This window comes from Ostrea edulis, chromosome 4, assembly GCF_947568905.1.
Source record: "Ostrea edulis chromosome 4, xbOstEdul1.1, whole genome shotgun sequence".
NCBI lineage: Eukaryota > Metazoa > Mollusca > Bivalvia > Ostreida > Ostreidae > Ostrea > Ostrea edulis.
Genome location: NC_079167.1, coordinates 76,058,644 through 76,130,732, shown reverse-complemented (window position 1 = coordinate 76,130,732; position 72,089 = coordinate 76,058,644). Strand labels below are relative to the sequence as shown.

Sequence of the window (72,089 nt, the reverse complement as noted above, 5' to 3'; positions counted from 1 at the left end):
TGATGGTTCTAAATTGCATTAGTTTTATATAGGAAGGAGTAGAACTGTCACTACGTTACTTGTCTTACTAATCAATCCAATATAGAGGTATAATGTTAAAACTTTGTAGATTGACGGAGATGTTAAACTTTGTAGACTGACAGAGCTGTTAAAACTTTGTAGATTGACAAACTTTATAGATTGACAGAGATGTTAAAACTTTGTAGATTGACAAACTTTATAGATTGACAGAGATGTTAAAACTTTGTAGATTGACAAAGATGTTAAAACTTTGTAGATTGACAGAGATGTTAAAACTTTGTAGATTGACAGAGATGTTTAAACTTTATAGATTGACAGAGATGTTAAAACTTTGTAGATTGACAGAGATGTTAAAACTTTATAGATTGACAGAGATGTTAAAACTTTGTAGATTGACAGAGATGTTTAAACTTTATAGATTGACAGAGATGTTTAAACTTTATAGATTGACAGAGATGTTAAAACTTTGTAGATTGACAGAGATGTTAAAACTTTATAGATTGACAGAGATGTTTAAACTTTGTAGATTGACAGAGATGTTAAAACTTTGTAAATACAGAGATGTTTTGAAGGCTATAGCTGATGAAGAATTGAAAAGATATAGTCCTGCCCATGGGGACAGGCTAGCTCTTAGGAATTTCATGAAACCTCCATCACAAGATTTATCAAAAAGAAAGCAAACTTTATTGGAACGTTTACAAAAAAAGGTACCGACAAGATATGGAGGGGGAAAATCGGACGATTCAGACTCTGACAGTGCTGACTTTAAAAAATCTCAAAAATCAAGGAAAAGAAATCTACTTGGGAATGAAAATGCAACATTGGTTGGATTGTAAAGGAAGAAGATGATTGCAAACAAGTAGGCCTAAAACAGGGAGGGGGGACTAGAAAAATTTCAATGCACAGGATGGCAACAAAAGAAGATAATACAAGAGAAGTGCTAAACCCTTTTTTTTTTCAAGAATGGGTTTTCTCCGAAAGGATGACTTTGACTTTGATCATTTGGGATTTTGCAGAATCTCCCATTCAAGCAAGTATTAGTATAGGTGACATGTATGACTCATACAAGTTTGGAATTATCATACAAGTTTGGAATTATCATACAAGTCTGGAATTATCATACAAGTCTGGAATTATCAGAGTCTATTTGGTATCAACCCCCCAAAAGACCCAACACATACTTGAAGTTGCTGCGGAGGAAGCAGGTATTCTTTCAAATGTAGAAAGTTTGCCAAATCCAAGCTTAGATGATTCCTCCGGAATTGTTCAGTTTGGACCATTTCCACCAGACGTGATATCTCTCAATAACACAATATCTCTTCCTACTGAAGATACATTTGTAACAATACCACAACTGGGAGAGACATCTGCAATTCCTTTTGATAGCTTACCCAGAATAGAAATTCCAACTAGACCAACTACAGATTCTACAGAAAAACAAAATGTTAGATCAGTTATTGTTCATGAAGGCAACATTTTGAAAGATTTGATGAACAATTTCATGGATGCAGAGATCTTGAATGATTACATACATGTAGTTGTTAAAAGAGCTGCTCAGCAGAAAACTTTGGATTTCGAAGCTGGTGATGGAATTGGGATGATTAGGGATGTGTTCAGCGAATTTTGGTCAGAATTCTATGAAGAGTGCACCACAGGGTATACATTCACAATACCTATAACAAGATACGATATGCAAGATGAAGAATGGAAATCTGTGGCAAGAATCCTGTTGAAAGGATACCATGATTATGGCTATTTCCCTGTAAGTTTACCACCCTCTTTTATGGAAGAATGCATACATGGAAAACATGACTCTCATTTATTGGATGAAAGGTGACGATAACGAACAGTGATCAATCTCACAACTACTATAAGCAATACAAAGTAGATAGTTGGGCAAACACGGGCCCCTGGACACACCAGAGGTGGGATTAGGTGCCTAGGAGGAGTAAACATCCCCTGTCGACCGGTCACACCCGCCGTGAACCCTATATCTTGATCAGGTAAACGGAGTTATCCGTAGTTATAATCAGTGTGCCAAGAACGGCCTAGCAATCGGTATGAAACACGTCAGACAGCATTTGACCCAATGATAGGCTGTACTGACGAACTAGATCGTTATAACGACCATAGAATTTGCGAAATGCTGACTTCAATCGAGACTGTTGAAACCCCTGTACCATCAACTTGCTTGTCGGTAGCTTGCCTCGATTTAAAAACTGATTATCTAAAAAAAAAAAAAAGCATCTAATTTTAACTCGATAGATTGTGGAGTGTCTCAGGGGATTATTTTGGGTCCCCTTCTATTCTTAATTCATGTCAATGATATGTCTTTAAGTATTGACAAAGATTGTAAGTTGATTTTATATGCCGACGATAGTGGTGTTTGTTATGTTTATAGAGATTCTGGTGCCACTGCACATTAACTAGGAAATGTGTGGAAAATTGTTCTTCCTGGCTTGTAGATAATAAACTGTCTCTTTTTCTTGGTAAAACAGTAATCATTTTATTTCATTTGGACCACGCCAAAAACTGCAAAATGTTACAAGTTTTAAAATTCTAAACAATGGTCATGAAATCAAAGGATCTCATAGTGTTAAATAATTAGGTATATGTTGTATAGATAGTTACACTCATGTGAAAGTATTGTTTCAAGCATCATACGAAAGGTAAATGCTAGACTCTTTTTTTATACAGAAATGTATTTTGCCGAAATTTACAGTCAAGAAAGACCTTATGCTTTGCGTTAATACAATGCTATTTTGATTATGCATGTTCATCTTGGTTTGGGTATTGTCAAACAACTTAAACAAAAATTGCAAGTAACCTAAAACAAAGTTGTTAGATTTATTGTAAATCTAGGTAGTCCTAGAGCCAGCATTTCTTGTGACATTCTAGATTCTATGGGCATGTTAAGAGTGGATGACACTCAATTAAGATTGATTGGATATTGTTTAACGTCCCTCTCGACAATATTCCCCAGTGTCGGTGAAGGGCTGTAAATTTTAGGCCTATGCTCGGCACTTGTACGACCTTTGAGCAGGGAGGGATCTTTATCGTGCCACACCTGCTATGACACGGGGCTTCCGTTTTTACGGTCTCATCCGAAGGACCGCCCCATTTAGTCGCTTCTTACGACAAGCAATTAAGGTGTACCGAAGACCAATTCCAACCCGGATCCCCACGGAACCAATTAAGATTGAACTATGTATTTAATGAGAGGTGTTGAATTTGTTCTCAACAATAATAATACTAGAAGTGCTACCAACAAACATTTTATCATACCGAAGATAAAAGGCAAAGAATCTTCTATCTTTACGATGTCATCAAGGATTAGAATAATTTACCTTTAGATACAAAAGAGTTGGCAACTAAGCAATGCTAAAAAAAAAAAAAAAAGCCATAAAGTCCTTATTTTCCAGCAAGCCAAGCGGTAAAACAAGGTATCATGTACAATTTTGTTTAATACGTATTTTTTGACACTTTAGTATTATAGTAATCTATTATAAAATTGTCTGAGGCTTGTCAATTTTCAACGCTTTATGCAACCATTAATCAAAACCTGTCAAAATTCCAATTGTTAATCATGTAACCTTTTTATTCTGTTTTGTCTGTTGATCACATCCATTATATAAATATTAAAAACAACAATTAAAATAAGCTAATTTAAGCTTTTATGGGTTATCCTTAGGTTATTATATCATCATATGTCATGTTATTCATACAGTTACTTATTCTTTAACCGTTATAGCTGCATAGTGCTATAGATTATATGCCAGGTTTCAAATTGATAACCATGACATTCGGTGATATTTTATACCTGAATAAACTTGAATGAAATGAAAAGAAATATTTTCTTTTGGAAAAATTTCTTCTTTTAGATAAAGATATTTCTTTAAAAGATGGCGGATAGTTGGGTTTTCTAACAACCCTAGTCTTTGGGTTAAAAATTTCAAATACGGCTGAGTTTGAATTCGAAAGCATTTTATTAGTCTCCTGTAGCTTTCTTTTCTGTCCGTTCCTCTCTCTCTGTCAGTCTCTTCCACGCGATTATTTTTGTGCAGTCAGTGAGCACCTTCGGCAGTTCTCAATTTAGCGCATTACTGCTATCGCGGGTATATTCGAAGACAGGCTTCAAACAGTTGATAGTAAGTAGTATTTAGAAGTCCTTTATAAGTATTTAGAATACAAATATGAGATGTTATATCGGTATGTTGATTTGTTTTCCATTTGCACGATTATCTAAATATTTCTCCACGGACTAAGACTTTTTCATTTGTGATAAAAACTACATGCGTCAACGGTATGAACAACGACACATTAAAATAATTCGATACTATTAAACATGGTGACTTGATACCAGTGTATCAGGTCACAGTTCAAGGTCAAACAACATCAACTGTACATTCGACAATTAGTGGGGGAGTCGGTATGGGCCATGTATTGCTTATGCAATACTCTCAGAATGCTTGTTTTAGATTGATTTTGTACATATTTTGAACATCAATGTCGCAGATTTGTATATCAATTAAAAGCAATCTGAATATTGACTCAACATAACGATGTAGTTTGTCCATGCAACCTATCATTGGGTCAAATGCTCTCTGACGTATTTTATACCGATTGCTAGGCCGTTCTTGGCACACTGATTTTGACTACGGGTAAATCCGTTTATCAGATCAAGATATAAGGTCACGACGGGTATGACCGGTCAACAGGGGATGCTTACTACTCCTAAGCACCTGATCCTACTTCTGGTGTGTCCAGGGGTCCGTGTTTGCCCAACTCTCTATTTTGTATTGCTTATGGGACTTATGAGATTGATCACTGTTCATTATCTTCACTTTTCATACCATTAACGTCAGGTTTCAGACCAGTCCAGCGTGTTCCGTTTTCTATATATAGTTGATATTTCGAAGATAAGAATAAACACTGCATTCATGTTGCAACACTAGTTTATAAAAAAGAGAGGGGGATTAACCAAAGCTAGAGCTATGGAAGACAATTACTGCCATAATTTTATGCGTCCTTCTTGTATTCTCAATTCTAACTTTGATTTTAATATATGACATTCTTACTTCCATGTTAGCTTAACACATTTTAATTTCCATTCTTAATTCTAATTTTTTTTTTCTTCAGCAAAACTAATCTATTTTATGCCTAAAGCTACTTTACAAGTTTGCGTAGTTTTCGAGTTTGAAAGCGATGGATTTCAAATCTTACGATATGCATATGTACTTCAATATCTTACGCGCCATTATGTGTGACGTTATATGCGACCACGAGCGAGGTTAGCCATTTTATAAACTTATTAGATTTATTGGACAAAAGAACCAGTTATCGCATTAATGGCTTGTAAATGACACTGCATTAGAGAGTTTTGTGCCATTTAACGGTGTATTAGCTGTCAGTAGAGAGAATTTAGACTGAGTTTTTTTTCTTCTTCAATTTTCGAAGGAAGGAAAAGACGTGGATATTTTTTGTCGTTGTAAGGACTTTGCCATGAAACCCCATGAACTTTTTCAAAAACGCATTTGGACAGAGACCTAGATAAAGTCCGAGAGAATGGTTCTACCGAAGCTAAGTACTGTTACATGTAGGCCTGCAGCATTTGCATTCCGTTCTGGTCTTCAAATTCAACACATTCCCGTGGGGATCCGGGTTAGAATAGATTCTCAGTACCCCTTGCTTGTCGTAAGAGGCGACTAAATGGGGCTGTCCTTCGGATGAGACCGCGAAAAACGAGGTTCCGTGTCACAGCAGGTGTGGCACGATAAAGATCCCTCCCTGCTCAATGGCTATAAGCGCCGAGCATAGGCCTAAATTTTGCATTCCTTCGCCGGCAGTGGTGACGTCCCCATATAAGTGAAATATTCTCAAGAGGGACTTTAAACAATATTCAAACAATCAATTACACACTCGCACCAACTGACCTTCACCTTGTAATAACATATAGGCATAACTTGTGCTACCAGTTTCTTTCCACTGGTAGATTTACAAAACATTAAAGATAGAAAATAATTGAACTTTCAATTATGAATAATGAAATATTATATTTTCTAACTTTGAATTGCATTATAATGTTTTCATATTTTTAATGAACACGTAACAGCAATACATACAATAGCCTAAGTTATAAACGCCATGCTCTCACTTCCTAACAATGTGAAGATTAAAAAATAATGATAAATAAAATTGCTTGATTTAAATTAAGTATTGTGATTTCCACTATAAATTTGATTATTTTTATTTTAAATAATTTTTTTTTTTCGAAATGCACCCATGACAGTAGGCCTAGTTGTCAATTCAATTCAATTTATTCTCATATTGCAATGATATATTGTATCTTAATTTATCTAATCCAAAAATAAATCTAATTATAATTGCACTATTTATTTAAAATAAAAATAAGCAACGCTAATTACAGATATTCAAAGAAATTATATTACCAAATAGTGTTAAGACAACGACCCCATGTAAACATTATTTACTCTGCAAACTCGCTTTCCTCGCAACAATTGGGTCGCTATTGGTATGCACTGGTGGCTAAAACATATAAGACTTAGGGAAATTTGTCAACATCGAAATAAATGTTGTGTATGGTGAATAAATTAGGTCCCTAAAACCCAAGTTTTTAAACTTTCACAATGAGTTGATCGACGAAGGTCGCATATGGCATCAAATGTTCTACCACGCACAAGTTAGATGTTGTTACAAGGTGGAGGTCAATTGGTGCAAATGTGTATTGAAGACCAAAACAAAATGCCTAGCAGTGTTTAGCTTCGATATAACAATTTTATCGCAGTTTATCTGGGTCTCTGTCCAACTGCCTTTTGAAAAATTACATGGAGAAAGGCGAATGGGGCTTGTTTTATGGCTAAGTCCTTGCGCCGACAAAATATTGTCCACATTTTCCCCTCACACCTTCCTTCAAAAAATCGAGAGAGAAAACTCAGCCTAAATCCTTTCTAATGACAGTCATCCTGAAACGGCACAAAACACCCTGAGGCAATGTTATTTACAAGTTGTTAACGTGATAATTGACGGGGTTTGTTTTTGTTTTTTTTTTTGTTTTTTGTCATTTACGTGTAACTGTTTTTAAACCTTCTCGCTCGAGGTCGCAATTTTATCAAGATTCACTTGTAGTTCCGCTTTCCTTGTTAATCCCAGTCAATCTCTACCCAGAGTTGTCGTTCCTTGAGACATTGACAGAGGTGTAAATGAGTGTAAGGAACGATAACTCTGGGTAGAGATTGAATCCCAGTATGCTTCATTGTAAACTGAAGAAAACAAAGGCCGGAAAACAACACTAAAACCCGATCACTTAAAGAATATGTATTAAAAACACACAATAAATGACAATTACTGACACAATTCTTTGGGCTGTCAACACGCGACCTTGTTTCTTGAAATCCTGGAGCTAGGAAAGAGAGTCGGAGTTCCCACTTCCGATAAAAATGAGAGCGGGTCCCCTGGCAATTCGCCCCTATCGTAATTTAGAACCCAATTTCACTACATTCCCCCCATTTTGAGAAGGATTGTTCCAAAATAGAAAGGCCCTTCACTGGTAGATTTATCTGAAAAAGCTATTGTTGTGATTACCCCCAAACTCCTCTCTGGCTGGTGTTGAAACCGCACATTAAATCAATACACATATCAAAGTAATTCTGGACACGGATAAAATTTACCCTTAAATTAATTAGATTTTAACAGTTGAAAATACGATCACACACCATTAATTTGATATACTGATTAAGTGATTTTCCGTAAACCGAACACCAGAAAAACACTTATAAACAAATATATGTACTGATAAACAGGACATCTTACAAATACTGCATGTATACAATAACCACAGTGCTGCGTTCTACAAAACACACCCGCTCGCTTTGAGAATTCGCGGGTAAGAGAGACTGAGTAGGACATACAACATTATAGGACTCCAATCTCGACCGGAAATCTTACTCCCCAATCACAACATTCCCCCTTTTGAGGAGGAATGTTCCAATTCCGACAAATTTAACCTGCAGCACTGTAGCTTACAATAGGTACATACAATATTACAAATCAATGAATTAATTTCACCTATGATTCACAGTATAATAAACTTATAAATCATAATACTTTAACAGTACAAAAAGGAGTTCACAACACAGAATGTCACAGTCACACAGCACGTCCCATGAAATCCACAAACAGGAAAGTCACATCACAGAGTCACATACGGTCACGAATTTCGTCACACGAACACGACACAGGACAGACACATCAGAATATGGGACACCACACCATAGGGCATCACAGCCTCCAGATCAGCAGATGTAACACTACAAGGAAAGGCCCCGCCTACCAACGACGGGATTACTACAGGCCAAGCTTTTGTTCCCCGGATTTCGGGGCCCTGTGAGCATGAAGGAGTTTACAACTCATTTTTATCCGTACCTTCTTGCGATGACTGAACTTGGGTTGTCCCTTGTTCATTGAACCTGGGCTACATAGTAATCACCCCATGACTAATAGGAACTCGTGAAGCCACGGACAACAAACCAATCTAGTTCATTATTTTGGAGTTTATCAGGGGGAAGCCTCTCAATCTGAGAGAGAACACTTATATCCCACCAATCATCAGCGACCCTGACCACGCCGGACAGAGACACAATTCCCGTATGCACAGGGTCATCCCAAGTAGACCTAGACGCAACACAACCAACGTCGGACCAGCACACAGTAGTATATTTTGCAGGTAACTTGGGGGAAGCCTCCCCATAGATTTGATAAGCCACTGCTTCAACCCGTCTGTAATGATTAGACTGATTCCTTTGAGCCTCTATTTTGGCCTCTATATCCTTCAGTGTCTGTGACAGGTTAACTGTCCCGGTTCCATGCCCCTGGCCTGAAACTACAATAGAACCAATTCCATCAAGTTGGTAAGTTCGCTCCATTTCAAGTCCCTCTTGTGGCCCTGCATTCCATGCTTGGGTGCCCGTGACGCCACCCCCGGAATACCCCTGCCACCCAGTGACACCGCATCCCCCTACACCTGTGTACCCACCAAGCTTCCCTGCCCAACTGCCTTACCCCCTTGGGTGCCTCCCGTCACCTAACCATCTGGGACTACCTTGACCAGAATACCACGCCATTGGAATTCCTTCCTAACCACAAACCAGAATAAATAAGACAAGATATCAACAATTACATATAAATATCTATACTAATAAAAGTAACCAAAAATTCATACATTTCAAAATGGCTTCCACCTCCGACCATCCACGGCGCAGGTGACCTAAACAATCCTACCGGTGACGTCAATAACGCGATCCTCTGCCCCAAAAACCAACACTAAAACCCGATCATTTAAAAATAACGCGGCCTTGCCTATTAAAATCCCGGAGCTAAGAGAGAAATTCGGGATTTCCACTTCTAGTAAAAAGAGAGCGGACCCCCTGGCAATTCGCCCCTATCGTAACTTAGATACCCAATTTTTCTACAGTTGCATTCGTCATTTTATGTCTCATTATTACACCAGAGGACATTGCATTCGTTACAACAATTGCACCTCGGATACGAAACGGACAGCCGGACGACTTCCGGGGCTGTTTAAAAAGGCGTATATTTTAGCGTAATTTAGTTCGTACGAATAACTAAGTTATGCCAATAGTTTTATGTTCCAAAATTGCTTTTCTGGAAGCAAGGTATGTCCAAAATCTTAAACTTCATAGCTGATTACTAAGCATGTACAGATCACCATCTATTTGCTTAGAGACAATTACATGAGGCGAATCAATAATCCCTCTCTCAATCGCAAAAAATACATCGATATACATTACAATACGATGTACATTACAATATGCACATTACAATACGATGTACATTACAATACGATGTATATTACAATATGTACATTACAATACGATGTACATTACAATACGATGTACATTACAATATGTACATTACAATACGATGTACATTACAATACGATGTACATTACAATACGATGTACATTACAATATGTACATTACAATACGATGTACATTACAATATGTACATTACAATACGATGTACATTACAATATGTACATTACAATACGGTGTACATTACAATACGATGTACATTACAATACGATGCTGTGTTTTTTGTCAAGACCGAAGAGTATAAGTCTTTAAAATCTTCGTTTATTGGCCGCTTATCCCATTACACCCCGTCCTTTGATTTTTTATGACAGTAGTAAAAATGAGAGTAAAAATGTAAGATTGCATCAATGAAAAGAACATTGCCTCATCCTACACCCACTAACGATTTAATGATTGGGGAATATTAGGTTTCCTTGAAGGTCTCAGTTTACCTCCCCTTCTTTGAAGAAGCTACGTGTCTGAGAACAACACATGTCAATATACATGATACGCAATGTTATAATTTGCTGAGAGACAGAGAGGTTGTTTTACATCTTGTAGAGAATTTTTCACTCATTTTTTATTCATACCGAGACGTTGCTATGTAAAACTTATACGGTACCAATTTTGATGCACCAGATGCGCATTTCGACAAATAATGTCTCTTCCGTAATGCTCAAGCCGAAATTTTGGAAATTCGAAATAACAATAAACTTGTAAGAGCTAAAAGGAAAACTAGAGTGCCAAAAACTGGAGCCAAATTCGTCCAAGGATAGAGCTATGCATGAGGGAGATAATCCTTAATTTTGAAATGAATTTCTAAATTTTATCCCAGCAATTAAATATACATCCGTATCCTATCTGTAGTGAAGTACCACAAATTAGACTTTTGCTTAGCGCTGAGGGTTCTTGAATGTTCCAACGCCTACCGCGGCATATGACCTCAGTTTCTAAGGTCATATCCGAAGGACCCGTAACTCTCACTTCTAAATGCCAAGCGTTGGCAAAGGGGCAATCGCTACATATGTTAACGGCTTAGGTTTGACGCGGCCACGGTACGAGCGACCTATCGGTTACGAAGCGAACGCTCTACCACTGAGCTACCACGAGAGAAAGGACTATAGCATCCCCAATGATCATATATCATGGTACCCGTGGGACCAGGGAATTTGATGATGAAAATACAAATATAAAAAGTTGGAAAGGTGTATATTCGGAAGTGAAAAAGAAGGAAGCCGCATGAAAACAAGTGCAAAAAAAAGAACCCCCCCCCCAAAAAAAAAACCAGGAAGTTGTATAGTCTAAGAACTTACGCATACCCTTAAGCAGTCGTAGATTTAAGCTAAGATGTGATCTAAACTAAATCGCTGTCTTTCTTTGGGTTTAGTCCCTGAAATTGAAATGTTATTATATTACGTAGCATGAAATTAAAAATGCCATATGCTACAATTAAGAATACGAGAAGGATGCTTGGAATTATGGCGGTAATTCCTTTCATTCAAAAACAAACAAACAAAATTCTTGATGAATAGATGAGATCTCTTACAAAGTTTCTGTACTACACTAATATCGGGCTTCGAATTTTCTAGAAGCATTTCTACCTTTCTCATTCCCAGACTTTGAAGTTAAAGATTTTTTAACAGTAAGCGACCTGGTATTGGAATAAAATGAAGAAGCACCATCTCGGACGATTTGGAACACCTTTTTCGTACATAAAAAGAAAGTTGCTATAAAGAATCCTTGTAAAGTGTTGAAGAAAATGAACAAATACCACAACGCCTGACTATTAGTTGCCGCTGCCGAGAAACCAAAACACCAGGTTAACCCCATCACAACCGACAGTTTTGTGTAAATTAGTAATTTGCAAGTGTTCTTTCTCTTCAGAATCCGGGAAGTTTTCTTGGATGACATGTGTATACTTACGGCAGATATTAGGAAGAAAACAGAATTTGAAAACAACAGAATTGCGATGGGGACCAGGAAGAAGACCATCAACCCTCTGCTATTTGAAATCCAACAGACTCCATCACCATATCCGGGTTTAAAACTTGAATCCGAAGTATACTCAACCGAGGCTGCAGACCCAACTATGATAACAGCACCCAACCAAGCATAGAACCTGTAAAACAGCACACGCTTTGAAGGACTTCCCCTTTCACCCGAATTAGTAAACCCCGTTGAAAATATGAAACATATGTCGAAAGACATCACATTCATCCAGAAAAAAGCAGCTAGGAAAGCAAAATGCGTTACAATAGATAGGGCCTTGCATAAACTTTGGTTTTTCAACTCGAAGATAAATGGCGCTACCAAATGTAACAACTGCGCAACGAACAAGGATGCCATCAAGCACATAAGGTTTTTGCCGGGAACATTGTGCAGCTTGGGGGAACAAACGTAAACAGTGAAACACACTAGCAGACACGTTAATGACAAGATTCCACCAACGAAAGACAACAGACTCTCTTCTTTTGAAAAATAGATCGCAAGTCTTGTGTAAGTCATTTGATCAATTTCTGTTCCGTTTATGCAAACGTACGCATCGCTTTCATTTTCTGAGAGCGTAAAATCATGCATCGTTCTATTGAGGGAGAACACAAAAATGGTGGTGGAATTAATTAATTCGAACTCATTTTGGTGAAAAATTCGAGAGAGGCATGATGTTGAGGTATTGTTTGGGTCATTAGCAAATCGTGCGTTCAATACACATTTACCATTTTGATAAATAAACGGAGGTTTGCACATTATCTTATAACACTGTCCTGTCAAAGGATCCAGAAGATGATCTGTGCTACAGACATTAGATAGTGAATTCGTAGATGACCCAATCAATCTTTGTCGGAAGCTCCTCTCTCTTATCTCCTTTTTCAAATTTAGATCAAATAGAATTCTGTAGCTATGGAGGTACGAATCTCTCACTGGTTTATAAGGCGTTAACTTTGTTTCCTTCATATGACATGTTAGGTTTGATTCGAGATAACTTTCACATTTCGCACAGTAGATGTTTCTTAAGACAATTTTCAGTCCAAATAGAAGCACGTAATATCCGTTTTTACATAACGTCATCAAAGTCACGTTCTGACATTCCGTCACATTGATTGGAAAACAAGTCCGCTGTTTCAGATTCTCTTCTGGAGGCGAGTATGTGACGTAACATCCGGTATCATTCTTTAAGGAGGATACGGACAGATTCTTGTCTGGAGGTATATAATCCCAATGACACTGGATTGCTGGATTCCACATGATGTAATCATCAAAATTACATATAGCGCAATATATGTTTTTATACAAATATCGCGAACTAGGGCCACTGGATGGATGGTCGAACACATCGTTCTCGGCTTCACATTTCTCTCTAAGATATGAATCAGTGCCAGAAGGACAAGAATTCACAATGTAAATGAAATTTTCAAAGTCAATATCACCTCTAAACTCACATGAAAGTCTTGGAATCGCTTTTTTCACAACTGTGTGGTTGCTTCTGTAGTCATGGCAACAGTCCTCGTATATCAAGCATTCAGGATCACACCTACAGTTGTCCAGAGCGGAAAAGCGAGATCGTCCTTGACACCGGTATCTCTTCTGACAATATTCTTCTTCAGGCGTCTGAAAAATGGCGGGAAAATATTCCGGATTCAATTCACACAACACATACTGCACAGAGCAGAGTGTGAGAACATAAATAAAGTGCGCTGTGTTCATTTTCCAAGATTTTAAACGAACAGGATAAATTGCTACATTATGAATTTAGTTAGGCACTTTCCTGAAGGAGCTCAAGCGGGCTTATATATATACTGTAAGGACTATTTATCGTCATATGATCCAGTGCTTACTAACAAAGAGAGATTGATCGAATATGATTAAAGGACAACTATTGGATTTTTCCTATTTACAAAATGAAGCACTACAAAGGTATCAATCATCAAATGCCCATTAAAACCCAGATTCATTTCAACATATCATTTATTGTTTATTTATTCTCAATTATCCTTATTATTGAAATCAAACGTATCGTTTTGCCTCTGAATCAGATGAAGTATTGGTGTGGAATATCATTTCGTGAGACAATATTGAAAAAAAAGTGAAAGAGGACCCAATCTGTTTCATTGATAGTGCTGATATTCACTTGATTCAGATTAATGTTGTTTTATGATATCCTAAATAGCATGTGTTGTTTATACTTCATGTGAGTGTAGGATTACTAAAATATAGTCATGATTAGACTCGCGTTTTCTTTGATGAATGAACTCAAGGATAAAACATTTACTCAAAGCCAGAGCAGGGAACTTGACCAATAGCTGTGCATCGGCGGATCCTGGAATTTGTGAAGGGGGTGTCTAGCACTTCTTTTACATGTAGCTACATTTCACAATCTACACCCCCACCCCATTTACACCTTTTGCTTGTATACATGTAAAACGTATGCGGTACCAATTTTGATGCACCAAATGCGCATTTCGACAAATAATGTCTCTTCAGTGATGCTCAACCGAAATGTTTGAAATCCGAAATAACAATGAAGTTTTAGAGCTATTATAGGGGAAAACAGTGTGCCAAAAAAGTGGAGTCAAATTCGTCTAACATCTGATTTTAAATAATTAAAAAAACTTATTTAAAGGTTACTCCCAATAGGCCAGTAAAAGGTGCAAAATCCTTATTTAGCCTAGAATTAAATGATATACATGTACTGATGTTGATAAATATGAATGATGCAATTACATGCAAGTATCCACCTATCATATCATAACGACTCCAAGTCTCGTTGAAATTGAATAACTTAAATTGTTTGGTCCGCAAAAAAGGGGAGGGGTCCGGACCCCCTCTCTGGATCCGGCCTTGCTGTGTGACTATATATATATAGCATTTACAGATCGTATCAATATCACAGATTTCTGAGCTCATACGTTATCACATGAAAGGTTGGGATTTGAAGTTTAGCGGTAGATTTGACAAAAAAGTCACATTGAAATTTATTTGTATATACATGTAATTACGTTTCGAGAGTTAGGATATTACTTCCAGATGATAGCTAAAAAAACACGGAAGGGTTACATCGTCGCTAAATATATCATATCAGTTTTGTTTAGTTGTTTGTTGTTCACAACCCTCAGGACATTCGATTTCAAAACATGGTTGCACAGGTTGATATTGTTGTAATAAATACAAATATAGTATCCTTTAGAAATAAGCGAAATTCCCTATGATGTTATACAGGTGAAATATATAAACCCTAACCCATTTAACTGTATAACAATCCCCCCACCCACCCACTGTTTTAGGACTTAATTGAAAAACATTAAGATACATTCCGTACGATAAATTCTGTTCATTTTACATATAAAACATGTGAAGTTAGTTTTCAGTTTTGAAAAAAGGTTTATAGCAAAGTTTAATATAATGTCGTTAACACAGTTCGTCGTTTTGATTTAACAGGTTTCCATTGTGTTGATTACATATAGATACTTTTTTGTCAATGGTGATCTTAATCACTCTAAGTAAAGCAATTGATCTGGAATGAGCAACGACAGAAACGAGCAAAAATGGAAAATCGGAACTGAAAAGCAAAAGAGATGACAAATATTTGGCGAAAAACAAATCCAAAATAATAAAATTATCTAAGAAAGCAAACTACAATCACCTGTACAAAACAATAATAATGAAAAAAGAAAACACCCCCCCCCCCAAAAAAAAAGACTAGCCACATGTGCTGTTTGTAATACGAGAATAGTATAAAATGTTTGCTCTGGACGAAATAAATCTATTCTTATCCAGATCCCCACGGGATTAACTCTTGATGACAGTCCCATTAATAGGAAATTTCCAGGAATTATATTCTTTCGGTCATTATTTGACGTAGACGAAGATAATGAACAGTAATCAATCTCATAACTCCTGCAAGGAATACAAATTAAGAGTTCGGCAAACACGGACCCCTATGTATAATCCAGAGGTGGGGGTCAGGTGTCCGGGGGGGGGGGTCAGGTGCCCGGGGGGGGGGGGTCAGGTGCCCAGGAGAGGCAAGTATCTCCTGTCGACTGGTTACACTCGCCATTACCCATATATCTTGATAAGGTAAACGGAGTAATCGGTTGTCAAAATCAATGTATAAATAACAGCCTAACAACTGGTATGAAACAAGTCAGACAGCATTTGACCCCATGTTTGGTTATATTGGCAAATTACATTGTTATAACGACCATAGAATTAGCAAACATCGACTTGTTTGTCAGAAGCCTTCTTCGATTTATAAACTGTTCATACGCAGAACAGGCTCTTGCGTATCGAATCAGTTGAGAGACATAAGCATCACATGCAGGTGATAATGGAAAATTGCTCCATAAATATGGGAGTTAAATATGGAGAAACTGAAATTACCCCGTGTGTCATAAACAACCGTTTAAAGTTAAAGTTACCTGCCCTTGGATATCTATTGATTGATTTATTGTTTTTTGTTCAACGTCCCTCTCGAAAAAAATTTCACTCATACGGTAAAAGGATGCAAAATTTAGGCCTATGCTCGGTGCTAACGGCCTTTGAGGAGGGAGGAATCTTTAACGTGCCACACCTGCTGTGATACGGGACCTCGGTTTTTGCGGTCTCATCCGAAGGACCACCTCATTTCGTCGCCTCTTACGACAGGCAAGGGGTATTGAGGATATAGTCTAGAACCCGAATCCCCACGGGATCTCAAATATTGATATTTTTCACACAAAAGTTGAAACCATCTTCTTTTTATTATTTAAAAAAAAAATGTAGCATGTTTTGCTAAGCATTATTGTGGAGGGAAATTAATTGACTTTAATTTCGTGAGATTTACTCGGTACAGAATTGTTGTTTATGTGATGTCAGTGCATGTCGGAGGCCAGTGGCAGAACTGTTTGAAAATAGAAAAGTAATGCTTGACTGCGTCTATTCGGTGCCTTTGAAACTTTTGAAGCGATAGAATACAAAATAAAGCAGTCCTGATCACCGTTCTGCACGCTTATAAGTTATGAAAGCGTACATTTTGTTTATATCAGAAGTTGATATACATTAAACTGACCTTATGAAGAATAATATTTGCTTGAATTCGGCAAGTAAATTAAAAATGAATCTATTTTTTATTTTTTTTTTATTTTCTCTTCTGCACGAGTAATACTTTTAATAAAAGAAAGATGGTAATTATCAATTTTTGTTTGAGCTATTTGATTAACAAATAATCACTAAACTTACTAAAATTGTGTGTCTCAGCAGCTTGGGTGGTTGCATGACGTATGATGATATTCCTTTAGGCAATATACGAACGCAGCGATAAGTATTTGTACCCACCGGGTGTGGACAAAAGTATGTTTTGCGCCTCAATGTGCCTAAGAGTCCCACAAAGGGAAGAGCTACAGTATTGGGCAAATCAGAAAGTGCGTATTGGAGGATGAAAAAACGACGTTTTCTACAAAAAAAAAACCTGGTTCCCATAACTCCTCTTAAATCTTATGCAGTAGCCAAATCATCTTTTTGGGAGATGATTGGTGGTGTCTTTTAGATATACAATAAGTTTTAGGGATTTTCTTTTACTCCTGAGGTGCAAATGGAGTGGGAAAACGACAAACAAAACACTAATGCTCATGGTATTGTGTCATATGCAACAAAATTATTTTTATTATATTTTATTTATATTATATTTTTGTATATAAATATAAAAATTATATTTTTGGAGGTAGCAGAGATTTAAAAGAAAATCTTCCTTCCACAACTGCTTTATCGAACATGATTTATTATTTATTAAGTTATGAATTTATTCTTCAGCAAGTTATGAATTAATTGTGCGAAATACTAATCTATATGGAAGAGATTACATTGGATTGATTCCCACTACATTTTCAAATTAATCAGTATTCCGGATTTTCGTAATTCTTGCTTGTACGAGTTATCGTTCGTGCGGGACGGTATGTATCCAAAGTTTGGTTCGTTTAAATATATATCCATGTGTTAAATACTATGGATAACAACGATTAGCCGGTTAATCGATTACTCGGTTTAAAAAATGCTAACCGATTAGAAAATGTGTAACCAATTGGCCGTGTAGTAAAGAAATACTATCGTGCTTGTATTACATGTGTTTTAAAAGGAAAAAAAAAAGGGGGGGGGGTTCGTAATATTCAAAAGTCTAGGTGATGTTTAAATATTAACTTTTTTAATGACTGATCAGATTTAATAATCTTCAAAGTAAAATTGCATGCAATACCGATAATTATAGTCCATTTTGTCAAACCCTGTTTGAAAGTTCCCAGTCAGGCTCTATATAATGCTTGCGTAAAATAAACTACCAAGCAGTACTAGTATCACACTGCTAAAGTGGACGCTGCCAGTATAATTTCCCCATGGATTTTATAATCAGTTCAATGATTCGTACCGTTATAATATATGGTAATGAGGACAAGTAACATGCATGTACATTTCTGGTCAGAGAAAGATATATTATACAAAGTTGAAAATAAAAATGGAGGGGGGGGGGTAACCCTAAAAATCATGGAGTTCAGACTAAATCATATTTCGGAGTTACTTCCCAATGTTTCACGCATAGTAATACTTAAACGAGAAAGAGAAGAAATGTCAGCTGTGTTATGCATCTAACGGACTCGCACGTCCTGAGTAACTTTAATGTCGTGTGCCGTCCGAACAGATATTTGCCACGTTACCAATTCTTGTAAACAAACTTCAAGACAATAGAACCATTTCTTTAACATAAACTCGAAGCCAAATATTGTAATGAAAATAATCATATGATGCACCGTTCTGGCGTGGCGTTGCAAAAAATGAACATTTTGAATTTTTACAAATATTCTTGCTATCATGCGGTTTTTGTTCACGTCTTTATTTACCGAAGCACTCATCATACTGTTTTTTAGTGAATTAAAAAAACTGAAGCTAAAATAAAATGAAATAATACAGTAATTGAGAATTTTAAGTTTTAACTGGTTAATTACTTGTAATCGGTCAAAAGAATTTATGACTAATTGGTTACCAAATTTTCACCCATTGTCATTCCTACTAACTAATAAATATTACTGCTGTGTTCACAAACAAGATCTTCAGTGCTTGCACCTTTGGTGTGTCCAGGGGTCCACGTTTGCAAAACACTTACTTTTGTATTCTTTATGGAATCGATAGTTACTTTATCACACAACGTACAATGTTTGTTTATTGGGGGGGGGGGGGGGGGGGGGGGGGCTAGAAGAGAAGTCTGCAGTAATGGAGAATAAGTTGTGAATATTATTATATTTTCACAGTTTATTTCATTTCATTTTTTGATATATATTAAATTAATGTAGAATTTTACCTCCGATGCAATCTTCAGCGATCGATATTTAGGCCTAATAGGACCTCAACTGTACGCAAAATAATCCTGCGCCGTAAATCGAGGGTTATCATAATGGGTGGGTCTGATTTAGGAAATGCATGCAATTTCCTGGGCCAACCTGAATACAAATTCTTTATAATCTTTAATGTCTGATGTGTTTGTCTGTTAGAATGGAGCCGATCGCCGAGTCCCGCACATGAAGAACATTGTGCAACTTTGAGTTTGTACAGTTTAGCTACTTTTAAATGACTTACTTGAGGAAACATTTGTATTTGCAATTTTTGGAAATCTGTGATGTGTTCAACGGCAGTGTTAGGAGATATGGCTAGGCTGTAATGTATTAATAAGCGAATTCATACCATAAAAAGTAAATATTTGTGATTGAATACTCTTTACCGGAAGTTCACAGATACCGTCCCACACGAACGATAACTCCTACATGCAAACATTACGAAAAGAGGCAATACGTCATCGCTACCGTTACTCAGCGCTATATGCCTACATGAACAATGTTGTATATAAAGTGCAACATTTGAAATTTAGATGAAAAATGTCATTTGTAATTCCTGGCAATGCATCGGTTATGACATTCCTCCCAGGGGTCATTTTATGCTAAATATGATCACGTACGTTTATTCAAGTCATAAAATTACTGTTGTGTTTTCTCTGCAAGTTATACAAGATATCTAAAGGTATATACTTTCGTGCGAGTATAATTACTGTCTTTTAAATAAATATATTGACAGATACATGAAATAAAAATATAGATCCCGTGAATCATTCATTGCTGAACAAAGAAAATCCAGTATGTTACGTATAGTAAATGCATGAGCTTAGACTTTCCTTGAAATCAGCCTAAATCTAATTTCAAGAAATGATCATCTCAAATTACCTTTTATTTCTGTGTGGCTAATCAAATGATTTTAAAAACGCAATATTTCCGTCTGTACCGGGGTAATTGGTACACCCACGGTTTCATTCCATTACGTAAATGTCAATTGAAGAATTATGGTTTTCTTTCTAAATAGATTAATAGAATTCCTATAAATATTCTTTATCCCCAGTAATCAGCATTTCACGTGATACGAGAGGTTGTTGTTGGTATTCTTTGTGATTAATCACAAGTCACCCTATAACAGGTGATAATTGATATGTATGTTTTAAATGATTATTATTTATAGTTACACATATATTTATATACGTCCGTCAATAGACGAGACGTATTATGTTATAGTACTGTCCGTGTGTCTGTCCGGCTGGCTGGCTGTCCGTCCGCCCGGGGAAATGTTTTCCGGATTTTTTTTCTGTAACGAATGCATGTACAACTTTGAAATTTGGTCACAATATTTCCCTCAATAATTGTAAGAATGGGTTTGCATTTCAGCTGGATTGATCCATCCTTGACCTACTTTAGGGCTTTAAGTAGGTCAAACAGTTTTTCTGACTTTTTTTTTTCGTTACAGATACAGATATTGTCCTGAAATTTACACACAAGCTTCCTTTCAGAGGAATACAAGTTCAGTTTGCATTTCAGCTGGATTCGTCCGTCCTCGACCTACTTTTCAGCTTAAAATAGGTCAAACAGTTTTCCAGGCTTTTTTTTCATTACGGATACAGATATAGCCCTGATAGTTATTCATAGGTTTCCTCTCGTATGAATACAAGTTCAGTTTACATTTCAGCTGGATTGGTCCATCCTTGCCTACATTGGATCAGTTCCCGGGCTTTTTTCCATTACTGATACAGATACAATGTATTACCCTGATATTTAGTCAAAAGCTTCCTCTCAGAGGGATACAAGTTAAGATTACATTTCAGCTGGATTAGTTCATCCTTGACCTACTTTTTGAAAATAAAATAGGTCAAACGGTTTTCCGGGCTTATTTCATTACGGATACAGATATTGCCCTGATATTTAGTCAAAGGCTTCCGCTCAAATGAATACAAGTTCAGTTTGCATTTCAGCAGGATTGGTCCATCCTTGACCTACTTTTGAACTAAAAGTAGGTCAGAAAGTTTCCCTGGCTTTTTTCATTACGGATACAGATATTGCCCTGATATTTAGTCAAAGGCTTCCTCTCAGAGGAAGACAAGTGCAGTTAAAATTTCAGCTGGATTGGCGCACTATGACCTACATAGTCTAGTCAATCTAGCAAATCACCTCAAAGTAATTGCAACAGAAACAAACTCGATGGAATTTAATAAACAAAAGCGTGATTAACAACATACAAAAAATCGGACAATGGGAAATATTTCAAATTTAGACTTAAATGTTTTAGTAAACCATCGATATTTTGTGATATTTACGGCACACCGTACACGTAAAGGGGAGTAACTTAACTGTGACAGTCATCGGAATAAAGTTATACACGACGATCTAAAGTGCATGTAATAAAAAACGCGATTAAACAGCTAAACAGTTGTATTAAAAAGGTGATTTTAAGACCTTCTATATACATACAATATTGCTCAGCATCTCATATTCTTTGCCGACTTCCATTTCCGGGGAACTTTCGCGAATATATAGCTTCAAAATATTTTGTTTGACCCTCTACTGAATTAATTTTAATTATAAAACACAATATTTACTTTAAAAGTTATGAATAATCAATTATAAATGAAGTCTTAAAGAATTAGTGTCAATTTACAAGGGGGAATTAGTTGTTAAAAAAGAAAGTATGGAAATGGCTTTAAAGTTAAAAGTTTCAGTTATTTTGTATCTTCATCATTTGAGCAAGCGCTTTGTATAAAAACTTTTATAAAACTAAGTAAGTAAAGTATTTTTGCTTTTCTTTTTCAAATTCAGGTTTGGGGAGTCATTCATGGGTAATAATAATGATAATAAAACATTGATAATATAAATAATAAACACTTGCGCATAGTATCATGATTTGATGTAAAATCGAGTAGTTACTCTTTCTAATTAGTCTTGGGCTCACGACCTGCGGAACCACATCTCCTAGCAGCATGCGAACAGCGCGCTAGACCGCCCGGCCATCTATTCAAGACAAAACTTGTTTTCGATGACGATGGAATTCTCGCCACGATGGCACACGATCATTGAGAATGGAAATGGGATACAGTTATTTATCGTAAATTTTAGAGGATCATATAAAATGCACATTGTGTTTGAAATGTCTATATATGAAGCACAGAAATAGCAACGAACTCTGAAATAAACATAACTGAATGAAACGGATGAAAATTTAAATTCAATTAGTTAGGGAAAGGGGAATAAAAACTCCCGTAAGTTTCTGTCATCCGACATCGATTACACTTTAGTGGAAAAAGGAAAAAGACAAGCGACTGTTGAATACCACATAATATTTAAAACATATTAATAAACATTTAATAGATTTAATGTACACTTTCATTTGTGAATAAACAGTAGAAAAGGTATACAGAGTGTTATTTATAATCGTACGTTTCTTTTCTTGTTATTCGATTAGTTTCAACATTTGTCATATTAAGTTTTAAAGGGGGGGGGGGGGTGTTCTTGGTGAAAACTATGTGAACTTAGTTTTTTGTGAGACATTGAATTTTTGATCTTGCCCCTAAGTGAAGAATATCGTTAAAACCAGACGTCTTTTTAGGAAACGAAGTTTGTCAATCCTTGCCCTTTCTACATGCATTCACAGGATGCGACACAACGTCAAGAATGTTCGACATCGGAACGGGTCCTGTATAGTCAAAATGTAGACAAATCGCGAAAAAAAATCTGTATATGATTAGTTTTTAAATGGAGGCAGGCTACTGACAAACAAGTTGATGGTGAAGGGGTTTCAACTGTTTCGTTTAAAGTCAGCATTTTGCGATTATATGGTCGTTATAACAATCTACTTTGCCAATACAACCTATCATTGGGTCAAATCTGTCTGACTTGTTTCATATAGATTGTTAGGCCGTTTTTGGCACAATGATATTGAATAAGGGTAACTCCGTTTGCCTTATTAAGATATAGAGCTCACGGCGGGTGTAACCGGTCAACAGGGGGTGCTTACTCCTTATAGCCCATAGGCACCTGATCCCACTTCTGGTATATCCAGGAGTCCGTGTTTGCCCACCTCTCTATTTTGTATTGATGATAGGAGTTGCGAGATGGATCACTGTTCGTTATCTTCACCTTCCTATATGAGGATTTCATAGAGCAAAAAGATATATTCTGGTGTCGATGTCATATCAACTTTGTACGATGGAATACCATAGAGACACTTATAGGAGATTTGCTTTGTGAAGTATTGTCTAACACAATATCATTTTTATAAGTTCAGTCATTGCCACTAACTACTAACTACAGCTGCAGAAAAGGAGCACTGCAAGAATTTAATTTGGATCCTTCGAATTGGGGCTTATCACTGCTTTCAACAATTCTTGTATCCGTTAAAACTAAATTACAAGTCGCGCCAGATAAACTTTTGAACGTTTTTCGCTGTAAATGCAAGGCAAATTGTGACACTAGCCGTTGTACTTGTAAAAACATGGACTGAACTGTACTGTAATTACTCAAATGATCACTTATATAATTATCAGACACGTAGCAATAATGGCTCTACACCTTTTATCATTACATGCAAAGTTGATAAATTTTTACGTACAGAGGTCGATTTTTAGACAGATTGGTTGCCATCCTTCCTCTTTTTTTTTTTTTTAAATAGCATTCTCATAAACTGTACACGGTGGAAGTGTAAAATTGAACTGAGAGAACAACCTTAGCCCCCCCCCCCCCCCCCCCCCCCCCACCACCACCACCACCACCACCACCACACACACCATCAAGGATTTTTATAACTTTGGATTAAAATTTACTTGTCAATTTTCAGGCAATATTGTGAAATTATCTTCACACACACACCCCCTTCTTTAAAACAGATTACTCCTGAAATTCTCGGTATTAATTGCACAATAATTTGGATAGAACTAAACATCAAATACGGCTATACCCCTCCCCCCCTCTTTCCCAAACTCTAGAACTTGACAAAGTGCACATATTAAAGATTTCTTTATATAAAATCGAAGAAACTGAACCTTTTTTCGTCATAGATGTAGTACGAACTGTTAAAACTCAGCTTAATAAAAGAATTTGGCAACGTAAGCTTTACTACACACTGTTTGTTTTAAAATACTACATGTATTTATGTGAAACATAGGACCGGAATGGTAAGCGCTCCTCCAACTTTCGATGTAAGGGGAGTAACTGCAAAAATGTAGGTCATCTTTTACAGATCATTTATTTTTGAAGGGGCACTTTTTTTGTGTTAACAGTTTATTTTAATGTATAAATCTTCATGTGGTAACTCATATATGCCCAATGGACAGGAAAAAGTATTTTCTTCCAAAATCCAGTTTTTAACGATTTTTGTTGGAAAATGAAGATTTCAGCCCAAAATTCGGCAAGGGAAAATAAATTTTGGTGCAGAAAAGTTTGGTTGTGCATTTGGACGTTTTATTCTTAAATTTATAAGATCAATGTCATATCTTCTATAAAACAGTCATTTCCTATCATTTCCAGTTTTTCACTATTTTTGTTTTAGAAAAAGGTAGGTTTTCCTACCTAAAATGGTATTTTTCATATATATTGCCAATAATCTATATATCTTACTTGTTGAGCAGTTTTTATGAATAAATCCTAACTTCAATTTTTTATTGGTAGACTCAAACGTATGACAAAATGTGGGTTTTCTTCTTAAAATTTCAATCTTTAACAATTATATTCAAAAAAGCAAGATTTTACCCAAAAATTACAGTCGACTCAAGGAAAGAATATATTCTGCTGTAACAAAATTAATCGAACATTTCCAGGTTGAAATTTGAGATATGAAACTTATTTTTACTGTATGTTACATAAAATGGACATTTTCTTCAATTTTCAGTTTTTAGCGATTTTCATGAAAAAACACATCACTTTACCCCAAAATTCCAATTTTCCCATGGAAATACAAAAGCCGATTTTTAATATGTTGTTTGCATGTGTTTTCTTGCATGAATAATCAAAATTTCATTTCTGTTGCAATTAGTTTGAGGTATTGCTCATTTTTGAGCTAGATTGACTAGACTAACAGTATTTTAAGGGTAGAAGTAGGTCAAACAGTTTTCCAGATTTTTTTGTCACAGGTATTGCTCTGAAATTTAGTCACACGTCCACTGACTGTCCCGGTGTGTTTTCACGGCATCACACGGAGTATAAAATTTTATTCAACGGACATAATGTACAGTACACTTTTTATTGCAAAATACTATTAAAATGTTGATTATCTAGAGTATAAAGATCTATTGTTCATGAGCAGTTGTAAATTGTTTGAATGGGGCGATTTCTTGTTTCAACGTTACTTTTCTTTTTTTTTCAAATCATTGGTAGTTTGTGGAGTAATTCATATTGATATTAATTGCCGTTGGTCTCATGATGTGTTTGTTGGTTTATTAATTTGATTGAGGGTATCGCGAACGATATTTGAGCAACTGCTCTAACTTAACCAAGCCCATCGGATCAAGTCTGCATGGCATATTTCAATCTCTACCCAGTTCAGTTCAGTTTATTTGTACAAAACCATACAGTTTACAGGCATGTAATACGTACACCACATACATGTAGAAAAATTAATAACATTCATCTATTACCCAAGACTTTCTCATCAATATACACAAATAATAATACTGAGAGTTCAGTGGTGTACACAACACAGATAACATAAGTTTACTAACATAAGCATATGTACATATATATATATTGTTCATACATTTTAACATGATATGCAATTGATTATATGATCCCGTAGGGATCCGGGTTAGAATAGGTCCTCAGTGCCCCTTGCTCGTCGTAAGAGGCGACTAAATGGGGCGGTCCTTCGGATGAGACCGCAGAAACCGAGGTCCCATGTCACAGTAGGTGTGGCACGATAAAGATCCCTCCCTGCTCAACGATTTTCAGCAATTAGATTATACGAGATTTTTTTTTCATTGTGTGACATTAATTAAAATTTGAGAACTATTTTAACTATATAAGGTATATTTGAGATATCGTTTGAGAACTTCATGAATCTATTATAATTCATTTTGGAATAACATGACAGAGTGCGAGAACAATCTGGAGATTTAAAAACCACGCGGGAATATTTTGAACACATGGTAAATGACTCATTTGAGATATCTTTTGAAAAATAGTATATAAATATCATATTCGTTTATCCATTCCATAAATACCGGCACACAATAAAATCCTACTTGTCAGGTAATTAGATCATGAAACCAAAAAAGTTCATTACCTTGATCTGTAATAAGAAAAATAGCATGTTTCTACTGAGTTTGATATCTAAAAGTTTTGAGTGCCACAGCATGCTAGAATCATATGGATATTTCGAAATGTAAAGGCCACAGACTCTAATGCCATTCTCCATTTTACAAGGTGATCATTCTCAAAGTTCTGAAATATTCCCTATAAGCTCAAGAGGAAAACAGTGCGTGTATATGAGTTTCATGTTCCTCCATTCTCTTTGCATATCTAAAAGGCATGGTCTTAATTCACATTTGGAAACTGTATTTTCAAACATATACATGTTTCTTTTGGATTTAATAACCTATCTATGGACTCCTATACCCTGTTTTACCATTATTGAATGATTACTTCTAGAAAAATTCACAAACTGCTATTGTTTTTTTTTTTTAAATTATCAATGGTTATTCACCTCAATATTTGTATGATTTTATAGAACCTTTCCGTTCACCAACTCATATTTACAATCTTCGAACTGGTTTACAATTTAGAATTCCTCATATTAGAACACCATTATATATGGAAAGCTTATTTCCTTCCAGTGTCAAACAATATTAACAACTTGCCAGACTATATTAAAAATGCTTCTGGAATTTCTTCCCGCCGTAAAATGGCTGAAATATTGCCAAAACGGCGTAAAACCCCAATCAATAAATCTTTCAAGAATCTCCTAAATTCTTATTTTTGTAAAAAGGTAATGAATTTTTTCATTTTGGAGAACGTCGGCATAATATATTACATTGTCAAATAAGAAGCAATGCTAACAATCTTAATTTAGATCTATATAATTAATGTTTATCTTACAGTGTATGTGTGGATATTGTATTGAAGATGCATATCATGACTTTTTTATCTGTTCTAAATATGCAATTTCTAGAAATACACTTTTTCATGTTATACAAAATATCACTAGTAGTGATGATAATCAACCTGAACTTGAATTATTGTTATATGGTAATCCCAATTATGGACTCATTATCAATATTCAAATATCTTGATAACGTTTCATAAAGGCGTCTTTTCAAAGAATTTGGTGGCCGTTATAACGGCCGTTTTGTTTTTGCGCTGGGATGCACAAACGGTGATAGAGTATCTAACCACCGAATCCGTAAAGGGTGCGTCCCTGTCTCTTGAGGGCGTAGACAACATCCATGGCTGTGACTGTCTTTCTCTTGGCGTGCTCGGTGTAGGTGACAGCATCACGAATCACGTTCTCAAGGAAAACTTTCAACACACCACGGGTCTCCTCGTAAATGAGTCCAGAGATACGTTTGACTCCACCTCTACGTGCAAGACGACGGATGGCGGGCTTGGTAATACCCTGGATGTTATCTCTAAGGACTTTCCTGTGACGCTTGGCGCCCCCCTTTCCAAGACCTTTTCCTCCTTTGCCTCTTCCCGACATGATTGCTGATCAATAGACAAGTGCTGAATGACCTGACAAACTGAGAATATTGCTGATTTATATAGCCCTAATTGACGACCCGTTAGAGCGCATCATACCTTGAAACTTCGGCTAGTCGATTGTCGTGTCCGCAGAAGCGCTGTTAACTACATCGTGATTGGTTCTCGCTAAACGCGCTTACCTGTGTTTGTTTACATTTCTCTTGCATCGTATACTAGTATACAAGTATTTATTTGGATAGAAATATAATATTTTATCTGCGCACACATTTGAGATTTCCTAGCTTAGTTTCTTTTCTGTTTTTTGAAATCATCGTTTTGTTTTCCTTTTAATTATAACACACAACAATAGGATTTGTTTTTATTAGGGTAATTAATATGAAAACATGGCTCACAACTGTGAAAGTGTACTATACTATATCCAAAAAACAAAAAAAGAGAGAAAAAAAGTAAATAATAAAGATAATCCATTATCAATCAAGCTGAGCAAATTTCTACTCAACATGTTTAAAATAAGAAATATTATATCTGTGCAAGTTGAAAAAGAAAAGTAAAACAATGATAAATTCAAACTCTTTGTTAGACTGTATGTATGGTCTCCTGATATAAAATGTTATGACATGTTAATTCATCAATTAAGGGCCCTCAAGGGGGTGGGGTGTACAGATTAACTAGTAATTAATTACAGCAATATAAATAAATAACAATCATGGAGATATATTTTATATGCTTATTAAAAGTATGTACAACAATAGTAAATCATGCATTAAGATAAAAAGTCATCATACAGACTTTTTCCAAATTAAACTCGGTGTAAAACAGGGAGACAACCTCAGTCCCAACTTGTTTAATATATTTATCAATGACTTACCAGAGTACTTCAAAGATGCAAGTGACCCAATAGTTCTAAACAATAAAATAATACACTGTTTAATGTATGCAGATGATGTAATATTACTGTCACATTCAGCAGTTGGTTTACAATGTAACCTTGATAAATTGCAAAAATTCTGTTCTGGTTGGTGCTGAAAGTCAATATTGATAAAACTAAAGTTTTAATCTTTAACAAGGCAGGAAGATTTCTCAAGCAAAATTTTATTTTGGAGAAAAGGGAAATACAGTGTGTCCCCTCTTACAGATATTTGGGAATATATTTCAATACAGCTGGAAACTTTTCTAATGCTCAAAAGGATCTGTACAAAAAGGCAATGAAAGCATATTTCAAACTACATAAAGATTTTTTATCATTACAACCTAGCATTAAAACATCCCTTCATGTCTTTGATCACACAATCAAACCAATTTTACTCTACGGCAGTGAGATTTGGGGAATTTTTAATCGCCCTTCTTTTTTCAATCGCAATGATATCTCCTTACATGATATTTACTCTAAATTAAAATGTGAAAACCTCCATGTAAAATTCTGTAAATTTATTTTAGGTCTTCATAGAAAAAGCTCAAACTTTGCAACACTATCCGAACTTGGCAGGTTTCCACTACATTTTGATGTAGTGAAAAATATAATAAATTATGTAAACAGATTAGAAAATCTGGGTACTTCTTTTCCTCTACTAAATGCTGCATATATGCAAAGTAAGCATAATGCTTGTACATTAAAATCGCAATCATGGTATGGTGTGGTGAAAAAGTTATTTGGAATCGTTGGAATTAGAAACAATCATATTGCAATAAATAACCTATCAATTTTTAAGAAAAAATGCAAGGAATTGTTATGCAATCATTATTTGAAAGAATGGGGACATATCAGAAGTGTACAATATGGAAAACTTGAAACTTATGTTAAATTTAAAACTAATTTTGTTTTTGAAAACTACTTAACACTCTTACCACCTGCACAACGTAAAGCACTTGCAAGATTACGTATTTACCAGTAGAACGAGGTCGTTATTCAGGAATCCCTAGACATTTAAGATTTTGCACAAAGTGTTCTTCTTGTAAAATTTGTGATGAAATTCATCTAATTTTTGAATGTTGAACTTATAACTCACTCAGGCAGAACATGTATGAAATTATAAAACAACAATGTGAACATTTTTCCAGTCTTGACAACATGAATAGATTAATATGGTTACTCAATTGTGAAAATACTGATGTACTTGTAGCCCTTTGCGATTGGATTAAAGAAGCAATATAAAATGAAACATGTGAAAGTTCAAACCAATATGTTTATACATAATTATGCACTCCTTGTAAACATGACATGTTGACTTAGTACCAATGCACCGTCCCGTGGTATCTTTTGTATTACATTCAATCATATGCACTTGTACTACGTGCCTATTACTATTATTATGTGTCATTGCATATATTGTTATTATTTTCTTCCTGTGTGCATTTCTGACTCTTTTGCATTAGGATACACGGTGGTACTTACATATATTACATCAAGTAATGTCTCGTGTTATGTACATTGTCTAAGCTCATACTACTAGTATTACTGTATATTATATGTGAACCATATGAAACCATATTGCACATATGCACTCATTATAAACATGACATGTTGACCTAGTACCAATGCACCGTCCCGTGGTATCTTTTGTATTACATTCAATCATATGCACTTGTACTACGTGCCTATTACTATTATTATGTGTCATTGCATATATTGTTATTATTTTCTTCCTGTGTGCATTTCTGACTCTTTTGCATTAGGATACACGGTGGTACTTACATATATTACATCAAGTAATGTCTCGTGTTATGTACATTGTCTAAGCTCATACTACTAGTATTACTGTATATTATATGTGAACCATATGAAACCATATTGCACATATGCACTCATTATAAACATGACATGTTGACCTAGTACCAATGCACCGTCCCGTGGTATCTTTTGCATTACAGTGGAGTTAATCATATGTACTTATACTACCTTTACTATTATTACATGTAGTGTTGTTATGTACATGTATATATATAGACATCTATATATATTTTTTTTTTTCCCTATGTGTATTTCTGACTGTTTTGCATTAGGATACACGGTGGTACTTACATATAATGCAAATAAGTATTATCATGTTCAAATGTCTCATGTATGAACATTGCTCATACTAATAGTGCAGATTTTACTCTTGTTTTGTTTTGTTTTTCTTTTTATCGTCATTGTACATTGAAATGTTAACAATCATGTATGCTGTATGCCCGAGAGGGCCCTAATTTGGAAATAAATCATATTCTATTCTATTATTACTGTCAGAGTTCACATTTCTGCACAGCACACATTTAACACGGTGTTACACGTGTAATACTGATTTCAGACAAGATTTGAATTAACATAATGAAATATACGATGTTCTGTGGTTATATACGCAAGAATGTAATACGTAGTGTAGATTTCATTGACCTCTCAGAATAATCATGACCCCCCATAACGTCTACATATTTCTACATCTGGGTTTTTATTTATATATTTTGTTGTTGTTATAGAATTTCTCCGTGCGATATTGATGCTAGCTATTATTTGAAACCCTTTCTCTTATTAATGCATGCTTTACATGCCCTCAAAAGCCCAGAGTTGGTTGAATGAAATACCGTAGTATCTGACCCTTCTAGAATTAAGGTAGGCTGTTTCAATGTGCATGTTAAATTGTCATCTATACAATTGATGCTTTGCAATGTAGACTATTGTTTTGACACTTATATAGCTGTACGTGTTCACATCATTTAAAGTTTCATTACTGAACTTGCGTTAAAACGTTTTCATATTTTACAGAAATTTACCAGATTTGGGTAAAGTAGTTTGATGATGTAGGGTTATGCATGTCATACTTTATTCACAAGTTTCTTGATCAAGAGCAATATGAAGGCATCTTTTCGAAAGAATTAGGTGGCCGTGAAAACAGCCGTTTGTTTGTGTCACACGGGTGAAATTAAGCTCGCTCGCCACGGATACGTCTGGCAAGCTGGATATCCTTAGGCATGATGGTCACCCTCTTGGCGTGGATAGCGCACAAGTTGGTATCCTCAAAGAGTCCTACAAGGTAGGCCTCACTAGCTTCCTGAAGGGCCATAACGGCAGAGCTCTGGAAACGCAGATCGGTCTTGAAGTCCTGTGCAATTTCACGGACCAGACGCTGGAATGGGAGTTTCCTGATGAGAAGCTCAGTGCTTTTCTGGTACCGTCTGATCTCACGAAGAGCGACAGTTCCTGGCCTGTATCTGTGGGGCTTCTTGACGCCACCGGTGGCTGGGGCGCTCTTACGGGCGGCCTCCAGTAGATTTTCTTGCGGTCTGCTTTGTACGTGCCATCTTCTCCCAATATTCAGATAGAATGAAATGCCCGATCGGAAACACTAGGGTTTATAAGCAAATCGAAATCGGCGCTCTCATATCTTACGACACTTGTCATTGGTTAAACGGTTCAGAAAGACACTCTGCGATTAGCCGCTGGTATGCAGCGTTGATTGATGTTGACTTCGGACATTTCAATCCACATTTTGCACAGAATTCATAAACTTGTAAAAAAAGAAAAACAGAGAAGGGGATGGGGTGTTACAAGGGATTTCGGGGTACAATTGTAAACATTATTTGTGGATACAAAAGTCTGGAAAGACAAGTAAATGTTAAAAACATTTAAAAGGAGATACATTTATTTATTTATTCACCAGTATTTGGACCCTCAGTGAGCATACACAATTTTATTATATTCATTATAAACACATGATACCATATACTTATAGATACACACACCGTACATATACATGTATACATAAACACATATATACACATACATGATTGTATACACATACATGTACATATGTAAAGGATTTCTATATTAACATATTGATCTGAAATTGGCTCATAACATAGAATGAAAAATGTGGGAAGTAAAAGTGAAACAGTATAAAATGCTGTCCTGAATGCAGAGGGTACCAAGGGACAGTGCTTGTGCCCAGTCGATCAGACTGGCAGTCTTCTACCATAAGTATTAATATGTACATGTACTAAGAACTTTGGGAATCTGGGATATTTCAATAGCACATCAATATACATAATTCAATATTAATACTAATGCAAAGACTGCTTATTTCTTGGCGACGGCCTTCTTGGGGGTCTTGGATTTTTTGGCGGCGGGCTTCTTGGCCTTCTTGGGGGCCTTGGCAGTGGACTTCTTGGGGGACTTGGCTGCCGCCTTCTTCTTGGGAGTCTTGGCCTTCTTGGGTGCGGCTGGTTTCTTTGGCGTCTTCTTCACTTTTTTCTCTACGGCCGCCTTCTTGGGCTTGGCAGCAGCAGCCTTCCTAGGTTTGGCAGCCTTTGGTTTGGCTACTTTCTTGGCTTTAGGCTTCTGCTCAGCCTTGGGCTTATCCCCAAGCTTGAAGGAGCCGCTGGCACCTTTACCCTTGGCTTGCTTCAAAGCATCCTTTTTGACTCCATTCTTAAGGGCCATTTTGAGGTGGGCATTGATGGAGTTGACGTCATTGCCCACTTTATAATTGGCCATCAGGTGCTTAAGAATGGCTTGTCTAGAAGATCCACCACGCTCTTTCAGTGACCCGAGGGCAGCCTTGATCATGTCGATGTATTTTGGGTGCGCTGCGGGCACCTTGGGCTTGGAAACCTTCTTTTTCGCGGGAGCTGCGGTATCTGCCATGTTTTCGAACGATGCGAGAACGGTAAATACTAGTCGATCGGAACGCACTCACTGATTTTGTTTACATCGAGCACGGACCTCCTTGAAAACATCCAATCTGTTTGAGTCGATCGGTATGTGTATTGTGTTGTTAGATGTGTTTTGATATTAGTCTTTGCATTCGAGTTGCGCTTCAACAATGGAATATCCGCCGGATATGTTATCGGAACCCCCTGGTCTACATTTCCCCCTGTCATTCTATTTACTTACATATTGGGCTTTGCCAAACTACAGCAGTCAAAATCCAGAAATATAGACACCTCAACCGGCGATTTGCAAGTCCGTTCATTCATTAAACTTTGGTAATTGTTTTCCAGTGGCCGATAACAAATATCATTGTTGCTTGATTTCCTTTCAAAGCCCGAAAGAAAGCACACTCGTTTTCCTTTTGCTGTAGAAAACACCATGTCGGTCGGAATTTTTGAAAAACATCCGAGGGTCGTACACATCGGGTATCAAAAGCGAGCGGTAGAATTAACGACTGCGTAGAACGATTTGGAATGGGCTTACACAATATTAAGCACACACACACAAGCACATGCCTTAAAGAAATCCTGATCTATTTACTTTACAACAGAAATATATACAACACAACATAAGATATATGACACTGTATTTGTATATAACTATGTGTTATGTAATCACTTCTTTCTTTACTTGTATATGTATAAACTGGTTGTTTGTTGTTTGTTTTGTTTTCTTCCAATTATTATGTAAGTTGTAAGTGCTATACTACGAGGTTATTGTAAGAGTGATTAGATACTTTCCACTATAAATATAATATATATAATATAAGAGAGAGAGAGAGAGAGAGAGAGAGAGAGAGAGAGAGAGAGAGAGAGAGAGAGAGACTTTTACGCTACTTTGTGAGTAGGAATCAATTCACTTTATTGAGCTGCACACAATACACACATAACATTAAAAATGTAAAAGAAATGATAAATTTAGGTGCTATATTATCAAATGAAGTTTCAGAAGGTGACACATGATCCAAACTCGGGAAAGATTTCAGGACATGTTTACGATGTACCTACACTTTTCTGTTAAATAGTAATATCTCTGTTTGTTTAAAAGATTTCGATAAAACAAAGAGGTTTCAAATTAAAACAATCTTAAAAAGTTGATCACGATCAAGTTTATCCTATAAGCAGGCGATAAAACGTCCGTATGGGGGGGATAAAAAAATTAGTTTAAACTTTATTTCATTTGAATAAATCAATATATGTATATACACAATACGTCATATGCACACAGGATTCGGGATCAAGTTGTATAGCAACTTATATTAATCCGTTTCCTTGAATTTAAAACTTTGAATGATAAGTGTGAATTTGTCCGTTGCACATGACAAAAATGACGACGAGGAAGTAAAGAAAAATGAAAGAAAAAAATCTAACAAGTACAGTAAATATATCATCATTTGAAGAGATGTTATAACCTAAGTTCATCAGAAATGAATATACAATAACTTCCAAACAAGAAATTCCACCACTCTACACATAAAATCGGAACTCGATGAGATTAAGCTACAGATCTTTTGGATGCGGTGATAAAACGATGCACATGTATATAATGAAACTATTTTTACTTTAGGAGAAATTTTTAGTAAAGTCTCCATGTACAAGGATATTTACAGTTATTGGTCTTAATGGATCAATAAATTTATTATCTTACATCATATCTTTGAAGAAAGGACATTCAAGTAAAAAGTGTGTTGTTTCGATTTTTCCACAGGCACACTATGGATTATCTATTACATGTATGTGTTTCGCGAATAGGTGAGATTTAAGAGTACTAATTACAGTCGTGTGTGTAGTATCTGTCCGTTGCGTTTGCACGGTGCAAATACATGTACAATGATTTCTAATGTTCTTAAAGTTCGACCATTTACCAAGATCATTAGTTCTTTTTGCAATAGTATGTAATCGTTTTCGTCTACGAATGAGTGTTCTAACTGTGTTATTTAAATTTTTGATTTTAACGAAAGAAAGAAGTCGAATTATACCATTCCATGTACCCGTTTGACTTGTTGGACAAAGTTATCATCACACCCAGTGTGAAATTTCTAGACACAGTCGAACGTGTTCATGTGAAAGTAATCACCGAAAATATTAAAAAGTTCTCAGTTTATATGGAGGGCGTTTTCCTGCGTACGTCAAGGTTTAAAATAAACACGATATATATATATATATATTTGAGCATACCATTTGCGGAGAAAAAGGTTTTGAAAATCCATGGATCGAATGTATTCAGAAAATTTTTAACAAATGTTTAGTATCTATATGAACCAAGTTATCTGGATGTAAAAATGGACAGTAGTACGTTCAGATATTATATTCAGTAGTGAGTTCGGAGACAGAAAAAATGAATTCCTCATGCTTATAAGTAAAGTCATCATTTTGCGACAAACTACATATTTTGTTTTATATGACTGCTTCATGTGTAAAGATATAAGAAAGAAATATTACCCTTTGAACGTCTACAATTCAGATGATGATATATCAAAGGAAAACCATTGTAAAGTACTATGCAACCCTGTCAATGTCGTTCATGTCAGAAGGTTGTGTGAATTTTTACATGAATGTTTTGAATTGCGCACCCAGAGTAAAGTGCTCTAACTACATTTAATTTATGTTAATATGCAATACTAAATTGCATACATACAGTCTAATATCACAGATACATGTCAAATATATACTTGTATTTACATATATGTAAATGAACTGTTAGTATTTAGTTTATTGTCATTATATATCTCATATTGTGTAACAGGATTGGTGAATCCATAAATAGAGTGTATTTCGGAGATAAAACAATTTGGCCAAGATAGTGATATTTTGTTTGCGGATATATTTACAATCCATGTACCAGGATCGTCTACATCTCCGTGCTTCTTAGTTGTCATGTCGTCTCCAATTAATATTTTGTTCTCTTTCAAATTTTTTATTGCCCCATCACATCATGATCACCCTATCTAATGCCAGACAGCTCCATGTCTACCTCTATTTCTCACATTCATACTGGTACAAAATCATTTCCTTTGTGGCTTTTCGTCTATGTAAATTAAAAGCAAGAATGACCACGTGAAGATATACGATCACTCGCCCTGTATTTCAAAACTTTTGGCACCCTTGTTTTATTCTTTCATTGACAAACTAGAGCTCGTTGAGAAAAACAAAAAGAATGCAAATAAAAACTCATTTCATTTTGGTATTTTCATGATTTCTCAATGAAGTCCAAAGGAGTGAGGACAATTTATATAGCGCTTTTTATGTCTTCTCTCTTGTAAATCTTACTTATTAATTACAACCCCAACAAATACATAGCAACCCATGCCGTGCATTCATTCTGGTTTTCATTTATTTTGCGCTTTGAAATGTACGAATTACTGCAAATATTGTCATCCCCATTTCTCCGTGAACATTGATTGTAAGATTAGACGGATTCTTGACATTTCAATGATTATAGGCGTCTTTTCAAAAAAGGTTGGTGGCCGTGAAAACGGCCGTTTGTTATAGGTCCTGCAAGCAGACTTTGTACTTTTTGCTGGCGGGTTTCTGGGTCTTCTTGGGGAGGAGCACGGCCTGGATGTTGGGCAGGACACCACCCTGGGCGATGGTCACGCCGGACAGAAGTTTGTTCAACTCCTCGTCGTTGCGGATGGCCAGCTGCAGGTGACGGGGAATGATTCTGGACTTCTTGTTGTCACGTGCGGCGTTGCCTGCCAATTCCAAAACTTCGGCGGCCAAGTACTCCAAAACGGCGGCCAGGTACACGGGGGCGCCGGCTCCCACTCTCTCGGCGTAGTTCCCCTTCCTCAGCAGACGGTGGATACGACCCACGGGAAACTGAAGTCCCGCACGGGAGGATCGGCTCTTTGCCTTTCCCTTCACTTTGCCTCCTTTACCACGTCCTGACATCTTGATTCAATACTGTGCGCTGACGAAATCAAAGCAACGAATTACCCTCGCACGCAATTTTAAACACGCAGTCGGATTCAACTGCCAGCCAATCGTGGCCATCGTGTTTGTCGTACCTTGGCGCACACCGAACGAATTAATGTTTACAAGGAGGTCCGTAATACGCTTCTCCGCCGTTATCCGACCGTGTAATATAAATAGCAGCGCGGCCATTTGTTCCACACATAGTTTACTAGTAAACAAGCCACTTAAAACCGGATTGAAAGGAGCTAAGAAAGCCGCCACTAAGTCGAAGCCCCAGAGAACTGGGGACAAGAAGAAGCGCAGGAAGAGGAGGGAATCCTATGCCATCTACATTTACAAAGTCCTGAAGCAGGTCCACCCAGACACTGGCGTTTGCAGCAAAGCTATGAGCATTATGAACTCGTTTGTCAATGACATTTTCGAGAGAATCGCCGCTGAAGCTTCCCGCCTGGCCCACTACAACAAACGTTCAACCATCTCCAGCAGAGAAATCAAGCACGCCGTCTCTGAGGGTACGAAGGCTGTCACCAAGTACACCTGCAGCAAGTAAACTCAGCAAGGACTTGAACCTCAAACTCAAACGGTTCTTTTCAGGGCCACACAAATTTTTCGAAAAGATGCCTTTTATAACAACGCATTGAGAAACGTTTATTGCTTGACATCTACAAAATATACATACACAAGTGTACTATGTGTGTTGAAACTACACACTGTACTATATAGAAATACAATTCAAGACAACCCATTCAGAAAACACCATAAAACAAACAAATGTATATCTCATTGTGTTCATTTTCAACTGCATACATTTCATCAGTTATTATTATGTTAGCTTTGTTTCTAACTTTAACCAGTCATTCATAAAATTGAAACTAAGATGAAGATGTTGTCAAAATAAACATTTTGGTTCTGTTGAATATATAGCATTATATAGAAATGTTGATATTAACAAAAAAGTTTCGAAGTCTTATTATTTTCTGTCATTGAAATAGTACATCACAGTTTTGCAGCCAAAAACTTCAACACCCAAATGACAGCTAATTGTATAGAATAGTATTTATTACCAACTCAGGGCCCAAATGAGCATAAACATGTAAAGTATATAATTGTTGATACAAGTAAAGACAATACACAGTAAAGAGTAATACACTCATTGGTGGCATTTTAAGTTTCATATGTAGGCATTGATCAGTACTCAGTTGATACATGTGTGTTTTCCCTAGTGCAATATATAATACGCCTGATACATCAACAAGAGGCAGCAAGAGTCGGTGCTATTTAAAGGATAGAAAACAGAAACATGTAGAATAAACAGATACACACAATATTATATGAAATGTTGAATTGCATGTGTAAGATTCTATTTTAAAAATGCACATCCCCCCCCAACAGTCCTTAATAGGTGAATTGATAATGATAGTTTCTTTATGAATCCACTGTCCGTACATCTTTCATGCGACTGCATATTGTGTATTGGTTATTTGTGTAGGTGTGCCACGCATCGGTATCTCACGGTTTGCAAGTACTTTCCAGTTACAATGTACAGAATTAGTAAATGCATATATGTTAATACGAAAGTCAACTGTCACCAAATGGTAAACTAGATACCCATGTTAAGATGAAAGCATATTATTACATTTACTTTGCCTTCCACAGAGGAATCTGCCAAATAGAAAGTCTTGAGTTTGCTATTTCAGCATTCCTAGCAATAAAAGAGTTTGTATAAAAAAAGAAAGGAAAAACATGTTTGTAGGACATTTGTGACGACAAGAAGCAATAACATATATCTATAATCAATTTAATTTAACATAACTAACTATATTTATTTCCAATCAAGGGCCCTCAAGGGGCAGCATGAAAATACATACAAATAATGCACATATACATATACAAGTAAAGAAAGAAGTGATTACATAACACATAGTTATATACAAATACAGTGTCATATATTGTTCAAAATAAATTTTCCAGTTATATTTAGAATGGATGGCTCTTCAGAACATAGTATGTAAATTAATTTTTGTTCATCATTGAGTTTGGTAAATTTTTAACTGTTTTTTCTATAGCACCACAAAAAGATTTTCTTTCATCAGCAAACTGTTCACATTTAATCAAAAAATGGATCTCATCACCTAATAAACCGGAGTTGCATTTGCTACATATTCGTTCATTCCTAGTAATGCCAGAATATCTACCAACTTCAATCATTAATTTATGAGCTGATATCCGTAACTTACAAATAGATCGCCTAATATCAAAAAGTTTAATTTTATTAAGATAGTTCTCAAAACCAAAGTACTCCTTAAAGGACACATCGCATGTTTTTAAACTTTTTAATTTTTTCAGCAAAATTAATTCATTTCATGCCTAAAACTACTTTACATGTGTTTTAAAAGAAACAGTTTGCGTAGTTTTCGAGTTTGATAGCGATGAAATTCAAATCTTGCGATATGCATAATTTCTTCGATATTTTACGCGCCATTACCTGTGACGTCATATGCGACCTCGAGCGAGAAGATTTGAAAACAGTTGTTAGCCATTTCATAAACAGATTAGATTTAATTGACAAACAAACAATTATCACATTAACGGCTTGTAAATAGCACTGCATTGGGGTGTTTTGTGCCGTTTAAGGGTGTACTTGCTGTCAGGAGAGATGATTTGGACTGTGTTTTTTTCAATTTTCGAAGGAAGGTATGAGGGACAAGACGTGAATATTTTTTGTCGGCACAACGACTTTGCCATAAAAAAAACCCAGTAGAATTTGTCCCTGTACTTTTTCAAACAAGCTCTTGGACAAAGACGTATATAAACTGCGAGAAAATGGTTCTATCGAAGCTTCGCACTGTTACATATAGGCCTACCGCATATGCATTCCGTTCTGCTCTCAAATTCAATACACACTCGCACCAACTGACCTTCACCTTGTAACAACATATAGGCAGAACTTTGCTTGCAGTGCCTACCAACTGGTAGTTTTAAAAAAAGAAATTTAAAGATAAAAGATAATAGAACTTTCAATTATAAATAATAAAATATGATATTTCCCAACTTTGAATTGAATTATAATGCTTTCATTTTTTTTTTTAAAGGAACGCGTACGTGTTTACAACAACAGCACGCCGCGCTCCCACTTCCTAAGTAACAACGTGTAGATAACAAAATATAATGATTAATAAAATTGCTTGAATAAAATAATTTAAAAGTATTGTGATTTTCACAATAAGTTTGATCATTTTTATTCTATTTTTTCCCCCGAAATGCACCCGTGACAGTAGGCTTAGTTGTCAATGCTACATAATCGTATTATAATTTAGGCCTATCTAACTTCTCCAAAAATAAATTTTATAATAATTGCACTGTTTATTTTAGAAAAGCAACAGCGCTAATTACAGTTGTTTACAGAAATGGCATTACCAAATAGTGTTTAGACAGTGATCCCATGTAAACATTATTTACTCGCAAATTTATGCAGATTTCATACTCGCTTTTCTCGCATTGGTGGCTAAAAGATATAAGACTCGGGGAATTTGTCAACATCGAAATAAATGTTATCCATGGTAAATAAATTAGGCCCCTAAAACCCGAGTTTTTAAAAATATCTAACACTACTATTACAACAATTGATCGACGAAGGTCGCATATGACGTCACTGTACCACGTGACTACCTATCTAATTAACTAGGCTTTTTGAAATCGGGGCTTAGATTTAAGTCCGTATTGTGGCAAATTATCGCAATACTTCAGTGAACGAACTATTACAATTAATTTCTATAAGCATAAGGAAGACAAAATGCATATAATTCTGTATACTTTGAAAACACGAGATGTGTCCTTTAAGTGCATTTTAAAATATCTATAGTACCGATTAGTACTTTGTATACCGTCACGTGGGATATTTTGTAATACGGGGGTTATCACAAAAGTGACAATGATCAGCTGCTTTTTAAGTCTTCGTTTTGTCTCCTTCATATGTGTAAAGTGTCCATTTAGGTTATTGTGTGATAAATAAACAATCCATCTAGATAAATGTGTGATATATATTACAATGGTCACAATGTAAATTTATTGAGAGTATAGGATTTGCATGGTCAGCCTTTCTGCTCAATAATGATCTTAGATATCGATTGGTTGTTTGTTAACATAAACCTACAAAGTTGTGGTGTAGTCCGACTATTGACTTGATATGAAAAGAAATCAAGTATCAAATTGAAATCCCTTAACTTCAAATGAAACATGTTAACCACAAACTGCATACCTTTTCTTAAAAAGTTGTATGCCAATTTGCTAACAAAAAGTACAATACAGGGTAACCGTTTCTCTTGATAACGTTTCATAAAGGCGTCTTTTCAAAGAATTTGGTGGCCGTTATAACGGCCGTTTTGTTTTTGCGCTGGGATGCACAAACGGTGATAGAGTATCTAACCACCGAATCCGTAAAGGGTGCGTCCCTGTCTCTTGAGGGCGTAGACAACATCCATGGCTGTGACTGTCTTTCTCTTGGCGTGCTCGGTGTAGGTGACAGCATCACGAATCACGTTCTCAAGGAAAACTTTCAACACACCACGGGTCTCCTCGTAAATGAGTCCAGAGATACGTTTGACTCCACCTCTACGTGCAAGACGACGGATGGCGGGCTTGGTAATACCCTGGATGTTATCTCTAAGGACTTTCCTGTGACGCTTGGCGCCCCCCTTTCCAAGACCTTTTCCTCCTTTGCCTCTTCCCGACATGATTGCTGATCAATAGACAAGTGCTGAATGACCTGACAAACTGAGAATTGCTGGTTTATATAGCCCTAATTGACGACCCGTTAGAGCTCATTGTACCTTGAAACTTTGGCTAGTCAATTGTCGTGTCCGAAGAAGCGCTGTTAACTACATCGTGATTGGTTCTCGCTAAACGCGCTTACCTGTGTTTGTTTACATTTCTCTTGCATCGTATACTAGTATACAAGTATTTATTTGGATAGGAATATAATATTTTATCTGCGCACACATTTGAGATTTCCTAGCTTAGTTTCTTTTCTGTTTATTTTAAATCATCGTTTTGTTTTCCTTTTAATTATAACACACAACAATAGGATTTGTTTTTATTAGGGTAATTAATATGAAAACATGGCTCACAACTGTGAAAGTTTACTATACTATATCAAAAAAAAAAAAAAGGGGGGGGGGAGAAAAAGTAAATAATGAAGATAATCCATTATTAATCAAGCTAAGCAAATTTCTACTCAACATGTTTAAAATAAGAAATATATCTGTGCAAGTTGAAAAAGAAAAGTAAAACAATGATAAATTCAAGCCCTTTGTTAGACTGTATGCATAGAATAGAATATGATTTATTTCCAAATTAGGGCCCTCTCGGGCATACAGCATACATGATTGTTAACATTTCAATGTGCAATGACGATAAAAAGAAAAACAAAACAAAAGAAGAGTAAAATATGCACTATTAGTATGAGCAATGTTCATACATGAGACATTTGAACATGATAATACTTATTTGTATATATGTAAGTACCACCGTGTATCCTAATGCAAAACAGTCAGAAATACACATAGGGGAAATATATATATATATATATATATATATATATATATATATATATAGATGTCTATATATATACATGTACATAACAACTCTACATGTAATAATAGTAAAGGTAGTATAAGTACATATGATTAACTCCACTGTATGTATGGTCTCCTGATATAATACGTTATGACGTATGTTAATTCATCAATTAAGGGCCCTCAAGGGGGTGGGGTGTACAGATTAACTAGTAATTAATTACAGCAATATAAATAAATAACAATCATGGAAATATATTATTACTGTCAGAGTTCACATTTCTGCACTGCACACATTTAACACGATGTTACACGTGTAATACTGATTTCAGACAAGATTTGAATATTAACATAATGAAATATACGACGTTCTGTGATTATATACGCAAGAATGTAATACGAAGTGTAGATTTCATTGACCTCTCAGAATAATCATGACCCCCCTAACGTCTACATATTTCTACATCTGGGTTTTTATTTATATATTTTGTTGTTATAGAATTTCTCCGTGCGATGTTGATGCTAGCTATTATTTGAACCCCTTTCTCTTATTAATGCATGCTTTACATGCCCTCAAAAGCCCCGAGTTGGTTGAATGAAATACCGCAGCATCTGACCCTTCTAGAATTAAGGTAGGCTGTTTTAGTGTGTACTACAGACTACCGATTTCTCTATGTATGCGTTCTTAGTACGTTCTATACAGCTATTCTCTAGGTTTGTATAGTTTGTTGTGTACTTCCCTGCTGACAAGGATTTTCAATGTGCATTTGTTAAATTGTTATCTATACAATTGATGCTTTGCAATGTAGACTACTGTTTTGACACTTATATAGCTGTACGTGTTCACAGCATTTAAAGTTTCATTACTGAACTTGCGTTAAAACGGGTGGGTGTAAATGTAGTCCGGGACATGTGTCCTGGGACATATGTCCCGCGTGGTCCAATATTGATATTCGCCGATTTAACGTTTTATGTTAGTTTTTCTTTAAATATCTTACTAAATGTGTTTTAAGACGACCACCAAGAGTCTTCATTGTGAATTTGGTGTATGGAAATTGCCTAATTATTTAATAAATGACTTTTATTTATTCTTTTGGGTGTAAAAGTAGTCCCGAAAATTTTACGAAGAAAACGCATTTCCGGTTTTTGTTTTCTGCCTTGTTCATAATTAACATAAAGTTTTAATGTGTTTTATTTGACTGTTGATTTTGCTTGGATATTGTTTTATATCACAACAAAAAGATTTATTAAATATTCCACTTGTTACATGAATGCTCGTCCTTCTTTCTATGGGACATCGCTTCGATGGTTGATCCGATACGAAAGAGTGTAAAAATAAAACCGGAACAAAGTGACAGTTTGAACCCGTTTTATGAATAGCTAGGCAAGTGTTTTAAAGAGTACGTTTAGTAAGAAAGTTTGATTATAATTGGTATATTCAAAATATTATCAGTAATAATATGTCAATAAATAATGAAAAGATATGTCTTGTTGAATATTCAGCTGTCCTCTCTATGGAATATATTTACATGTATCATTTTGAAGCGAATATGAATATAAATATTTGAAATTTTCTCTTCAATATTATTAAAAGTGTGTAAGTTAAATACTAAATTCTAGCATTACTATTAATCAATATACATGGTTTTACTAATTATTGACATTAAATGAGAGCTGCTATCAAGATTAATGATCATCTAAAATAATTATTCAAATGCAGAAGCGCGCACATGATTTAACGATGAGAAATAAATTGATAACCCTGTTTTACTTTGGTAGACAAAGGTTGGCGACGACCATTTCTCTAAATCAACCAAAATCAATTATAATACAGATACACACATATGAAAATGGTGAGCAATGAAATTGAATGGCCAAATTCTTTAACGTGATTGGGTGCCGAATTTCCCCCCACCAATATTGAAAATTAAAAGGTGTGAACAATATACTTGTTGATTTTCCAGTTATATGTAGCAAGAACTGGACAACGTAATTAAATTAGACATTCTTTACATGTCTTATTAACTTACGGCCAACAACCCCCATGCAATAGCTGTTCAATTATTGATCCTTCCACGATATTATATATAAATTACATTACATTTAACTTCTATGAAATACATGTACATTAGCATTGTTGCTAGATTATTTTGAGTTTGTAACGAAGTGATATATTATATTATAAATATTAATGATAAATACCGCCTTATTACCAGCCCTTACCTGAATGCGGATTTAATGTTTTCATCTCAGTCCCGTTTTTAAATTAATATCCCAATTTAGCTGCGATGTCCCGAGGGAAAAATGGGTTTAAAAACCGTTTATCAGATTAATTTGTTTAATCAGACAAAATAACTAGAAATAAGGGTGTCTTATGATTATCAACAGGACACAATACGTAAAGGTTATAAATGTTTTGTGCATAAACAAGGCGAAAACAAAAACCGGAAATGCGTTTTCTTCGTAATATTTTCGGGACTACTTTTACACCCAAAAGAATAAATAAGTCATTTATCAAATAATTAGGGAATTTTCATACATCAAATTCACAATGAAGACACTTGGTGATTGTCTTAAAACACATTTAGTAAGATATTTAAAGAAAAACTAACATAAAACGTTAAATCGGCGAATATCAAACATCGCGGGACATATGTCCCAGACTACATTTACACCCACCTCGTTAAAACGTTTTCTTATTTTACCAGATTTAGGTAAAGTAGTGTGTGGATGTAGGGTTATGCATGTCATTCAGTCATACTTTATTCACGACAAGTTTCTTGATCAAGAGCAATATGAAGGCATCTTTTCGAAAGAATTAGGTGGCCGTGAAAACGGCCGTTTGTTTTGTGTGTCACACGAGTGAAATTAAGCTCGCTCGCCACGGATACGTCTGGCAAGCTGGATATCCTTGGGCATGATGGTCACCCTCTTGGCGTGGATAGCGCACAAGTTGGTATCCTCAAAGAGTCCTACAAGGTAGGCCTCACTAGCTTCCTGAAGGGCCATAACGGCAGAGCTCTGGAAACGCAGATCGGTCTTGAAGTCCTGTGCAATTTCACGGACCAGACGCTGGAATGGGAGTTTCCTGATGAGAAGCTCAGTGCTTTTCTGGTACCGTCTGATCTCACGAAGAGCGACAGTTCCTGGCCTGTATCTGTGGGGCTTCTTGACGCCACCGGTGGCTGGGGCGCTCTTACGGGCGGCCTTAGTAGCCAACTGTTTTCGTGGGGCTTTGCCTCCAGTAGATTTTCTTGCGGTCTGCTTAGTACGTGCCATCTTTTCCAAATATTCGGATATTATGAAATGCCCGATCGGAAACACTAGGGTTTATAAGCAAATCGAAATCGGCGCTCTCATATCTTACGACACTTGTCATTGGTTAAGCGGTTCAGAAAGACACTCTGCGATTAGCCACTGGTATGCAGCGTTGATTGGTCTTGACTTGGGACATTTCAATCCACATTTTGCACAGAATTCATAAACTTGTAAAAAAAGAAAAACAGAGAAGGGGATGGGGTGTTACAAGGGATTTCAGGGTACAATTGTAAACATTATTTGTGGATACAAAAGTCTGGAAAGACAAGTAAATGTTAAAAACATTTAAAAGTAGATACATTTATTTATTTATTTATTCACCAGTACTTGGACCCTCAGTGAGCATACACAATTTTATTATATTCATTATAAACACATGATACCATATACTTATAGATACACACACCGTACATATACATGTATATACACATACATGATTGCATACACATACATATGTAAAGGATTTCTATATTAACATTGATCTGAAATTGGCTCATAACAACATAGAATGAAAATGCACAGCACAACAAGGATGCAATGTGGGAAGTAAAAGTGAAACAGTATAAAATGCTGTCCTGAATGCAGAGGGTACCAATGGACAGTGCCTTGTGCCCAGTCGATCAGACTGGCAATTTTCTACCATAAGTATTAATATCTACATGTACTATGAACTTTGGGAATCTGGGATATTTCAATAGCACATCAATATACATAATTCAATATTAATACTAAATTTTGTATATTTATCATGTGCAATTGAAATATCTCAGATTCCCAAAGTTCTTAGTACATGTACGTACGTATACATGTACATACATTCATTCATTCATAGAACTTTGTTTTAAAGTCTTCCTTTTTCACCTGTTTGTATATTTTGCACTGATACAAATAAATATAGTTTAAACCAATGATTATCAAATTTGTAACCTGAACGTTTAACAAAGAGGTTGCAAAATAGTTATATGACAAAAGCAGACCTCAAATACATTTGGATAGAGATGAAGTCACCTAGATATATGACATTGCATTCTTACTAGAATAATCATAATTCTTGGAATTCAAGAAACACCCAATAAAAAGAAGTCATTAAATTTTTGTTTGTTTTCACTTAATAATAGTTGTGACTAACATCATTGGCATACGATTTGATGTTATTAGTACTAGTTAGTTGTGACTAATGACTTTTTCGGACAACTTTGTAAATTTCAAGATCCCAAATCATTCCAGAATCCTAGACTACTCTGTTATATCCCAACAAAAATCACTCCTATATAAATCTTGAACAACATTGAGGCTATGAAGTTGATGTACACATGAAGTGAGCGAGTCTCTGGACAATGGAGAACTGTTTAAAATGTGTGAATCCTTATTTCATTTTGAAGACTACATTAGACGTGCGAGAATTACAACTTACTCTTAGAGGTGATGTATCGTCACTCTGTTCCTAACAAAGAAATAACCCCATTTTTTCACTTTTAGACACCGACCAGACATTTCTCGTTGACTAAAGTCTGAAAACATTGTTACACACATGAAACATTGCATTATGAGAGTGAATTATGTGTAGTCCTGCCAAACCGGGACTGTATACAAATCAAGTACTGAAATAAAAGTCCACGGATGATACTTTAATTTTTGTTTTCTTATCGGACAATAAACCGAATGAAAACAATCAAGCCATTGGATGTATAGGAAATGCATATATATGAATGTTTCAATTCAACTAGCTTTACTCAAACGAATGAGGACTCAATGATGCAGGTACTGTACTATATGTTGTCATAATTCATCGGTCTCCATCTTATTTCTTACCCTACAGCTAATATTAAAATCTGATAAAAAATGTCATATTGTTTGTAAAAGCGTGGGTTAGTTTCCTCTCCCCCTCTTTTAACTGAATGGCATGCGGAACATGTAAATCAAAGTATGAAAACGTTAAAACAGCTTGCATCAGTATTCACTTCAATGATGTAGAAACGCATTTCTCTCACACGTGTAAGAACAGCATCTTTTCTAAAAATGTTGGTAGCCCTAAAAAGAGCTTTTGTTTTGCGAGTAAACACTCGGTGCAGGAAGATTGCAAAGACTGCTTATTTCTTGGCGACGGCCTTCTTGGGGGTTTTGGATTTTATGGCGGCGGGCTTCTTGGGGGACTTGACTGCCGCCTTCTTCTTGGGAGTCTTGGCCTTCTTGGGTGCGGCTGGTTTCTTTGGCGTCTTCTTCACTTTTTTCTCTACGGTCGCCTTCTTGGGCTTGGCAGCAGCAGCCTTCTTAGGTTTGGCAGCCTTTGGTTTGGCTACTTTCTTGGCTTTAGGCTTCTGCTCAGCCTTGGGCTTATCTCCAAGCTTGAAGGAGCCGCTGGCACCTTTACCCTTGGCTTGCTTCAAAGCACCCTTTTTGACTCCATTCTTAAGGGCCATTTTGAGGTGGGCATTGATGGAGTTGACGTCATTGCCCACTTTATAATTGGCCATCAGGTGCTTAAGAATGGCTTGTCTAGAAGATCCACCACACTCTTTCAGTGACCCGAGGGCAGCCTTGATCATGTCGATGTATTTTGGGTGCGCTGCAGGCACCTTGGGCTTGGAAACCTTTTTCGCGGGAGCTGCGGTATCTGCCATGTTTTCGAACGATGCGAGAACGGTAAATAATAGTCGATCGCAACGCACTCACTGTTTTTGTTTACTTCGAGCGCGGACCTCCTTGAAAACATCCAATCTGTTTGAGTCGATCGGTATGTGTATTGTGTTACTATGTGCTTTGGTGTTAGTCTTTGCATTCGAGTTGCGCTTCAACAATGGAATATCCGCCGGATATGTTATGGGAACCCCCTGGTTTACATTTCCCCGTGTCATTCTATTTACTTACATATTGGGCTTTGCCAAACTACAGCAGTCAAAATCCAGAAATATAGACACCTTAACCGTCGATTTGCAAGTCCGTTCATTCATTAAACTTTGGTAATTGTTTTACAGTGGCCGATAACAAATACCATTGTTGCTTGATTTCCTTTCAAAGCCCGAAAGAAGGCACACTCGTTTTCCTTTTGCTGTAGAAAACATCATGTCGGTCAGAATTTTTGAAAAACATCCGAGGGTCGTACACATCGGGTATCAAAAACGAGCGGTAGAACGATTTGGAATGGGCTTACACAATATTAAGAACACACACACAAGCACATGCCTTAAAGAAATCCTGATCTATTTACTTTACAACAGAAATATATACAACACATCATAAGATATATGACACTGTATTTGTATATAACTATGTGTTATGTAATCACTTCTTTCTTTACTTGTATATGTATATGTACATTATTTGTATGTATTTTCATGCTGCCTCTTGAGGGCCCTTGATTGGAAATAAATATAGTTAGTTAGTTATGCTTTGATTTATGATTTAAAAGAAAAACGTTAATCCTTGTTTACATATTCATTTCAACTCATACCTTTTATAAATAATGCCTGTATTCAATAAAAATTACACAGATGAAATGTACAAATGATCAATCTTGATGTTTTGATTTTAAATGAAGTGTAATTAAACTGTTTGTTTGTTGTTTGTTTTCTTTTCTTCCAATTATTATGTAAGTTGTAAGTGCTATACTACGAGGTTATCGTAAGAGTGATTAGATACTTTCCACTATAAATATAATATATATAATATAATAGAGAGAGAGAGAGAGAGAGAGAGAGAGAGAGAGAGAGAGAGAGAGAGAGAGAGACTTTTACGCTACTTTGTGAGTAGGGATCAATTCACTTTATTGAGCTGCACACAATACACACATAACATTAAAAATGTAAAAGAAATGATAAATTTAGGTGCTATATTGTCAAACGAAGTTTCAGAAGGTGACACATGATCCAAACTCGGGAAAGATTTCAGGACATGTTTACGATGTGCCTACACTTTTCTGTTAAATAGTAATAGCTCTATTTGTTTAAAAGGTTTCGATAAAACAAAAAGGTTTCAAATTAAAACAATCTTAAAAAGTTGATCACGATCAGGTCTATCCTATAAGCAGGCGATAAAACGTCGGTATGGGGGGGGGGGGTGATAAAAAAAATTAGTTTAAACTTTATTTCATTTGAATAAATCAATATATATGTATATACACAATACGTCATATGCACACAGGATTCGGGATCAAGTTGTATAACAACTTATATTAATCTGTTTCCTTGAATTTCAAACTTTGAATGATAAGTGTGCATTTGCTCGTTGCACATGACAAAAATGACAACGAGGAAGTAAAGAAAAATGAAAGAAAAAAATCTAACAAGCAAATAGATCATCATTTGAAGAGATCTTATAATTTAAGTTCATCAGAAATGAATATACAATAACTTCCAAACAAGAAATTCCACCACTCTCCACATAAAAGCGGAACTCGATAAGATTAAGCTACAGATCTTTTGGATGCGGTGATAAAACGATGCACATGTATATAATGAAACTATTTTTATTTCAGGAGAAATTTTTAGTAAAGTCTCCATGTACAAGGATATTTACAGTTATTGGTCTTAATGGATCAATAAATTTATTATCTCGTACATCATATCTTTGAAGAGAGACATTCAAGTAAAAAGTGTGTTGTTGTTTCGATTTTTCCACAGGCACAATATGGATTATCTATTACATGTATGTGTTTCGCGAATAGGTGAGATTTAAGAGTACTAATTACAGTCGTGTGTGTAGTATCTGTCCGTTGCGTTTGCACGGTGCAAATACAGTGATTTCTAATGTTCTTAAAGTTCGACCATTTACCAAGATCATTAGTTCTTTTTGCAATAGTATGCAATCGTTTTCGTCTACGAATGAGTGTTCTAACTGTGTTATTTAATTTTTTGATTTTCTAACGAAAGAAAGAAGTCGAATTAGACCATTTCATGTACCCGTTTGACTTGTTGGACAAAGTTATCATCACACCTTGTGTGAAATTTCTAGACACAGTCGAACGTGTTCATGTGAAAGTAATCACCGAAAATTAAAAAGTTTTCGGTTTATATGGATGGCGTTTTCCTGCGTACGTCAAGGTTTCAAATGAAAACGATATATATATTTGAGCATACCATTTGCGGAGAAAAAGGTTTTGAAAATCCATGGATCGAATGTATTCAGAAAATTTTAAACAAATGTTTAGTATCTATATGAACCAAGTTATCTGGATGTAAAAATGGACAGTAGTACGTTCAGATATTATATTCAGTAGTGAGTTCGCAGACAGAAAAATGAATTCCTCATGCTTATAAGTAAAGTCATCATTTGGCGACAAACTACAGTATTTTTCAAATACACATTTTGTTTTATATGACTGCTTCATGTGTAAAGATATAAGAAAGAAATATTACCCTTTGAACATCTACAATTCAGATGATGATATATCAAGGGAAAACCATTGCAAAGTACTATGCAACCCTGTCAATGTCGTTCATGTCAGAAGGTTGTGTGAATTTTTACATGAATGTTTTGAATTACGTACCCAAAGTAAAGTGCTATTTAATTGTATGTTAATATGCAATACTAAATTGCATACATACAGTCTAATATCACAGGTACATGTCAAATATATACATGTATACTTGTATTTACATATATGTAAATGAACTGTTAGTATTTAGTTTATTGTCATTATATATCTCATATTCTGTAACAGGATTGGTGAATTCATAAATAAATTGAGTATATTTCGGAGATAAAACAATTCGGCCAAGATAGTGATATTTTGTTTGCAGATATATTTACAATCCATGTACCAGGATCGTCTACATCTCCGTGCTTCTTAGTTGTCGTCTCCAAAAATTTTCTCTTTCCATTTTTTTTTATTGCCCCCATCACATCATGATCACCCTATCTAATGTCAGACAGGTCCATGTCTACCTCTATTTCTCACATTCATACTGGTACAAAATCATTTCCTTTGTGGCTTTTCGTCTATGTAAATTAAAAGCAAGAATGACCACGTGAAGATATACGATCACTCGCCCTGTATTTCAAAAGTTTTAGCACCCGTTTTATTCTTTCATTGACAAACTACAGAGCTGGTTGAGAAAAACAAAAAGAATGCAAATAAAAACTCATTTCATTTTGGTATTTCCATGATTTCTCAATGAAGTCCAAAGGAGTGAGGACAATTTATATAGCGCTTTTTATGTCTTCTCTCTTGTAAATCTTACTTATTAATTACAACCCCAACAAATACATAGCAACCCATGCCGTGCATTCATTCTGGTTTTCATTTATTTTGCGCTTTGAAATGTATGAATTACTGCAAATATTGTCATCCTCATTTCTCAGTGAGCATTGAATGTAAAATAGGCTGATTCTTTACATTTTCAAAAAAGGTTAGTGGCCGTGAAAACGGCCGTTTGTTATAGGTCCTGCAAGCAGACTTTGTACTTTTTACTTGCTGGCGGGTTTCTGTGTCTTCTTGGGGAGGAGCACGGCCTGGATGTTGGGCAGGAACACCACCCTGGGCGATGGTCACGCCGGACAGAAGTTTGTTCAACTCCTCGTCGTTGCGGATGGCCAGCTGCAGGTGACGGGGAATGATTCTGGACTTCTTGTTGTCACGGGCGGCGTTGCCTGCCAACTCCAAGACTTCGGCGGCCAAGTACTCCAGAACGGCGGCCAGGTACACGGGGGCGCCGGCTCCCACTCTCTCGGCGTAGTTCCCCTTCCTCAGCAGACGGTGGATACGACCCACGGGAAACTGAAGTCCCGCACGGGAGGATCGGCTCTTTGCCTTTCCCTTCACTTTGCCTCCTTTACCACGTCCTTACATCTTGATTCAATACGGTGCGCTGACGAAATCAAAGCAACGAATAACCCTCGCACGCAATACATCAACCCTTTTAAACACACAGTCGGGGTAAACTGCCAGCCAATCGTGTTTCTCGTACCTTGGCGCACACCGAACGAATTAATGTTTACAAGGAGGTCCGTAATACGCTTATATCCGCCATTATCCGACGTGTATTATAAATATCAGCGCGGCCATTTATTCCACACGTAGTTTACTGGTAAACATGCCACCTAAAGCCGGATCGAAAGGAGCTAAGAAAGCCGCCACTAAGGCGAAGACCCAGAGAACTGGGGACAAGAAGAAGCGCAGGAAGAGGAGGGAATCCTATGCCATCTACATTTACAAAGTCCTGAAGCAGGTCCACCCAGACACTGGCGTTTCGAGCAAAGCTATGAGCATCATGAACTCGTTTGTCAATGACATTTTCGAGAGAATCGCCAGCTATGAGCATCATGAACTCGTTTGTCAATGACATTTTCGAGAGAATCGCCGCTGAAGCTTCCCACCTGGCCCACTACAACAAACGCTCAACCATCACCAGCAGAGAAATCCAGACCGCTGTCCGACTTCTCTTGCCCGGTGAATTGGCCAAGCACGCCGTCTCCGAGGGTACCAAGGCTGTCACCAAGTACACCAGCAGCAAGTAAACTCAGCAAGGACTTGAGAACCTCAAACTCAAACGGTCCTTTTCAGGGCCACACAAATTTTTCGAAAAGATGCCTTTTATAACAACGCATTGAGAAACGTTTATTGGTTGACATTGCATATCTACAAAATATGCATATACAAGTGTACTATGTGTGTTGAAACTACGCACTGTACTATATAGAAATAGAATTCAAGACAAGCCATTCAGAATACACAATAAAACAAACAAATGTATATCTCATTGTGTTCATTTTCAACTGCATACATTTCATCAGTTTTTGTGATAGCTGTTTGTAACTTTAACCAGTCATTGATAAAATTGAAACTAAGATGAAGATGTTATCAAAATAAACATTTTGGTTCTGTTGAATATATAGCATTAGATACAAATATTGATATTAACAAAAAAGTTTCGAAGTCTTATTTTCTGTCATTGAAATTTTGCAGCCAAAAACTTCAACACCCAAATGACAGCTACATTGTATAGAATAGTATTACCAACTCGGGGCCCAAATGAGCATAAACATGTAAAGTATATAATTGTTGATACAAGTAAAGACAATACACAGTAAAGAGTAATACACTCATTGGTGGCATTTTAAGTTTCATATGTAGGCATTGATCAGTACTCAGTTGATACATGTGTGTTTTCCCTAGTGCAATATATAATACGCCTGATACATCAACAAGAGGCAGCAAGAGTCGGTGCTATTTAAAGGATAGAAAACAGAAACATGTAGAATAAACAGATACACACAATATTATATGATATGATATAGTTTATTCACCAATCAAGGGCCCTCGGGGGGCATGTACATGTTAACAGGCAATTAATTATAACAATGAAAATAAATAACAATCATTTAGAAGTACTACCGGTAATACTGACAGAGTTCACACTTCTGCACTGCACATATCTATATAATTATATATGAAATACTGATTACAGACAAGATTAAAAAAAACCAAAAAAAAAAACACCACAATATGTTAAAAAAAACCCACAGTATGTTGACCTGATTACATTATTATATTAAATGTTGAATCGCATGTGTAAGATTATATTTTAAAAATGCACATGCCCCCAATATTATATTAAATGTTGAATCGCATGTGTAAGATTATATTTTAAAACGCACATGCCCCAACAGGCCCTTAATAGGTGAATTGATAATGGTAGTTTCTTTATGAATCCACTGTTTGAACAACATCTTTCATGCGACTGCATATTGTGTATTGGTTAATTGTGTAGGTGTGCCACGCATCGGTATCTCACGGTTTGCAAGTACTTTCCAGTTATAATGTACAGAATTAGTAAATGCATATGTTAATACGAAAGTCAACTGTCACCAAATGGTAAACTAGATACCCATGTTAAGCGTATTATTACATTTACTTTGCCTTCCACAGAGGAATCTGCCAAATAGAAAGTCTTGAGTTTGCTATTTCAGCATTCCTAGCAATAAAAGAGTTTGTATAAAAAAAGAAGAAAAAGTAAAACATGTTTGTAGGACATTTGTGACGACAAGAAGCAATAACATATATATCTATAATCAATATAATTTAACATGTGCCTACATGGTATGCATTTTAAAATATCTATAGTACGGATTAGTACTATGTATACCGTCACGTGGGATATTTTGTAATACGGGGGTTATCACAATGATCAGCTGCTTTTTAAGTCTTCGTGTCTCCTTCATATGTGTAAGGTGTCCAAATTATTGATGTTATTGTGTGATAAATAAACAATCCATCTAGATAAATGTGTGTGTGATATATATTACAATGGTCACAATGTAAATTTATTGAGAGTATAGGATTTGCATGGTCAGCCTTTCTGCTCAATAATGATCTTAGATATCGATTGGTTGTGTGTTAACATAAACCTACAAAGTTGTGGTGTAGTCCGACTATTGACTCGATGTGAAAAGAAATCAAGTATCAAATTGAAATCCTTTAACTGCAAATGAAACATGTTAACCACAAACTGCATACCTTTTCTTAAAAAGTTGTATGCCAATTTGTTAACATAAAGTACAATACAGGTTAACCGTTTCTCTTGATAACGTTTCATAAAGGCGTCTTTTCAAAGAATTTGGTGGCCGTTATAACGGCCGTTTTGTTTTTGCGCTGGGATGCACAAACGGTGATAGAGTATCTAACCACCGAATCCGTAAAGGGTGCGTCCCTGTCTCTTGAGGGCGTAGACAACATCCATGGCTGTGACTGTCTTTCTCTTGGCGTGCTCGGTGTAGGTGACAGCATCACGAATCACGTTCTCAAGGAAAACTTTCAACACACCACGGGTCTCCTCGTAAATGAGTCCAGAGATACGTTTGACTCCACCTCTACGTGCAAGACGACGGATGGCGGGCTTGGTAATACCCTGGATGTTATCTCTAAGGACTTTCCTGTGACGCTTGGCGCCCCCCTTTCCAAGACCTTTTCCTCCTTTGCCTCTTCCTGACATGATTTCTGATCAATAGACAAGTGCTGAATGACCTGACAAACTGAGAAATTGCTGGTGTATATAGCTCTAATTGACGACCCGTTAGAGCTCATTGTACCTTGAAACTTCGGCTAGTCGATTGTCGTGTCCGAAGAAGCGCTGTTAACTACATCGTGATTGGTTCTCGCTAAACTCGCTTACCTGTGTTTGTTTACATTTCTCTTGCATCGTATACTAGTATACAAGTATTTATTTGGATAGGAATATAATATTTTATTTGCGCACACATTTCAGATTTCCTAGCTTAGTTTCTTTTCTGTTTTTTTAAATCATCGTTTTGTTTTCCTTTTAATTATAACACACAACAATAGGATTTGTTTTTATTAGGATAATTAATATGAAAACATGGCTCACAACTGTGAAAGTTTACTATACTATATCCAAAAAACAAAAAAAAAGGGGAGAAAAAAAGTAAATAATAAAGATAATCCATTATTAATCAAGCTAAGCAAATTTCTACTCTACAAGAAATATTATATCTGTGCAAGTTGGAAAAAGAAAAGTAAAACAATGATAAATTCAAGCCCAATTGTTAGACTGTATGTATGGTCTCCTGATATAAAATGTTATGACATATGTTAATTCATCAATTAAGGGCCCTCAAGGGGGTGGGGTGTACAGATTAACTATAGTAATTAATTACAGCAATATAAATAAATAACAATCATGGAGATATATTATTACTGTCCGAGTTCACATTCCTGCACTGCACACATTTAACACGATGTTACACGTGTAATACTGATTTCAGACAAGATTTGAATATTAACATAATGAAATATACGATGTTCTGTGATTATATACGCAAGAATGTAATACGTAGTGTAGATTTCATTGACCTCTCAGAATAATCATGACCCCCCATAACGTCTACATATTTCTACATCTGGGTTTTTATTTATATATTTTTTTGTTGTTATAGAATTTCTCCGTGCGATATTGATGCTAGCTATTATTTGAACCCCTTTCTCTTATTAATGCATGCTTTACATGCCCTCAAAAGCCCAGAGTTGGTTGAATGAAATACCGTAGTATCTGACCCTTCTAGAATTAAGGTAGGTTGTTTTAGTGTGTACTACAGACTACCGATTTCTCTATGTACGCGTTCTTAGTACGTTCTATACAGCTATTCTCTAGGTTTGTTGTGTACTTTCCTGGTGACAAGGATTTTCAATGTGCATTTGTTAAATTGTCATCTATACAATTGATGCTTTGCAATGTAGACTACTGTTTTGACACTTATATAGCTGTACGTGTTCACATCATTTAAAGTTTCATTACTGAACTTGCGTTAAAACGTTTTCTTATTTTACAGAAATTTACCAGATTTGGGTCAAGTAGTTTGTGGATGTAGGGTTATGCATGTCTATGGCACGCCAAATTCACAAAAATGAACTAAACATAGTTTCACAGTTGATAAACTAGGTTTATCGACTGTAAACTATAATTTACGGACCGTAAACTATAGTTAACGACGTTAATCTATATTTCACATCTGTAAACCATAGTCAACAGATAATCTATGTTTCACAAGCGTAAACTATAATTAACAATGAAAACAATGATTAGCGATTGCAAAACATAGTTTATCTGATAAATACGGTTTCACGATTGTAAACTACGGTTTACAAGTCTGATAAATATAGTATCACAATTTGTGAAACTAGGATTAACAATTGTGAATTATAGTTAACGAATGTAAATTATAGTTTACAAATGTGAATCTGTATTTATCAGCAAAATCTATTGTTAACGTTTATTTAAAGACAGATAAACTTGGATTAGCATTGTAAACTATAGTTTACAACCGTTAAATATAGTTTTACGGATGAAAACTATAGTTAACGAATCGTTAACTATAGTTTACAGTTCGTAAACTATAGTTTACAGTCGATAAACCTAGTTTATCAACTGTGAAACTATGTTTAGCTCATTTTTGTGAATTTGGCGTGCCATACATGTCATTCAGTCATACTTTATTCACGACAAGTTTCTTGATCAAGAGCAATATGAAGGCATCTTTTCGAAAGAATTAGGTGGCCGTGAAAACGGCCGTTTGTTTGTGTGTCACACGAGTGAAAGTAAGCTCGCTCGCCACGGATACGTCTGGCAAGCTGGATATCCTTGGGCATGATGGTCACCCTCTTGGCGTAATCTAATGTGAACCCAAAAAACTAAACATGTACAGAAATAACTGCATAATATACTGATAGATGCATCCTAGTATCCAAACATCCTGAAATCAATTATATATTGTATATATATAATAGTTTATTCACCAATCAAGGGCCCTCGGGGGGCATGTACATGTTAACAGGCAATTAATTATAACAATGAAAATAAATAACACTCAATTAGAAGTACTACTGGTAATACTGACAGAGTTCACACTTCTGCACTGCACATATCTATATAATTATATATGAAATACTGATTACAGACAAGATTTAAATTAACAACATGATAAATAAAATAACCCAACTGCCTCACATAACAGTTACTGGGATAGCAGATAATGATAGTGTCGTGTGAATACTTATATAAAAGAGAATAATAGCATTATATGAAAGAATAAAAAAAAAAAAAAAAAAAAAAAAAAAAAAACCAACAAAAAAAACCCACCCACAATATGTTGACCTGATTACAGGGAGCACCAAGGGACATTGCCTGTTAACAGTCTGGTAATAAATTTATTGTACCAGACCGTTGGTCTTGTACTCCCAGTAACCAAGACAGCTTACTATTGTAAAGTAAAGGAAATGTGTAGAATGCAAAGACATGTATTTGCAGTATCACATTACACTGTATCATCTTACTGAATACAGCATGCTAGTATATTACATATTTACACGCAGGATCCAGTTGTTCTGAATGTTTTATGTCTAAAGCAGGAAGGTTAGAATACTTATATAAAAGTGAATAACGTTATATGAGAGAATAAAAACATTACGTATCTTTGAGAGAAAAGCATTCATTTGATCATGTTGATAGTACACACATAAAACATATTTTATTCAAAATTAATGAGATTGGGCAGCAGGCACAGCCTATTTTAACTCTCTCCCTAAAAAAATGAAGTACTGAAAATACTTAATATAAATACATTTATCAGAATCAGCTAGAGCCATTCTAATGATGCAACAGTACCAACAGGATAGTGTTTGGAGGGGTGTGGGGAGGAATAATTAAATTGCAGGATCTTGTTCTATGTAAGTACAGGTACATAGAGTCACCTTTTTGACAATTCAAAATATTATTTGTTATTTTGTAATCCAAATGAAAAATATATTGGGTAACAACAATAACAACACCCCCCCCCCCCCCCCGAAGTTTATATGTGAGAGTTGTTGTTTTTGTCGGTTCCTTTTTATTTCTGTGCAGAATTCCGGGTTTCGTCCACACTAGTGGGACCCCTTCCAGGTATCTGGTTAGCTGCACGCATGGCAGATCTGACCTTGAGAGTACTTACACTTTATATACAGATACAGATAGTTTATTGCCAAATAATGGGGCATAAACATAAACATTGCAATTAAGTAAGATATGTTTGATCAACAACTAAAGGTACCCAGGGACTATGCATAGGGAATATGTATACTGTCATATAGTCATAAATATCATTAGTGTATATAATCTATTTACATACATCTTTCAATCATGACAAACTATTTGTAAATCATAAAAAAGGTAAACAGATTTGATCCACCTCATACCAAAAGTTGGGATTCAAGAATATTCATACATTTGTAAAAAAAAAAAAAAAAAAAAAAAAAAGAAAAGAAAAAAAAAAGAGAGATTGAAAACCATAATATATATGTAATACATATATATACCTATAATTCCAATATCATTTATTACAATTGTTTTGATTGGACAAAAATAAAGCTGAACAAGAGTTTACACATCAATAAATCCGAAAACGCGATGTATTCATACACGCCTGAAAACAAATAACATAGTGCAGAGAAACTATTCAAATTTTTGCAATTGTTGATAAAGTGAACGAATTGGAATTATAAGAATCAAACATTCTTTTTGAAGAATTTATCGATGTGTAAACTCCGGACATTTTACTCACAAACTTAACATAAATGTGCTTCGCACTTTTATTCAGTTTGTGAGTAAAATGTCCGGAGTTTATGTACTCTCGTACATTTTTAATATAAATATACATGTGTAATATTGGCATATAAACTTTTTTTAATTTTGCTTACCGAGCCTTTCTGTGAATCCAACAACCCAATCAACAATATTTCTTCAACGATAAATCATTATTCTACTTATGCTTTGTATACAGTACCCTGATTTAAAAAAACAACAACAATATTTTATTCACTAATACGTGAATGAGATTGGGCAACAGGCATAGCCTATTTCAACCCTCTCCCGTCACATGTACATATGTAGACCTAATATATGAATAAGAAAATAACCATGAAAGAGGAAAACAATAGTAGAACTAGAAACGTTTAGTTGCAGTGATGCTTCAAATATTTTTATATTAATTCTCTTTTTCATGATTAGGACTACCCTATAATAACAGCAGTTCAAGTGTAGGTTGTTGATAATAGCAATTTGTAATATTTTGTATGGCTTGTAACAATGCATTTCTGCAATGTGTATAATTTGGATAAACAAAAAAAGTAATGGTAGGCATTTTGAACTGAATTAATACAATTTGTACACATTGGAGTATCTGATAAACTGTGATGCTATATAGATCTACTTTCAAGTTAGTTGCATTGTTTCTTAGTTGACAATGTACATTATGTATTATAGATAAGATAAGATAAGTTTATTCCAATTTTGGGCCCAGAGGGCATAACAGTAAGACAGTTTATAAAGAAGGAAATTCAAAAAAGAAAGAAAGTTTACAACATTAACTACAGGTTACATAGACTGCAAACTGCATGTGGATGCAGCATGTTGGAGAAACAAGTACATACATATATGAATTGCTAATCATGTATATATACAAGTAAATGGACAGTATCAGTATTATACCAATATATGAATAATAAACTATAATGATTTATATAGACAGTTTCCAAAATTGAAAAGTTCATTATTATTTTCTTTGCACAAATAGGAATGCAAAAGATTTTTGAAAAAGATTTCCCAGAGGCATTTTAATGTAATCTGGTAAGCTGTTCCATTGTTTTGCGCATTTGCATCATCACATATGCAATATTTGGTTATAAATTAGGGTGTAGGAGAAATTTGGCAAAGCAGAAATTTATACGTGACTTGTTCTTGAAGATCTAAACTCTTAAATGCAAATTAATTGTCGCTACGAAGCGTGCGTTACCAAACACTTTAGTGAAAGTAAGAAGAGATCGATCTACCAACCTTTTATATCAGAAATGTATTTCTCACTGAAGTACTTGTAGCCTTTGTTTATTTATTGCTGTCCCAGGCTTGAAGATGTCGATTTGATGGAATCTTCTACAAATCCGAATATTATACCGTCGGTAATAAGATGTAAATCTCGGGTTGTAGACGCTTTCATATTTTCCGCCATATTGTACATGTATATGTATTTCACAAAACAAAGAGTTTATTTTTCATAGTAGTTTTCTCTCTTTCTGATTTATTAGTACATCTGTTTACAAGAGAATCTTGCAATATGAACCTGTATACAGCACAAATCAGTTGATTATCACTACACCCCTGCAGTAATTGCCACGTAAATGTCAAGACTTGAAAGATTAACTGCACAGGGGGAATTGAAATGACCTTGGTTGTAAAACATTGTTAATCATTTAATAGAGAAATGCATCAAATTACCTGTTTCCGTAGATGTTGATAGTCCAGGTTGGTTCTGCATATGAGTTTTCATTGGTTTTCAAAAGAAAATGGATTAGCTGAAAAATGAAAAATACTCATAATGACTAATTAATTATATATACTATACTTCATATATACTATACTTCATTTGTTTACTTGTACATTTTCAATTTCTTTAAAAACAATAGTATAATACAAAATGTGCTAGTGCTGGGATGATTTTTGAAAGTATTACATGTATCCTGCTTTTCCTTTTCCTCATCTTTTTGAGCTATTTTCTCTTATTTCCTTAGGCTTGCTGCCATCAAATATTTTAGTTACTGCATCTTCTTTTTAATAGGTTTTGGTGTGTATCTCAATATCTTAACTTAATTAGATATTAATTTAACTTTGAATATTTCATATTTAGTTTGTACAAAATGTTCACTGGATAAGGATATTAAAATAAACTGAATTAGATTAGATTAGAAAATTATTATCTAAGTAAAAGTTTGTTGTAAATAAACTCTGGTTATTTACACATTAAGAATTTTTAGTATTTACCGAGTAAAAAGCAAATATAATTCATACTTACCCTGATATCCTCTTTAAAAGAATCTTTCTCAAAATGCCGTTCAAAACAAAAGATTCATTCCCAAGGTTATGTATCCGAATTCTTGCACAATGTTCATAGTTTTTGGGGAGATCAGGGATGCTAAAAGGTAGCTACATGTATTCCTTTTCCTTTGACCACAGTGCAAAATTTCGATTGAACTCCCGACATTTAAATAGATACTCTGTAACCCATTTAGTGCTATAGGCACAGCAGTTGTAATGAATTGCCGCATACACGTCATCAGCCGCCATGATAAGAGATTCTCCCATTCAGCTCAGTTTTCAGTGTAAATGACAGATTAAATCTTGTTATCAGCAGCAATTATTTTTTCTATGCTTGATTTTGTTGTCTGCATGGTACCAGTTTTCACATATCAAAATTTGATTTTTGACCCTACGTTCCCTTTAAACATAAAATGATCAAAAGATCATTAAAATAAGTAAGGAGACTCTGTTCAGATTATTGTGTAAAGTAATGAACTTGATGTTTACGTTCTTGTTTTGAAAGTTGTTTACGTTTGACGTTATGTTTTTTCGTCATTCTACAGTGACGTCACAGTATACGCGGCCTAAGAAATCGCTATCCCATAATGCCTAAGTGGAAGAGTTTGGTTTGTGAGCAAACGAACTCTGGTGGAAGTTTGGTTCCATAGTGTAACGTACGACTGTGACGTCAAAGTTACGTTTATGTATACGTAACAACCAACTCTGATGGCGTCGATCCACATACAAGGTTCATTTGCGGTTACGGAAATAGCCGAGTAGTTACGATTGCACCCGGTAGCCTCGTTTTCGGTTAGTTATGAATATTAATGAGGAACTCATTAAGAACGAAGTATTGATGTATAATAATCAATGTCTTGAAGTTGTAAATACATCTAAGTATTTAGGAATGTTGTTTAATTACAATGTCAACTTTTTCCAAACACAAAAACATGTTGCCGAACAAGGACGTAAAGCACTTTTTGCAATATCTAATACTTTGAGAAATCATTATTTTAATGTTGATACGCAATGTTCATAGGCACTCGACGTTTTAAATATCTATAATAAAAAAAATTGTTTTCCTGTAAACATAATATTGACAAGGTATACCACGCCGCCATCTTGGTTTTCGTTTTTACCAGCTGCATCGCTTGAAAATTTCAGCGAAAAGTTCGATATAATACAATAATTAGAACCCTACCGTTTAGAAGCAACTCTGTCAAGGTCTTACCTCTCGCATCGTCATGGTGAACTGGAAATAAAGTCCATTTATCGGCTATAATCAACCGTCAAACATCGTCTACTGCTTCTCAAATGCGAGAAATCGCTGAAAGGTGGACGTACGTTGATATAATTTTGGGATAGCCCTTTTTTCATTGGTCGATAAAATCAAAAATAGTAAATATTATAATTAGCCGTAAATATGTTCTAGTGAGCGAGGTAATAGATCTTGAACATTATTCTATTAATATATACTTTATTTATTTTTTTAAACGTTAAACATGATAACTTCACTTATTCATGCATTCGTTTCTATTGAAAGTAAATTTCATAACGTAATAAGAAAACTTCAAAATATTTAAATTGAATTTACACACACACACGCACGCTCGCTTACACGTGGGTATACTCTCAAACGTACACAGTAACATTTATACATTCATACAAATGTCCTGTCCTGCTTATCTGTGCGCTGTTGTCACAATGGGTGACAAAACGTGGGTTGGAATCGAAGCGGGGCGGGGGGGGGGGGGGTCATGAACATTTCCAATGTTATTTGGTAATGTGATAGATTTACTAAATTTCCCGTGCCAGCCTGTCCCGAAACCACACAATTGTGCAGAGTTTTATTGTTTGCAGGACTGCAACTACCCTGCATTCAGTGCCCCCCCCCCCTCCCCCGGCACAAGCGTCAGTGGGTACATTAGCAAGGGAATTCTCATTTGCATAATGATGTCAACTTCCGTCCCTAGATCAGGATTTATCGCATTTTGAGGAGCAGTAGACGATAGTTGATGCTTGATTATATCTGATCAATGGACATTATTTCGAGTTTTCCATAACGATGCGACAGATAGGATATTGACAGAGTTGTTGCTAGACGGTAGGGTTCTAATTATTGTATTATATCGAACTTTTCGCCGAAATTTTCAAGCGATGCAGCTGATAAAAACGAAAACCAAAATGGCGGCGTGGTATACCTTGTCAATATTATGTTTACAGGAAGATTTTTTTTATTATAGATATTTAAAACGTCGAGTGCCTGTGGCAATGTTCAATTTTTGATACTTATGTACACAGTATTCTTTCATATGCATGTGAAATTTGGGGTTTTCATAAAGCACCGGACATTGAAAAGGTGCATCTTTCTTTTTGTAAAAAAGTGTTAGGAGGATAGTTGGTAAAATGGGTAGTAAAAACCGGGCCGGGCCGGGTCAGATCACCTTCGTAATCCGAATTTTTAAGTTTTCTTCGTTATTTTATTTTCGTTTGGTGTAAAACTTCTTAATCATAATCTGGATGATACATTGGCTCTTCGCTACAAAAATTACGGCATAATTTTGCTTCACTGTGCATAGGCGTAGCTTGGGTTCGAATATTACCGAGGCAGGGGGTCTGGCCCCCCAGAAGCTATCGACATTTTAACAACGTAAAAGGTGTTTTTTGGTTTGTTTTTTTACCGAGGCAGCTGCCTTGGTTGCCTCAATGGAAGCTACGCCAATGCTGTGAAAATATCAACGTTTGTTTATTTCAGGTTGGTAAAATGGGTAGCGAGGAAAAATACACACTTTTCTGCGATTACGATTGAATTATGTTACACAACAATGAAACTACACATGATTTAGATAAATATTATGATAATTTATCACCAAAATGCTGTAGCACTTGTTATGCGAGTCTTATATATTTAATATTCACGATTTATTAAAACCCGGGCCAAAAGGAAACCGGATACGGTAACCTGGGCCAGATATTAAAATTCCGAATAAAATGAGAATGTTAGCTATCACGTGCACAATCTCATGAAACGAGACATTGCACGGTTCTTACCACTTGGAGGTATCTTCATAAGAACCATCTTTTTAATTTAAATTTTAACCTAACTATTACTTACGGCAGCGTATGAAATTCGTGCCAATTTAACCTAGCAGAAAAACTAAAAATAATCGTTTCTACGATTTAGAAAGTCGTTTCTACGATTTTTAGGTCTCGGGTGACATTGCAATTGCTTGTCGTCTGTCATCGTGCGTTAACAATTGAACATTTTTAACTTCTTGATAAGTATGATCATTCCAATTCCTTTCAAATTTGGTATGAAGCATCTTTGGGACAAAGGGGACATAAATGGTAAATTTCAGGACTCCTACATCCCTTGAGCCTTAAAAGCAGGGCAAAAACTGCCACAAAATTGAATAATTTTCAACAATCTTCTTCTCTACCACCACATATATGTAAGAAAAACTAAATGCATAGTGATGTAGAGCAGGAAGGCCTACCAAAATTGCAATTTTCATGATCCACAAATTTAACTTAAAATTTAACAAGCATATGCAGACTTACTTGAGTGCCATTTTGAAAATAAAATTTATGTACATATACTGTGTTGTTAATTGTTTCATTTAAAAATTAGAAATATAATACCATCATTTTATATTATGAATGTGCACACTTCATATCTTGACGTTTTAAGATGTTTTTAAATTATATATCTTTTATTAATGGAAGAAATGAATACTAGCACTATAAATACCAGATTTCATACAATCATTGCATTCCTTACCTATAGGTAATATTATGTGTTAAAATTTGTGGCGAAGACTAAATGTATCATTGAGAATATATTCCGTAAGTTTCAAAAGAAACAGTGACATACCAACGAAGAAAACTAAAAAATGCGGATTACGAAGGTGATCTGACCCGGCCCGGCCCGGTTTTTACTACCCATTTTACCAACTATCTGTTAGGAGTAAACAAAAGAACCAACAATGGTATGGTATATTGTGAACTTGGCAGATTTCCACTTTACATTAGAAGAAAATTTAGAATTTTTAAATTCTGGTTAAAAATTAAAACCACGAATAACTGTATTTTGAAAGATTGTTATGAAAATATGATTGCAAACAATGACAGCTGGATTGTTAATGTGAAACATGATCTGTCAAGCATTGGTTTAGAATATTTGTTTGAAAAGTCGTGTGTGAATCAGCTCAAAGATTATAAAATAATAGAATTCAGAATATTGGATATTTACAAACAAAACCTAATGTCGTCTCTTTCAAGTTCACCAAAAAGTGTTCTTTATCAATATTTAATAGATAACTTTTGTTTAAAATCATATCTCAAAAGACCAATCAACTTAAAAGGGGGAAAATTATCATTAAATTCAGAACGTTTTCACATTCTTTGAATAAAAAGGCAGGCACAATAATGTTTTAAGGACTGTGAGGCTTTGTAAATTATGTGATTATAATGATATAGAAGATGAGTTTCATTTTATTCTGAAATGTCCATTTTACAAAGATTTGAGAAAGAAATATATTAAGAGTTTTTATTACACAAAACCAAGTGTCTTTAAATTAATTAAGCTCCTTAGTGTAGACAATACCAGAGAACTCAATAACTTGGGAAAATTCTTAGTGCAAGCTGTGAAAATACGAAGTTTAGCATCGTAAATCAATAATATAATTGTAGTATTTTTCTAATAACATGTGCATCTCATAATGCGATTACATATATATTATTTTTATTTGTAATTTCTTCTCCTCCTATCTTCTCCTGTCCACTCACCTGTTGTTTATCTTATACAATTTGATATATTGTATATACAAATGTACATGTACTAGATGTATTCCGATGAGTTGTATAACTCAAGGACAATAAAGAATTGAATTGAATAGTACTCGTTTCATAAATATGCATAAGATAACGGCGTTGTAATCAATAGTCGGTGCCTTTGAAGTTGCGGTTTCTCCGTCAGCCTTGAATCTGAATGCCCTCCGTAGAAGACGACGTGTCCACTGACTGTCCCGGTGTGTTTTCACGGCATCACACGGAGCATAACATCTTAATCAATGGATATAATGTACAGTACTCTTTTTATTGCAAAATACTATTAAAATGTTGATTATCTAAAGTATAAAGATATATTCCCATGAGCAATTGTAAATTGTTTGAATGGAGCGATTTCTTGTTTCAACGTTACGTTTTTTAATTTTTCAAATCATTGGTAGTTTGTGGATCGGAGTAATTCATGTTGATATCAGATGCCCTCATGATGTGTGTGTTGGTTTGTTTATTTCATTGGGGGTATCACGAACAACTGCTCTAACTTAACCAAGCCCATCCGATCAAGTCTACATGGCATATTTAAATCTCTACCCAGTTCAGTTCAGTTCAGTTTATTTGCACAAAACCATACGGTTTACAGGCATGTAATACGTACACCACATACATGTAGAAAATTTAATAACATTCATCTATTACCCAAGACTTTCTCATCAATATACACAAATAATAATACTGAGAGTTCAGTGGTGTACACAACACAGATAACATAAGTTTACTAACATAAGCATATGTACATATATATATATATATATTGTTCACACATTTTAACATGATATGCAATTGATTATATGCTATGAGCATACATTATCTCTATGGGCAGTAGCTTTTTTAAAGAAAGGTACAAAGATGGTTAAGTTATTTTCTGTTTCTAAGGCTAAGTAACTGAACAAGCTTAAAGGTAGATAACCGTGTCCAATAATATTTTTTATGAATATACTACGCCAATGATTATACTGCGGACATTCCAAAATAAAGTGATATTATTCTTCGATTTTGTTTAGATCACATAATTTGCAAATACGTTGAGCACGTTCTATTAGCCTTGCTCTATTTAGCCAATTTATGTGAAGATTATGTGCCTATATTCGAAAAATAGTGAATAAGGGTTTCCGGGATGTATTTGCTAGGGTAATACTGTATATCGAATGTATCCGATAAGTACTTGTAAAAAACATTTAGAGGCGTTTTCCAAGAGTTTCTTTCTTGGATAAATAAATCTGTTAGTCTTTGTTTTGCCATAGCAAAGAGTTTCTGAGGGGTTGTTAACATTTTGTGAATACCAGACACTGTTGAAACCAAGAACAGATCCTTCACATTTGATACCCATGAATTATGATATTGAAAGACATACATTTCATCATATAAATGTTTTAAAATACAATTCTAAGTACTCAGGATTTTGACCCAATACTTCAATATACGTACTTATCTATGGTTATTAATGGTACACGACCCAATTCTGTATCAGTCATACAATTTGAAGTGGAGTTCTTAACTTTCAATATCAATTTACAAAACCGAGTCTGAACATTCTCAGTATCCTTTCCTATATTGAAACCCCATATTTCTGCTCCATAATGGATAACACACGCAACATAAGTATTAAAGACTCCTAACTTTGTTTGCATATTCAAAAAGTTATCTTCACAAGTTTTTAGTATACCAAACACACACTTGCTACCCTGTTGAACTAATATTTTTTTTGCGTTACAGCAAAGTTACCATTGAATTACTTTCACGCCTAAATAATTTAAACTATTGCCAATTTCAATTGTTTTCATATCAGAAAGCCAATCATCACTGCGAGGTAAGTGTATACCTTTTCTAACTACAACGATTTTCGTTTTCGCAACACTGACCCCAATATCCCATCTGTCACAGTAAGCATGCAATTTATCTAATATACTCTGAAGACCTTCCTTTGACTCTGTCATCAAATCCGTGTCGTCAGCATACAACAGAAGAAACAATGCTTAGTCGGGTTGGTTCACATGTGCTTGAATTAAGCTCACCTTCAAAATCACCAGAGTTGTCGTTCCTTGCTCTCACATACACCTCTTTCAACGTCTCGAGGGTTTTAAAAGATTTTAATTTTTTGTGAAAGGGCACGTATGCTCAAATTAAGTATGGTTTCGACTTCAGTTACAAAAATATACGTAAACAAATAAATACTAAGCAGATGTCAAGTCTTTTTGTGTCACAAGAAACGCGGATATTGGATTGTTCTATTGCACCAGGCCTATTCATAGGTAAATACTTTTCCATAATACATAGTTCATTAATGTAAATAAGATTGTACAGCACTCATTGTGTAGAATTAATCACGCTAACTTTCTATTTTTAAAAGCACTAATCTTCTCCATTATTTGAGCACAAAGTCGAACAACTTAAATATTAGTCGAAATTGCTCAGTAAAAGAATGAAGATATGGATTTCTGGAAAACGGAAAATATATTCTGTTCATCAAGACAAATGATGCATGCATGAAAAAGCTTTGTAGATGTGTACATCGATCGTTTACCGACAGTTTGGTTTTTACTATAAAGTTACTAATTAATCACATCTTCCAGATTTTGTTAGAGGACTTGATAATTGATTTTAAGATAATAATAATCGAGATTATTTGAGTTTATATCAAATAGTCCGTATTAATTTTGATACACCCTGTACGTCGGGTCTACGTGACTTTAGTGGCTACTTGGTACAAGTTATTTTGTATGCACTACGTCACACTCGGTACTCCCTGTGATCGGACCCATCATTACATTTTTTCCAACCGAAGCAGCAACGTGGTTCTTATCTTGAGGCGGAAACGAAGCACGTGGCCGAATTTTTTCTCCCCCTTTTGGATTCAATCTTGACATTTTTCCTGTATTCGGAATGCCACCAAGAAAACGAGCGGCGACCCAGAGATCCCCGGCCAGGGGGATCGGGAAAAAACGTAACCGCCGGACACCAGTTCAACTCCGGGAACGAAGCCCACCTCGCACCGTCACATCTTGGACGGATCGACAAGCCCCGGCAGAGGGGCAGTCGCAGCCCCCTGAGGAGGTCCCTCAATTTCCAATGGATAGTACACCGGATAACCCGGGTGAGTCTTGCAATTTTTTGTTGGGCCAAGCGGCCTATTTACCCTTACCTTGTCAAATCACATCTACATGCGATGATATCGGTAGTCATGTCCCGCTTAAATTCAAGCAAAAAATATGGGAGGTTTTTTTTTTATTGATCTGTCTGTCCTACTCAAATCGGCTACGGAATTGGAGCAGTTTGAGTCCCATGGGGATTTACAACTTGTCAATGGCAAGCTATGCGTAGTCAAGCGCCAACTAAACTCCTTCTTGATCATAGAAAAGTGGACATCAGCTTTCATGATTTACATGAGCATCGTTCTTCAACACAGCCAAACGGCTCAAGAAATGCTCAAGTACATGCGAAACATTAGGCTTGCAGCTAATCGTTCACCAAATTGGCACAAGTATGACGAGCAATTCCGGCTCCGTAAAGCCTCCAACCCTGCTATGTCTTGGGGAGAAATTCACAGCGAATTTTGGTTGATGTACATAAACCAATCAAATTTCACTACCCAACAGTCGGCCCAGGCCAAGTTTAAACCTCAGGCATCAACCAACTCCTTTAATACTACGTCGGTAGGCCATGCATCACAAAACCAAATAAAATTTTGTAATTCGTACAACTCTGGTAAATCCTGTAATTTTTTCCCTAGATGCCGCTACAGTCATTCATGCAGTCAGTGCAGAGGGAAACACCCTAGAGTCAACTGCAGGAATTAAAACCCTGCATTCTTTGGGGCACAGTCCTATTCTACTGCAGCCCCTCAAAAAGCACCTGCAAGGCTACCAACATGCAAAATTTCTCTTGACGGTTTTACTTTTGGTTTTAGACTTCAGTACTTGGGTCCGAGGGGGGCGAGATTAAGTAAAAACCTCTCAAGTCTTCATTCTAACCTATCAGTAGCATGCACAAAAATCAACAAAGAGTTGTTGCTTAACCGGGTGGCTGGGCCTTTTTCCCAACCCCCTTTTATAAACCTCAAAGTCTCCCCACTGGGTTTAGTTCCCAAAAAGGATGGAGATATGAGGCTCATACATCATCTCTCATATCCTCAAGACAATTCAGTTAATTTTTTTATCGATTCCACAGCCTGTTCTGTTAATTATTCAACCTTAGATGAGGCAGCAGTCATGATTGCTAAGCTAGGGCCAGGCGCCCTTCTGGCCAAGTCTGACATCAAGTCTGCCTTTCGTCTTTTACCAATATCCCCTGCTGATTTCGAGCTCCTTGGTTTTAAGTTCCAAGGTCATTTCTATTTTGACAAAATGGTCCCTTTTGGCTCTTCTATTAGCTGTGCCTTGTGGGAGAAATTTGCTACCTTTTTACACTGGCTTATTCAACAGCACACAGGCAATGAATTCATCCTGCATTATTTAGACGATTTTCTATTTTGCAGTCGTAAATATTCCCCAGTCTGTC

General features: G+C 35.7%; 8 protein-coding genes and 4 pseudogenes across 8 annotated transcripts; 3 read left to right on the top strand and 9 right to left on the bottom strand.

Annotated features, from left to right (window-relative positions):
• Window positions 1–11,311: 11,311 nt before the first annotated feature.
• On the bottom strand, window positions 11,312–12,257 carry LOC125669536 (G-protein coupled receptor Mth2-like). Its single transcript, XM_048904105.2, has one exon. The coding sequence runs from the start codon at window positions 12,255–12,257 to the stop codon at window positions 11,475–11,477; it is 783 nt and encodes a 260-aa protein (XP_048760062.2). The 3' UTR covers window positions 11,312–11,474.
• A 15,351-nt stretch (window positions 12,258–27,608) lies between these two features.
• Window positions 27,609–27,940, bottom strand: LOC125672172 (histone H4). The gene has a single exon (XM_048908290.2). The coding sequence runs from the start codon at window positions 27,918–27,920 to the stop codon at window positions 27,609–27,611; it is 312 nt and encodes a 103-aa protein (XP_048764247.1). The 5' UTR covers window positions 27,921–27,940.
• Window positions 27,941–31,772: 3,832 nt separating this feature from the next.
• LOC125672171 (histone H3-like) lies at window positions 31,773–32,197 on the bottom strand (annotated as a pseudogene).
• A 775-nt stretch (window positions 32,198–32,972) lies between these two features.
• Window positions 32,973–34,100, bottom strand: LOC125672167 (histone H1-delta-like). Its single transcript, XM_056163823.1, has one exon. The coding sequence runs from the start codon at window positions 33,537–33,539 to the stop codon at window positions 32,973–32,975; it is 567 nt and encodes a 188-aa protein (XP_056019798.1). The 5' UTR covers window positions 33,540–34,100.
• A 2,990-nt stretch (window positions 34,101–37,090) lies between these two features.
• LOC125657350 (histone H2A) lies at window positions 37,091–37,503 on the bottom strand. The gene has a single exon (XM_048887971.2). It carries the CDS (start codon window positions 37,496–37,498, stop codon window positions 37,091–37,093), a length of 408 nt encoding a protein of 135 aa, XP_048743928.2. The 5' UTR covers window positions 37,499–37,503.
• A 134-nt stretch (window positions 37,504–37,637) lies between these two features.
• LOC125657351 (histone H2B-like) lies at window positions 37,638–38,072 on the top strand. The gene has a single exon (XM_048887972.2). It carries the CDS (start codon window positions 37,638–37,640, stop codon window positions 38,070–38,072), a length of 435 nt encoding a protein of 144 aa, XP_048743929.2.
• Window positions 38,073–41,921: 3,849 nt separating this feature from the next.
• LOC130054324 (histone H4) lies at window positions 41,922–42,255 on the bottom strand. The gene has a single exon (XM_056163825.1). The coding sequence runs from the start codon at window positions 42,253–42,255 to the stop codon at window positions 41,944–41,946; it is 312 nt and encodes a 103-aa protein (XP_056019800.1). The 3' UTR covers window positions 41,922–41,943.
• Window positions 42,256–45,707: 3,452 nt separating this feature from the next.
• LOC125657353 (histone H3) lies at window positions 45,708–49,061 on the bottom strand. The gene is made up of 2 exons (XM_056163826.1): window positions 48,600–49,061; window positions 45,708–46,302 (listed from the first exon to the last, which is right to left on the bottom strand). Exons 1-2 carry the CDS (start codon window positions 49,032–49,034, stop codon window positions 45,964–45,966), a joined length of 774 nt encoding a protein of 257 aa, XP_056019801.1. The 5' UTR covers window positions 49,035–49,061; the 3' UTR covers window positions 45,708–45,963.
• A 3,757-nt stretch (window positions 49,062–52,818) lies between these two features.
• LOC125672170 (histone H2A-like) lies at window positions 52,819–53,200 on the bottom strand (annotated as a pseudogene).
• A 77-nt stretch (window positions 53,201–53,277) lies between these two features.
• Window positions 53,278–53,875, top strand: LOC125672169 (histone H2B-like; annotated as a pseudogene).
• A 2,155-nt stretch (window positions 53,876–56,030) lies between these two features.
• On the bottom strand, window positions 56,031–56,370 carry LOC125667796 (histone H4). The gene has a single exon (XM_056163824.1). The coding sequence runs from the start codon at window positions 56,340–56,342 to the stop codon at window positions 56,031–56,033; it is 312 nt and encodes a 103-aa protein (XP_056019799.1). The 5' UTR covers window positions 56,343–56,370.
• Window positions 56,371–70,475: 14,105 nt separating this feature from the next.
• Window positions 70,476–72,089, top strand: part of LOC125658560 (uncharacterized) — a 1,852-nt pseudogene continuing 238 nt past the window's right edge.

Coding starts and splice junctions, on each gene's coding strand:
- LOC125672167 (XM_056163823.1), bottom strand. CDS start 33,539: ATGGCAGATACCGCAGCTCCCGCGAAAAAGAAGGTTTCCAAGCCCAAG.
- LOC125657350 (XM_048887971.2), bottom strand. CDS start 37,498: ATGTCAGGACGTGGTAAAGGAGGCAAAGTGAAGGGAAAGGCAAAGAGC.
- LOC125672172 (XM_048908290.2), bottom strand. CDS start 27,920: ATGTCGGGAAGAGGCAAAGGAGGAAAAGGTCTTGGAAAGGGGGGCGCC.
- LOC125669536 (XM_048904105.2), bottom strand. CDS start 12,257: ATGGCATCCTTGTTCGTTGCGCAGTTGTTACATTTGGTAGCGCCATTT.
- LOC125667796 (XM_056163824.1), bottom strand. CDS start 56,342: ATGTCAGGAAGAGGCAAAGGAGGAAAAGGTCTTGGAAAGGGGGGCGCC.
- LOC125657351 (XM_048887972.2), top strand. CDS start 37,638: ATGTTTACAAGGAGGTCCGTAATACGCTTCTCCGCCGTTATCCGACCG.
- LOC130054324 (XM_056163825.1), bottom strand. CDS start 42,255: ATGTCGGGAAGAGGCAAAGGAGGAAAAGGTCTTGGAAAGGGGGGCGCC.
- LOC125657353 (XM_056163826.1), bottom strand. CDS start 49,034: ATGGCAGATACCGCAGCTCCCGCGAAAAAGGTTTCCAAGCCCAAGGTG. Junction 46,303..48,599: donor AACCAGCCGCACCCAAGAAG/GCCAAGACTCCC, acceptor TTGGCTACTAAG/GCCGCCCGTAAGAGCGCCCC.